Source organism: Mugil cephalus, chromosome 21 (assembly GCF_022458985.1).
Source record: "Mugil cephalus isolate CIBA_MC_2020 chromosome 21, CIBA_Mcephalus_1.1, whole genome shotgun sequence".
Classification (NCBI taxonomy): Eukaryota; Metazoa; Chordata; class Actinopteri; order Mugiliformes; family Mugilidae; genus Mugil; species Mugil cephalus.
Genome location: NC_061790.1, coordinates 16770293 through 16831178, shown reverse-complemented (window position 1 = coordinate 16831178; position 60886 = coordinate 16770293). Strand labels below are relative to the sequence as shown.

The window sequence follows — 60886 nt, the reverse complement described above, 5'->3', positions numbered from 1 at the left end:
GGTCATCCCATTTATCTAGCTTAATCATGCTCTGTGCTGACCAAATTGTATTTGTGTTTGACATTAAGACATTTCAACAGTCTTTTATCTCATACTCACATACTTGCTGCTTGTAACTTAATCCCTAAAGTGGCTTTTCTAAAGTAGCTCTATATTGCTCTCAGATTCCCCACTTTCAACGAGTTTCAAAGTTTTTGCCTCAGACATTTCAGGTCTACTCCAGGAACAGTTTATTAGCCAGCCCTTAATTTTGCCTTTACACACAATCTAGTAAAAACTATGGAGCTAAGCTACACAGACTGGACTCAGGTCTATAACTATTGTTTGAAGTTGCACTGCTTATCATTTCAGAAATCCTGAAATGTGTTCAAGTCACTGAGTCCCAAAGTAGTTATTGAGGTGACCTGACCTGCACCACCACTAGATGTCATAGTTGAGACATTTCTTTTTTGTGTTGGTATAAGGTTTTATATTTTACACATTGCTATGTAGATATTGTTTTACAGAAGGACTCTGCAAAACTAGATGGGAATATAGTTATTCCAAATAAAACTTTTCGAAGGGAAAATAAGTGAGAAAGGCTGCAGTGTTTACCCATGATTCTTTGGCAGAACACCACTGATTGAACAGGGTTCACAAAGAAGCGTGCATTCTATATACATACTATATATAGAGATCTTCCCACTAAACCCCCAAAGACAGAGACCGAAGCCACTTGAAGCTTCAGGCAAACTTGGAATTGGACGGCCCCCTAATCTTTAAGCAAATGTGGAAAATCCACATATAGATCTGCATGGGTTCACACAGAGGACAGCGCTTCCACTACATCTAGTTCATCTACAGTATGTAAAAAAAAAAAAAAAAAAGACGCAGGCCTTTAGAAAAGGAACATTTATTTTACAAATGTACTTTACATATTCAAATCCTACAGCTCTACAGTACAGCTCCGCTCAAGTTCTTATCATATAAACCATGGTCATATTTAAGTTAAATGTGATTAAAAAAATCTGACAACGCAATCTGTTGTGGTAGATTTTAACGTGTTGCCCAGGGTGTAAACTAAGATCATGTCACACTGAATTCTGCTTTTTACTGAAGCCTGTCATTCACTTTGACAGGAACACAACAAAAAAAATGTGAGTCCCAGTCTGAAAATCAAACTGACAAGCACAGTTTGAGAACTAGCATCTTTTGTGGCTGCGCACAAAACAGCTCTCTCTTGGACAATAAAAGACACGTATAAATCAAGGGGGAAAAAAATCAAAAATAATATTTCCAACAACAATGTTCAACATAATAATCAAAGCCACGTGAAGTTTGTACAGATGAAGAAAAAAATGCAGACATCTGGGTCTTTCAGAGACACTACTTTGGAGGGTCTGTGTTGATTCCATATTTTTCTTTTAGAAGCTTCAGCTGCTCCTCTTTCTTCTTTGTGTCCATTTTCTGGAAGGCCTGAAAAAGGTTGATAAAACAGAGAAAACAGGTCAAATTCAATCTTTTAAAAGTCCACAGTATTATATTTGTCTAATATTTACGAGAACTTGATCCACTACTTGTGCCACCTTTGATTCAACTATGCCCGTGTAAGTGGTAAAAGTCATACGTACTCTGTTTGCATTGTAGTAGAGGACCACTAGGTAACGGTTGCAGACGTTGAATCCGGACAAGTGATCACAAGCGTTTTTGGCATCGAAAATGTCCTCATACACGACGTAGGCTGTTCCTCTTGTTTCAGGTGTGTTTCCCCTGAGCGGACAAAAACAAAACACACAGGGCATGATTACATTAGAAGAAAATATCAGCGATACAATGTAAACATGGGAAGTGTATATTTGATTGTTCCTAACATGATCTCAGTACCCTCTGTCAGGTGATCAAGCGTCTTGGTGTGGTGACTGAATTGTGACCCATATTATTGTTTTCAAGAAACATAACCATATCACTGCTAAATATCCACAAATATCTAGACAGAAGAGCATACTGCCACAACATATGATCGAATGGCTTTAATGGGAGCTAAAATAAAAAGCTTCATCTAAATCTATTCAAGTTTAAAGGCCAATATACAAACCCCAAATGTGGTTTGCATAGTTTTTAACGTGAAAACTAATCTTCTGGTCATTAAACCACAGAGCAAAAATCCATCTATTTCTTGACCCCTAATTATAATTTTTAGGTGCATCCTTTCAGCTATTTTTACCCAACTTAATGAAGTGTACACTTACGTTCTGATTTGACGAATTGGTCCGTATTTTCCAAAGATATCATACATTTCTTCCGCCGTGATCTTATACGGAAGGTTCCTGATGTACAGGATTCTGTTCACCTCGGGAGGCAATCGTATCTGCGGCACACACACACACAAATCATTATTAGATAATAAACTTCAGATTCCGAGATTACAATATAAAAGTGACGTAATAAGGAACATATGTTAACAAGCGAGTGATTCTTTCAATGTTGATTCAATCTAGCCAAAAGAATGACTTGATAGGAAATGTGTTTAACTACTTGATAATTCTTTTTGCGGAATGTCTATCCACTAAAATTACATCCATAACAATAACATAACAATATGCCATATCCATCACTTGGTGAATTTCAACAGCAGCAACCAAATGTAGCGTACTCAAGTTTCGCGACACTTGTAATAAACTAAGTCTTCATGTTGTAAAACTTAAGCGTCCATATTCTAGCATCACAGCTCAGACCACAAAATAAACAACTTCAAAAAACGTAAATGATGAAAATGCAACGAGCTCGAATACAGGTTGAGTAAATGTTTTCAATCCACTAGCGAGCTAAGTGGCTAACCATGAGCTAACGCTATGAGAGCCTAGCTTCGCGCCTAACCAAGCTACTATGTTTAAGTTATATTATTCGCGAAATACACGGATCGATCCTTTCGAACTTACATTCGCGCGTTTTGCCGCTTGCATAGCCATGGTGAATGTTTATTTTGTGTAAATTAGGCCTGAGAGACAAACACGCAGCTTCGTAGCTCCTCGCTCTTTCCGTCAAAATGGTTGCGGTCGGTGTGTAGCTGGTGACGAACGTCCGGTTTCCGCCTCCTACTTCTTCGTCCTTCCGTTTAATGGTGGGTGCCATAAGCTTTTAAGGTGCATTACCGCCACCTTCTGTTCTGGAGTGTGACTAAGAGTCCACTACCCCCTTCTTTCATTTCATCTTAAATTCTCTTGATCAGCAACAGGTCCCCCCTCTCTTTGGTATTTAAGGCCCTCTTCTTCTTCTCCATTCTATTTTACTCTCTCATCTTCTACGCTATTGCCTTTCTCTTTCTCAAATATATTTATGACAATTAAGAATGACATGCTGCACTGACTCTTCCCCTTTCTTGTTTGTCTTGTTAGTCTCATGTGACCAACCCTCAGCCTGGTGGTTAAAATTGTTTCCTCCTCAGTGCTCCTTTTAGCTACCCTCACTGTGCCCATCACTCGCTGAATTGAATACAACTCATCTAAGGTCATTAAGCAGGCACACTGGAGAATGTTATTCAGTTCTACAGAGCCACCATCAAAAGTGCCCTCACTTCCCCCACCACTTTGTGGTACACCACATCCTCTGCCCAGACCAAGAATACACTGCGACACATCAAGTAAACAGCCAATCGCCGCATGGGCCTCGAACAGGAGCCTGTGTGTGTTCTGCACGATGTCAGATCAAAGCAGATGGCTAGAGGGATGGTGGGGAACCCACCACAGCCTGCTCACTCTCTGTTTACATCACTCCCATCAGGTCGCAGGTTCAGGTCCATCAGGGCCAAAACCACCAGACACTTGAACAGTTTTTTCCCCCCAGGCCATCTCTCTCCTGAACAAACCCTTCCAGGCCCCTATCCCACACCATTGCTTTTTGACACTTAAAATGGTAGCACACACCAATCCATATCTGCACGCACCATCCACGGCAATAGCTTCTTGCCTGTAATTACTCCGGTCATTACAGGTAAAATTCCTGTGTACTTATGGCCGATAAAGACATTCTGATTTGGACTGAACTCTGGAATAACATCCGGTATCCGGTTGAACAATAAGAGGAAAATAAGGTGCAGTGGTGCCCTCTACAGGACGACTCGAGCAGGACACAGTTCTAGAAATTCTCACTAGAGGTCTCCATATGTCATCAATGTAAATTTTTGTATGTATCATTAACTACCACTGCAGTAAAATGCATATAAAATACTAGAATAATACTCATATTTTTTTTTAATTAAATGCGGCCTTGCACTTCCACATCATGCTGCTCACTTGTACATTAAATTGCCCCCTGGGGACAATTAAAGTTTTCTGAATCTGAATCTGTTGCTTTTCATCGATAAGAATGTAATTCCACCCACACACCATTGATAACTCTTTGCTGACCAAAGCTCACCGACTTTTTGGGAAATTACTTTCCTGCTTCTGCAAAATCAGCTGAAGTCCACCAAATTCTCTGAAAAATAATATCTTACACAACAGCGGTTTCTTTGTATTGTTCCCCTTCAGTAGAACGGGCAACAACTGGAAGTAAAAAAACTGAAAAAGATGCTGTGGCTGTGAACTGTTTCTCACCGCACACATAAGTCAGTTTCCTTTGCTTTCATCCTGTTTCCAAAGGGGAAGGACTCCTTCTGGTGAAATTGCTCGTTAAGAAACACCTCCCTTGTACCATTAGGTATACTAGTGAAAATGAATCCAGTCCTACACTAAATTCTCCCTGTGACTGTTTTAATGATCAGTTGTCTCAGTTATTGTCTATCACATCTGTTTATATGCTCAATCTGATTCATTTCACTGATATTGACATATATACACACTTGCTTGTAAAATTGTTACCAGTCAAAAAAACAGTACTCAAATATACCACTCCTGCAGTAAATCCAGCTTCATGACTGCTATGATGTTCCATTTATGTTGAAACCAAGTCAGAAAGGTGAGGTTTCATATGTATGATCATTTTGGAGGATGTCTTTTGTGGTGCTGTTAAACTGGACTGAATTTAGCCTAGCCCACTGACTAGCATGGGGTGGTCAAAATAATAGAGACACGTGTCAACCAATGCAATACAATTCAGCAGCAGTCAATTGAATCTCTCTTAGTGAAACAAATGCTGAAAACTACAACCCTCAACCGAAGCAACAATTTAGTGCAGGACTGCTATATCAGAATGCACTGGATTTCACTACCAGTCTGTACCAGCTGAAGTGGCAGCTTAGTATGTGACCGCTATGGAAAATCTTGTTTGCATTCAATGCATTTGTATCAAGGAAGAGCTGATTGAAAAAAAACAAATGGAAAACCAGCGTGAACGGCCTGGGCGCGCTCCCGCGGGCGTGTCCGTTTTTCGCGGAATAGCATCACGCGCTAGTCAACGTGAGCAAACCGTTTGTTCGCTGCATTCAGTAGTATTTCAGAAGTTTAAGGTTAATCTTATACACCACAATTCACCGCCACGAGAAATACGCTGGGAGAGAACAAACATTACACTGTCGGGAAAGTTTGAGAAGCTGGGAAAAGTGAAGCGCTGCTGCGGTTGGATGTACTTTTTTTTTTTTTTTTTTTTTTTGGCTAAAACTGTCGGCTAGCCTGGGTTTAAGAAGACTCCGCAAGATCGTCAGGAAGGAAAACGGTGAGTTATTTTTCTGCGACAGCTCCTCTAGAATTAGCCAAGTATCGAAACTACTTGACAAACATGCTAATCAGTCCTGACCCGACACCTGTAGCACCCCCAGCCATCCCTTTCACCATGGGCTTCAAACGGCGCCGAAGTTTAAGGTAGCTAACCTAGTTAGCTGCTAGTTATGTAAAACCCCAGGCCTTGTAATGACAAATGATCGACACCGGTACCAGTATCATTAAGATATTGACTTTTCTTTTTTAAAACTTACACGTTTAGTCATCAGTTAATTAATTGTACACTAATATTCCTTTTTGTTTTCCCCGCCATAGTTTCGCAAAAATATCCGCCACATACAACCAACAGAAAGGGTCTATTTGTTAGACATGACTTGCAGGAACTTGTAGGAAAAGCTCAATATATTTATATCATAGAAGTATAAAAAAAACTATCTGAGTTATCACTGGCTGAAAATCCAGAGTCGGCGCCAGAGCAGATCCGTTGGAGGGGCATTGGCTGGCTCCAAAGGGGAGCAAATCCCCATGGACCATGTTAAAAAGCCCAACTTCCCAGGACAATTTAACACGTTTACAGCCTGGTACACAACACGATTTTCATCTCAATAGTTTATTTCACTATTCATGACAACTGTAGTTTTGTTTTAATTACTTGGTTTATTTATTTATTTTTTATTACGGTTTAAAATTCTGCATAATTAAGGGAGTTCCCGCTTTGAGTGACAGGCGGTAGCTTTCAAGTAGCGGGGATTGGGCGTGCGGATCTCAACTGCAAGGCTGCTTTAGCTACGCCCCAACATGACCCCCCTGTCCCCGCTGCCACTCATTGAAGCCATAGACATAATATAGAGTAGATGCCGCATGGACTGCGGCTACCAACGGGAGCTGACAAGCCGTGTGGCCGCCATCTTGGACCGGTCATCAGCTCCATTCATACACCTGTTTAAAATGAATTAATGTGACCATAACACATCACAGGATTCCCAACTGATTTTCTTGTGATTTTCTTTGCTGCAAACATCAGACACATGGCTTTCATGCAGAAAGATTAGATGAGTATTTTCATATTTTGCAAACAGACAGTAGTCTTAAAAGTAATAGAATATTTTTAGTCTGTGTCCAGGTATATGATGTTTGTAGTATAATGCACACACACACATACAAAGATACAATGCTATTTAGCTTGTTTACTTCATTAAAAATAGAAGAATTAAAGTAGTGCAAATGATGTGTTGTTATAAATAGATATAAGATTATAAACAAACATGAGGCACAATGAAATGAGAGTCTGGATGGTAAAGACAAAAGGAATGTATTTAGTTCACTTTATTTTCATTTAAACAAACACACATAATCAGATTGATTATCAATGCTCTGAGCACATTACACAAACACATGAAACACGTGAAACAGGCCACAAAAGTGGTCCTATACTATGTCGTGGTGGTTATCATTGGAACAAAACTCACAATGCCACTGAAATCTATCTTGGGTCATTATGAAATTTTCCATATGCATGCCAGTCTTGCAAATGATGTGGTGCAGGCATAAAACCTGTGTCAAATCATGTAACAGTAAATAGGCCAACAGCCCAACAGTAGCCACCAAGCGACCTAATTATTGAAATTTGTCCAACACCCAACTTCCCCCTAATCAAAAATATACCTACTTAGCACTCATATACATTGTATTTTCTTATATCAAGCATGTGCGTCCCATGATTTCTAGCAAGCCAGTACTGCCACTCTATAACTTTCCACTTTAAAGGTCTGCCATGCAGCCTCCCGGCATTACTACACACTGACAGACACACTACAAGACAGTAATAAAGACAAAATATTAAGACAGACACACACAGATGGACAGATAGACAGACAGATGGATAGAAAGACAGACAGAAAGACAGAGATGTGGCTCTTCAATGTGCCTTTGGGTTGGTGAGGTGATTCAGGGTCAGAGGTCAGGAGATGGTTTGACAGCAACTACAATAAAAACATAGGCAAATCTTTAGTGCTCTAGCTGGGTTTGATTTTTATGCAGAAAGGTTTGATTGAAAACAAATAAACAGATCACGTTTTTTTCTAAATCAATACAGAAGGTTTAAAGCAGCCTAATGAGACATTATGTTACCGCATATCATCATACTCAAAATAGTGGTTAACCATTTCACCTTCAGTTCCCTATATTTCATTTATATTATTATTGTTTTTCTTTACACGTACTCTTCCTCTCATGTTCCCAGATTTGCCACTAAAGCTACACTGATCAAGATTTGTGTAAATTTCATCATCTCCTGTAAGTAAGTATCAAAGAACAAAGGTTACAATGTGAGTATTGTGATACATTGCAGCATTTTTTCACTTTATCTCTGTGAAAATTCTCAGTAATCCAGGTTGTAGTATCTTAAGTATATCTGATGCAGCTGGACGTCAGCTCACTAAAGTCCAAACAATGTCTTTTAAAAATGAAGGTGAGCAGGATTCTACTGATAAGTAATACTGTTCAGTGTAAAACAAATTTTGCGTTTTGTGTTCTTGTGTTTTTCAGATATCATACACCATTCCATTAGCAGTATTGGTGAGAAGTGGCAAATCATGGGTTGCTAGAATTTACGAGATTACCAAAATGTTTTCAATCGAAGGACTCCCTATACAAGGATCCAATGTTACAGTTCTGATAACCAGGGTCAACTTGCATCCCCTTTGTGTGCTTGTGGAGTTTTGGGGAAAATTTTCTGAGCGGAGGACAGAAGATTATGAGCGCCTAGCTAAAGATATTCAGTCTCCTGGAAATGCATTTCAAAACTTGGAAGGAAGTCCTGGTGACCAATGCATTGTTCAGATAGATGATACTTGGTACAGATCCCGCATAGTTTCAAGAAATGGCCTCGAGTACAGTGTCTTCCTTATTGACAAAGGTATGACATATGTCACCACAGCTAGTAACCTGGCATGGGGTAAGAAAGAGCATTTTCAGCTGCCCTCTGAAGTGGAGTTTTGCCTGCTAGCCAATGTGCTACCACTCTCACAGGAGAACAAATGGTCTCCAGTGGCTCTTGAATTTTTGAGAACTCTCTGTGGGAAAACTTTGACGGCACATGTGCAAGGTGTACTGTTGACTCACAGAATATGTATCCTGCACATCCCTGACATATCCAAGCAAATGTATGAAATGGGATTTTCCAAGATCCCGTCTCCAGACCTGTTCCAGGAATTTGTGCTTAAGTCACTTCAGTCTCACAGTAGAACTGAAATATCTCCAGAGGTCCAGCAGGTCTGCAGGGAAACAGCTGAACGACTGCATAAGCAAGAGCTTTTCATGTACCCGGAGCTGCCAGAAGGAACTGTGGAGACTGTCATCGTGACAGAGGTGACAAATCCACAGCGAATTTTTTGCCAGTTGAAGGTCTTCTCACAAGAGTTGAAGAAACTTTCAGTGCAAATCACAAAGACCTGTGAAAGCAGTAAATCCAACTGCATCATTTCCCAAGAAATGATTGGATTTCCATGTGCTGCAAAAGCAAGTGACGGAAAGTGGTACCGCTCTGTTCTCCAACAGGTTTTCCCAGCCAATAAAGTGGTGGAAGTGTTGAATGTTGACTTTGGGTCAAAACAGTTTGTTCAAATGGATAATGTAAGACCGCTGACTGCAGAGTTCTTCAGGATGCCAGTTGTCACTTACGTCTGCTCCCTCCATGGAATCACTGATAAAGGGATTGGATGGACAACCACACAGATTGACTATCTCAGGTCCCTCCTCCTGTACAAGACCTTGATTGCTAGATTTGAGTACCAAAGCATCTCTGAGGGTGTTCACTATGTCACCCTGTATGGGGATAATGACACAAATATGAACAACTTGTTTGGTTCCAAGGAGAGCAGTTTGCTGCAGTGTGAGAAAACCCTTGGAGATTATGCCATCCGTACCGCTGCGAACAACCGCCAACATCCAGCCCAAGAGGAAGAAAAGACGTTAACTCCTGGACTGGCTATAAAAGAAGTAGAGAAGTTGCCTGCTGAAGAACTTGCTTTAAACTCCTCACACGTGGCAGTTGTTCAGCATGCATCCAATCCATCACAGTTTTGCACAAGTTGGATGGCTGAGATACAGACAAAACCCAAAGCCAAAAATACCTTACAAACTGCCATTGTAAGTAAAGCCCAACATCCAGATGCCAAACTGCCAGGTGTATGTAGGAATAGTGGAATAATTTCCCAAACCCAAACCACGACTGACTTTGTCAGCAAAGAGAGAAGAGTTGCTACCTTTAAGGAGTATATGTTTCAGATTGGGAGTGTCTTTGACGTCAGTGTGTCCTACATTGACAGCCCAAATGACTTCTGGTGCCAACTGGTACAAAATGCAGGGCATTTGAAATTGCTTATGCATGACATACAGGCTCATTATGCAGGCAGCGAGTTTCAGCCTCATGTAGAAACCGCTTGCATTGCTCGTCACCCTCAGAATGGAATGTGGTACAGGGCACTTGCGTTTCACAAACATGAAACACCTCATGTGGACGTGTTGTTTGTAGACTACGGCCAGACAGAGACGGTCTCGCTCTATGACCTGAGGCGGATCAGTCCAGAATTCCTGACTCTGCATGGTCAAGCCTTTCGATGCAGTCTGCTAAACCCCCTTGACCCTGCATGTGCCATACATGAGTGGAATAAAGAAGCAGTAGCAAGGTTTGAAAAGTTTGTGGAAACTGCTGCATCCGACTTAATGATTTTGAAGTGCACTGTCTATGCTGTCATGTACAGTGAGCAGAAAATAGTTTTCAACATTGTGGACCTGGAAACTCCCTTTGAGAGTATTTCCACCAGTATGGCCGATCTGGTCAAAAGTTCACCTCCAGAGAAAGCTGCTCGCCCGTCTTTCTGCATGAACACACATTATTACTCGACACATAACATCAAAATAGGGACAGAGGAAGAGGTGACAGTGACATATGTGAACAATGCCAATCAGTTCTACTGCCAGCTTGAGAGGAACACAGATGTGATAAAAGATCTCAAGATGAAAGTGAACACTCTCTGCCAACAGCTGGAGAATGTAAAGATTCCACCCGTCTTTGGAACATTGTGCTTTGCAAAATACACTGATGGGCAGTGGTACAGGGGTCAAATCAAGGCCACAAAGCCAGCAATTCTCGTTCACTTTGTAGATTATGGTGACACTATTGAGGTGAACAAATCTGACTTGCTACCAGTTCCCAGGGAGGCAAATGACATAATGACTGTGCCTGTGCAAGCTGTGGTGTGTGGTCTCTCTGACGTCCCTGCAAAGGTTCCGAGTGAGGCGAACCGTTGGTTTGAGACAACCGTGACGGAATGCAAATTCCGGGCGCTAGTGGTGGCCAAAGAACCTGATGGTAAATTGGTGGTTGAACTGTATCACAGAAACACTCAGATCAATGCAAAGATGAAGGAAATGTTTCAGATTGTGGTGCGTCAAAAGCAGGCTGTCTACCAAGGTCGTAAACCACTTGAGACTTCTGCAAATAATGCACCAAGGAGAACAAATACCGATCCACAACAACCCATAGATATGAAAGGTCATTCACAACCCCTAAAGCAAAATCATTCCTTTGCTCCAAAGTCTTTGCATAGTGTTTCTGAAAACGATCAGAAGGCCAGAACTGATCCACAAGAATTGTACAGACCTCCAAAGCAAAGACAGTCATGTGCAAGAACTCCAAGTAATGATTCTGTGCAGACTGGTGTCCATTTCAAACCAAGACAAAAAGATGTCTCCAATGGTCGAGATCAAGTCCACATGAAGTCCACATCTCTTGGCACAGAAACTCAGAAGGAAATTGATACTGAACGGCTCCCAAAACTTTCAGACCTGCCCTCAAGATCTATTATGCCTGGTATGGCGGCCGATGTTTACATCTCACACTTCAACAGCCCATTGAGTTTTTACGTGCAGTTTGTCAGAGAAGAGGATGAAATATTTTCCCTCGTAGAACAACTCAATGGTACCAAATCAATCCCCAAAACCAATGTTGTGAAAGAGGTGCACCCTGGCGACCTTGTTCAGGTAGTGTTTGCAGAGGATTCATCGTGGTACAGAGCTGTTGTAAAAGAAATCCATGACAACACTATGGCTCTGATTGAGTTTGTTGATTTTGGAAACACAGCTGTGACCCCAATTTCCAAAATAGGCAGACTCCAACAGTCCTTTTTGGAATTACCCATTTACAGCACACACTGTATGCTGAGTGATGCTGCAGCAATTGGAAAAGAGGGAGTGCTTGATCCAGAAGTGGTATTGGCTATCAAAGAAGACCTCGGTGGCAGTGAAGAAAAAGTGTTCAAATGTCAGTTCATCAGGCAGATGGAGTCTGTGTGGGAAGTCCTTCTTGAACTCAATGGAGTGGCTGTTGTGTGTAAAGTGCCTTCTGGATGTTCACCTGACATCACCTCAAAGATGCTTGAAGAAGTGAAGGAAGATCCCCACTCTCTGTGTTACAGACAACAAGAGTCTTTCGAAGGTCAGCAGTTGGAGGTATACATCTCAACCCTAAATGATGATCAGACCTTTTGGTGTCAGTCTGCTAATACGGACAAACTTGACAAGATAACATTAAGTGTCGCTGAAGTTGGGGATGCTGCAGATCACAAACACGTTGACCCTGGTACTCTTTTCCCTGGCAGCCCATGCATTGCTCTCTTTTCAGACGATCAGCTTTGGTACCGAGCAGAGGTCATTGACAAAAATGGAGACGAGCTGTCAGTTCTCTATGTGGACTATGGAAACAAGTCCCAAGTCAACATTACCAACGTGAGAGACGTGCCCCCGCCCTTAAAAGCCATTCCGCGACAGTCATTTTTGTGTGAGCTTGATGGCTTTGATTCTTCATGTGGATCCTGGGACAGTGGTGCAGCAGATGAATTGTCCTCACTTACAGCAGACAAGTTATTACAGCTGACTATCACTAAAGTAACAAAAACAGAAGGAAAAGTCAAATGGATTGTGCAGTTGGAATGTGAAGGCCAGGTGATAAATGAGGCAATGAAAACCTGGTGGAAGTGCCTCACAGCAGAAGACAAGTCGGCTACATTTGGACTGACTGCTTCAACGCAGTGTGATTCAAATGAGGTTGCACTACCAGAGGATAAACAAGAACATCCCAATATCCAAGAAGTAGTAGAGGCAGATTTCCCTGTGTCTTACGCTCATCTAGAGAGAGTCTGCAGTGAAGAGCATAGTGCTGTTGAAGCTGATCCGCACGGCACAGATGAGGACCCAAAATTAGCAAGTAGTACAAATAACAGCATATGCTCTGAAGATCCTCTATATACTGATGCTGGCCCAGATTCTCCTTTGGATGAGAACTTTATAAAGACCACGGATGAGGCAGAAACTGACAACAAGGCTCTACCTGGAACAATGAATACCTCTAACAACATCAGAAATGATTCTGGTAAGCAGCACATTTTTGTCTTTTTTGAGTTATGTGATACATTTTCTAAATAAGTTCTTCAGTAATCATGTTTATGAAAAAAAAAAATCCATCCTGATGGTGTAGTCATAGCTCAACAGACTATTACCTGAGAATTTCATATTTGCTGTTTTAAACTTTCTGTTACCAGATCCGGATAAGGGAAGGGATGAGAGAAAAGTTGCTGTTGCTTCTGTGACCTGTAGGAAAGCTGTTAAAATGGTAGGTTTTGATTCACACTTCGATGATATTTTATCGAACTAGTCTTCTGGTGAATTTAAGAGTTTTTCATAATGTTATTACAATTCGATATATATACTGTATGTAAGTAGGTAGTTGAAAGCTAATGGGCGTGTGATCCATTTCTTAAGGTCCCCCGCAAGGCTTTTAGTCCTAAAGACAGGGCTGATCTTCATGAAACATCTGATACAGCATTTAAAGTCTCAGAACAGGTACAAAACCAAATATCCTTACCAGCTTATGTATTCATAGTTTTGCATGATTTGGAATGATGAATGTTCACATTGTGCATCACTTGAAGTTATGTTCACAAGTACAAGTTTGTGAATTCTGTTTGTCTGACCTCTGTTTTATTCAGGCTGAAACGGTGCTGTCATCCTTTGTTCTTCTTGTACAACAGTGCGGTTAGTGGTTCCTCTTTTTTCTGTCATAACTCTCTCAGCACTATATGCAGATAGGTAGTTACATATTGTGTTTTGAACTCCTAATGCAACAGAAGGAGCAACACAGCACACACACAACACTACTTTTGCATCAGCCTGGGAAATGCTCAATTCCAGTTGATGCACCTAATTTTAAACTGCGTTTATTATTTATCAAAAAGAAATAGTTTGGGAAGTTAAAACATAAGAAAATTGCAGGTTGCAGAAAGCCATCTGTCATCTTGCTACACTTTCTGTGTAGCATTTTGCAACATCCTCTACTGATAATGCCTACTCATACGATGGTTCCTCAGAACTGTCGGAAACAGGAGGTTTTGCTGTGTTTGTCTGTATATCCAGGTGTGCAAAGCAGACTGGTCAATGTGCCAAAGTAAAGTCAAGCTAAGCTGCTATATCTCATCATGATCGTCCTAATCCCCTTTTAATATCAAAAAACTATTTTTACCTAGGTTGTTGTATATACTATGTGTCCAGACACCATAAAAATACTTGTTTAGAAAAAAATAAACCTCTTCTGATATCTGTTTATTTTGTGTGTGATTTTAATACAGAGGCCCCCACAGAGCAGGAGATTGGAGATGGTGTCACACAGGACGAGATGTACTGTGTTACCACAGTTGAGGTAATGTTACGGAATAATAATTTAGGTTAACCAGTACTACATTTGTTGTGATTGATTACAAGGCATCCTTGACATTTAGTTTACATACAGTTTAGTGATCAGTAAGTGATCTGTTTCAGAATGACTCGAGAGAAGACAATACCACAGATCCCTTCCAGGATACCTGCACAGGTTTGTAGGCATTATGTCACATTCTGTCTGTGCTGCATTGAATTAGTTGTTTAACCATTCCGTTAAAATGCAAACCACCTCCCTTCCTTGTGGAAAGAGAGAAATTTAGTATATTTGTGAAAATATTGTTAAAGTATTTAAGGCAAGACATGGCATGGCAAATATAATACTTTTTTCACCCACTGATCAATTTTGAGATTTATTTTTTTATTATTTTGCTTTGCTTTCTTCTGTCAAACTAGTTTAAAAAGTGGTCAAAATGCACATGTAGGTGTTCATTTCACTAATTTGCTAAAAGTCAGCTTTCTAAGCTGGCACGTAGCACTGTGAGCCTCGTCTCTACCCTGGCATATGAGGTACTGTTGTGAGGCTCTTTTTCTCCTGCAGAAGTCTGTCTGGTCCAAAAATGATTATATACTTTGTATTGGCAACCGAACGTAAAATTAGAAAGGCCAATCCAAAGCTAAACTCGAATTCTCATTGGATGGTCTCGATTTCTGACAGCGTGATTCGTTCAAAGGCATTATGTGACAGGCTATTCTGCCGGTCTGTGTTTATCTGCGAGGGACATTTAAAAATTCCATGAAGTCTTCTCTAAGAAGAAGATTACAGCTGAAATTAGCAAGAAAAGTCAAAGAAAAGAAACAGGAAGGGGAGGAGAGGGGAAGTCAGAGTCATCTGAGTTCATCCGGACGTAAATTGTCTTTGGGAAAAGGAGACGAAGTTGGAGACGATCACACCATTCAGCATTGGCTCATTCATGTTTCACTCTCGAATGAACTTATTGAAAATTAAGTCTGATATTTTAATATTATGCATGTTAAGATTATATGATTTGACTACATTTGGTTTTGATACATAGTGGTTTCCGATAAAAAAAAAAATATACAAGATTTGGCAGTGGAAAGCTTTAACAGCCGTTTTCTCAAAATGAGTTTTTTGGCAGCAAGAAATCTTCAGTAGCACTGGAAATCTAATATGTTAACAAAATTAAACAAGAACTTTGAATCTTGCTTTATTCATTATTCTGATTTCTGTTCTGGAAATGTATGCAAATGAGTGCATATTTAAGTAGATAATCCCTCATTTGCATATTTGAATATAAATTTACAGAGAACTTGTAATACAAAAAAACATTGTATGTATGTAAGTAATCAACTGGAGAAGTTTCATGGTGATATCTATTAGTTAAAATGTTTACTCTATTCACCTGTTGTGTCTCGCCTTAAATGATTTGAGTCCCACCCAGGCCAGTGAAGAAAGTCCCTTTTTCTTGAGCAGAGAAGATATTAAAGACTAAAATAGTTGTGTACTTCATTCTTTGTATTTGTTTCTGTAGCCCTGCCAGAAGACACTCAGACAGCCGCCACTGAGCCACTCACCTGTGCAGTTCTCTCTCCAGAAACGGTAACTAGCTCGCTGTAGTTGGACGTTCTTACTTCACTGGTTCAGAACAATGTTGCTTATAAGCTAGAAATAACCAGGTCTCTTGTGGAGGTTGGCTGTCATTTTAATGGGTGGACTTATAATTCTGTCATCACTTATGATTACCCTTCACTTTTTAAAACCAACTCTATTGCAATGATAATAAATATGCAGAATAGGTTGATACAAAATGAAATAAATTTCCAAAGTTACATCAGAGAGCACTGTGACACTAACAAGCACCAATGGTACTGGATTACTAGTCGACTAATGGTCGAATGAATCCTGGAGTGAACAGAGAGAGACACTGTCAGCTCGAGTGCAGCCTAATGACATGGGGTGCATGACAATACAGATAAACAATGGCCCAAAACACACTGTGACCCAGGAGTTTTAGAAAGGTAAAGAAGTGGAATTTTCTGTGGTGGCCGAGTCGGTCACCTGCTCTGAAACCTGCAAAAGACAAAAGGAGAGGCAGAAAGACCCACAAAACAAACACCAACAGAAGACAGCTGCAGTAAAAGCCAGGCAGGACATCACAAAGAAGGAAACCAATTCTATGGCAGTGTCCATGGTTTGTAGACTTCAGTTAGTTTTCGCCTGCATAGGATCCTCTAGAGCAGTGGTTCTCAAGCTTTTTGGGGTCCTGGACTCTCTGCATGTTTTTGATCTACCCTGAGTACCCCCCATTCCTCAGGGTAGATCAAAAAGCTTAATTTAGCTTAATTTCAAAACCTGAACATGCACGTTAATGAGTTTGAGTATTAATAATAAATTAATGGTGCATGCCCACTGAAACAGTAGGGGCCTCAGTATGGATGGAGATTGGGTTACGTTCATGTTAACTGCAACATGCAGTAAATTTGAAAAAGGCAGCCTGTGAGTGAGATCTCTTAATAAAATATGGTAAATTATACTTGTGAAACAGATGTAATTAGAGACAAAAATCCTATTTCAGTCACTTTTGGCTAAAATAATCATATTTCTATAAGTGTCACATGATCTTTTTTAAAGGATTTTGCAATTACATCACGGACCACTAGGATCCGTGGACCCCCGGTTGAGAATCGCTGCTCTAGAATATTCAAAATGAGCACTTCCTGTGTGATTATGTCAACTTGTCACTTAAAACCTTTAAAACAATAATAATAATCATTAACACTTTTCCTTAAGTGAAGAGTCTGCAGTTTAAACCTATATTCATCATATATTTATAACTTAAGTATGTTTCGATAACTGTTCATGAAGTAATGGACTTCACAGAGTTCTAAAAACTTCACGTATGACGTGAGTTTTTGCTTCATTTCAGGATGATGATGTTGGAGAAGTGACCTGTCCTGTTGAAGAGACCTGCTCGACTGATGTCTGCACAGGTATGAGACTTCAAACAATGCACTGTGTTTATCATGGTGCACTGCTTCATATTATTATTCATACTTAGTTCTCACCAGGTATGTCCTGGGTGTGCTTATTTGTTCTTCTTTGAACTGCAGATCCAAAAGAGCTAAGTGATGAGGATGAAGTGGCTAGTGCAAGGGAAGATGTTCAGAACAGTGGGACAACAGAGGAAATGGTAATTTGCATCCCTGCGTTTCCCCCTCTTCAGATACAGTAGTGCAGTGAACATGCTGTTCACAGATGAATAAATGAATGGAATTAATTGATGCTTCTTTGTCCTAAAGGTTTCTCAAGAAGATGCTGATCCTCAGACAAAAGATGAGCTGTGTCACACATTATTAGATGAGGTATTTGATACTGCTGGAGAACATTTTATTTATCATTCTGCATATTGTTAATATATACGAATGTTATGGTTAGTTTAATTGTGTATCCTGAAGTTAAATGAGTGCCATTTCTTTGTAGGTCCAGAATGATTCACTTGGTAAGTCATTTTAATAGCTGCTACCCAACACATAAGATGAGTAATGATGCCATATTTAGTGAGCTTTGTGTCCCAACCTTAACATGCCTTAAATATTAAGGTAGAAGCAGGCTGTTTTAAAACATACTGTTATTATTGTGGAACTGTCTACAGAAAGGCCCATGATTGGTCCTAACTGTCTAGGTCCTACTGGCTTTCTCATGACACATACTCAGTGAGAACGCTCAGTTAATATATGATGTAATTAACTTAACAGAATCTCCTTCACTGAACGTAGGGGCAATTGGAGATGTTGCCCCACTGAATGAGATGCCATGCGTTTCCATTCCTGACACGGTATGAAAATATTTTTTGAAGATTTTGTGACCAATTTTGAGTACAGACATTGTTACTTACTGTTTAGTGTAACTTATACTCCTGCGTCACGGTGACTGTGTATGCTATAGCCTTATGTGCATCTTCCTAGAAATGTAACTACGCTTTGACAAATGCACTTCCTTATTCGTGTGACTCAGCGGCCGGACACGCACAGGCAGTTCTCCTTTGTTCAGTCCCTTCACATTTTTTACTCTGCAGTACGCTGCAGTGGTCTTGTGAAACTGTTTATACACATTTATTCACTTCATCTCCAACGTGAGCAGCTCAGTTCCACACAGCATTGTGGGAAGTAAAGAGTGAAGCTCAGCACACCTGGCTAGTCGCCTCCTAGTGTTTGAATTGCATAATTACAGAACAATATAACAGGTATACACCAGCTTTTGGCGGTATAGCTACACCATAGCTGTCAACGTGGCGTGGGACTTTATATTATGATTTACTGTTATGGTGTTTGTTTGATATGTATGAGGTAAAGATGTGGGCCAACAATGTGGTCTGTTGTTTTAGGATAGCTTGATGCCTGAAGATGAGATCTCCTCTCTTCATGAGGACAGTCTTTCTGGTCTGTTAAACTGGACTGCAGTGCACTATCTGCCCTTTTTCCCTCTTCATTTGTCTCATCCTATATTTAATTTTTTGCCTGTGTTTGCAGACCTGCCATCTGATAAAGAGCTGCCTTCTCCAGACTTGGTGATGAATATATAATGGTTTAAATTTACACAGCAAAACTTAATATTTGACTATTGTCTCCAATGGGTAAATGTTGTTTGTGCTGCTGTTTAGAGTAACCTGGTTGAAGAGGTAACCTGTCGTGTTGGAGAGATCAGTTCGACTGATGCCTCTCAAGGTATCCTTCAAAATTGAGCAACTGAAATTAGTGTGGTTTCACAGTAAACATAGCACCATAATTTGACACAGGATGCGGTCTTGTTTGTATTCCTGTTGATACTGATATCTAATTTCCTGTCAGACCGCCCACAAGAAGCTGATGCAGTGGCAGTTGACAATCAGCAGCAGGTTCATACTCCTCTACAACCAAACAAAGTAAGAGATCCAATTACAATCAGTCATCTAATATACGCTGATTCTCATTTAGATTTATGTATTAGTTTAGTCAGTTAACAGCTACAAGGATAAAATATTTTAAAACCATTGGTTTAGTATGTGACTCATCTATGTGGGCAGAACACATGTGTGTTGACACCACTGAGGAATGTGCTCACAAGTGACCCAGGCCACCTCCAAATATGTTGAGATCTCAAAAGCGCCTTCAATGTGTCTTCAACTTTAAGATGGTCATGTGTGATCACGAATCAATTTCTCAGGACACATGTTCAAATCAGGTCTGAACATGGAGGACTGCAAACAAGCCCCATGTTAGATTTGTCATTATGTTTGTAGAAGAAACCAGTCTGAGATTGTTTTCTGATTTAAATGCTGCCATGTGATTGGCTGATTAGATTTGTATTAGTGAGCAGCTGAACAGGTATACTATATAATGAACTGGCTGGTGAATGCATATGGCTGGCATTATGGTAAATGTCACCCAGGAAATTAGACTCTACCGTGTTGAAGAAGAAGAAGCAATTATTTATAAATGATGTAATAATAAATGTGTTGGATCAGTTTACAACACTAAGCTTGATACATTTTCCAGGATTTTGACGATGTTGTTCTGATGGAAGACATGTCCTCTATTGCTGACGACAGTTTTGGTAAGTTATGTTTTAAAAAATTGAGGCGGTAATGGAAAGTTTAAAACGAGTGTAGAGCACACACACTCACTTTCACCATGCGTTTAAAATACAAATGATAATTCAACACAGATGCCGTTTGGAAAACATGCTTCCTTTGTTTCTCCCAGCAGAGGCAATAATGTCAAATGAATTCTCAGTCTAAGAAGCCAGATTTAATACGGAACACAGTGATGTCATATTTAAGCTGAACAAGGGAGCACATACTAACCGTTTGGGTGTGAGCTACTGGTCAGGGCACCAGAGGGAGGAGGCCATTAGCAGCAGCTAGCTAGTTATTGCAGACCTAGCCAGGTAGCCAGACCTAGAAACCGTTACTGAGCTTGCTAGTTGATATGACACAGGAGACATTATGAAAAGTTCTATTATGAAGATGGAAGTGAAGATAAAAACCTGACATGAAATATTCTATTGGGGGGAGAAGGATAATCAGGGTTTATTTGCTAATGAGTAAGTTAAGTGTTTTCCATTCTTAATTACGGAGAAGATGTGTTACTGTGAAAGCTGTGAAGCACCTCCTTAGTGTTGCCTGTTTTTTTGTTTGTTTTGTCTTTGCGGGATTGTATGTGATCTGTTGGTGTGCATTCAGTATCGAACTGAAGTTTATCTTTAATTTGTTTTCTTCCTTTTAGAGGCACAGTTATCAGATGTAACTCATCTCTCTCTGCTTATCAGCGAGATTTCTGCTGCAAATGTGGCTGCTGAGCAGCAGCCTGAGGAGTAACAACTGTATGGTTCCTTTTCATGACTGATGTTTATCTGCTGCGTATGGTTTACCTTCTCTCAAACATTTTTGGTTCACTTATCTGTTGGTTCTGAGTGCTCAGCACAAGTCTCGATTTGTTGATCTGACCCAGCGGTTCCTTCCTTCTTTAAGATGATCTGCGGTTTGTTCTGTTTCCAGTGTTGGTTCTTGGTATCCAGGTGTTTCCCCAGTGTTGCTACATTTGATCTGTTCTGATAAACTGCCTCACATTTCTTTTGGAGTTTTGAATCTTCTGTTTACAGTCTAAATATTGATTGCAGTAACTGTAGAGTGAAATGCATGAATGTTTTCTGTATTTGTTACAATTATTTGCATGCAGTGTGTTTCTGTTGGCAAAATAAATATCAGTACAGGTCTGTGTGGCTGAGTTGTAGTTTTCCTTACCATAGGTTGCAGCGTCTTTGCGTTGTATCTCGCAGATTTTACTGGATACTTAGTCGTGGGAAAAGTTAAAATAAAAGCTCTTGCTTTTATCCTAATTTTCTACATAATGGCACTCAAAATGTTTTACTGGTCATAATGTCACATCTATGCGCTTTCACACATTCACACACCAGTACCAGAAGTTCAGTGTCTTCAGGTTGTTTATAAAACTTAAGGAAGCAGGAAATGCAAATATATAAGGATTTGAACACTGATAAAATGTACATTCCAAGACACGTCAAGTCAAGTAGACTGATCTAGATTTTAAGCGACAAAGGAAAACTTAAAAACCCAAAAGTGTTGCTGTTAAGTTGCACATAAATGAGGTAAAACCGGATACTAAACTAGAATGACTACAACTGCTGGCAGATTGGGCAAGTTGACTCTTGTTACCTAAAACAGCAGCAATGCTAAAGCAAGTGTGAAAGTCTAAACAGAAAGCATGAGGCTACATGACGTTATACCAGTCAACCACAACATTATCACCACCTTCCACATACTGTGTACGTCTGCATTGTGCCTCCAAAACAGTTGTGACTCATCAGAGAACTGACAACTGTCCAGCAACGCGATGTTGTTGGGTCCTGTGGGCTGAGGGGAGGGGCCTCTGTGGATCGTCACACAGATACTTGTTCAGTTTGGGATCTAGTGGATTTGGAGGCCAGGTCAACACCTTGTGCTGTTCTTCATGTTGCATCCTGCTGGAGATGGCTGCAGCCATCAAGGAGTGTCATTGTTATGAGGTGTTGTCTGGTCTTGGTGGTTGGTACACATCTAAGTAACATCCACACGAATGAATACCAGGTTTGCAAACTGTTTAAGATCTCAGAGCTAGGTTTTGTTCAGTATTTCACTTGTTTCTAAGCCTCCATTTTAAAGGCAGATCAATGGAGCCTTTAAAAATAATCAAGTGCGAAACACATTTGTATACAAACCAGATTTATTGGATTTCGGTTGTGTACAAATGCAAATATCTCATACAGTATGTGTATAAAAGTGTCACATGTCATTGACCCAGGATGAACTGTACTGTGAGTTAAGGCACATGACGCAGCCTTTTAGTGTTCATAATAACATCTGTTCAATCACGATGGATGTTTCTGATATCTTCCCCTGACTGCTTGCTTAGAAAGGATTCTGATTACAGGCCTCATCACATAATCACACAGCAATCATTGAGTAGCCCGTCTCTGTTGGAAAATCATACATCCAACGAGACGCGTGGGATTTGTCTAAAACATTTTCTCAGTTGGCTTTTATTGGCTTTCATTAGGAAATTGTTCTAAATAGTAAAGATTTCATAAATGCAGAGCTGCTTTTCTGCAACATTCAGGCCTCTGGAAACGAACACCGTTTACACTGAGGGCTCCATCTGTCTTTCCTGAGATTAGCTTTCCTCCATTTCTGCACCAAAACGTCCTCAGTCCATTTTGAAATAAAATGGAGGCCTGGCTTGTCGTTACGAGCCGTTTGCGCCGGCTCGCGTGCAGATCATTCAGCTGATGGTGATTTTCTGAGGTGGTCGAGATGTGGTTGCAGTTCAGATGGCAGACTGAAGCACTACCACATTAGTTCCTTTAATGAGGTTTTCATCTTCTCCGTCAATCAGGGGGTCCCACTGATTGAAGTTCTTATCCAGACCTGCAACACCGAAGGGCATTTTTGAAATAATTCATCACTTAAAACGAGGACTTTAAAACACGACCAGGCCTGACCCTAATAAGGGAAGGCTGGGGATTGTGGGATTCCTCGTTTTCTTACCAAGGTGCCGTTGCAGAAAGGCTAGTGTTGCTTTGTTGGAGAGGTCTATGGCGACCTCTGGGTCGATCTCTCCCTTCAGCTTCATCAGCTTCCCGATCCAGTTACCAGTCAGGAAGGTGAAGTCGGGGAAGCTCTGGTGGACTGTACCTCTGAAGAAAAAAACAACCAAGTCAGAACAAAACCTAAATGAAACCTGACTGGACTCAACAGTTCTATCCGCTGTACCTGATGGTGATCATCTTCCTCTGTATGACGGCCGAGTCCAGCTTCCTCATGCGGCTGATGTTCCCCGCCCACTGGAACTTCTCCGAGTTGATGAAGAAAATCGGCTGCTTCACCCGAGGAAAGATCTCTTCATCCAGAGGAAACATCCAGGCGTCCAGTGCTACTGCACACCTGATCGTGGGTTTGTAACAGAGACTCCATTATGTTATGAAAACTATTCTCTGCTATTAATGGACTGCTTAAATCTGGACAACACAACAAGTATTCGGAGTCTTTGCTGGATGCAAATTTTTATATAAAGTATGTGCCTTCATTTTCCAAAACATCATAAAGGTAGAGACTGTGGCTGATGCTGAAACACCTACTTGAATTTAACCTCTTTGCACAGAGCTTCGATCGCCGTTGCTCCACCGAAGGAATGCCCCACCACTGCTATCCTACACAGGTCCATGGAGTTCTGTTAGCCCGGAGAAGAGAGGGGGTAGAGAGTGAGTGATGGGTACAACAACAACTACTCTCAGCTGTGATCAGCTGATCACAGGTAAAAGGAGGAAGTAGGAATTAAAACTACAATATAAAGGACTGTAATACATTTTTAGTCAAAATACTAGGAACCACTCTTTCACTATTTGAGTTGAATCATTGCATTGTCATCTTGGAATATGCCTGTGCCATCGGGGAAGAAAAAAATCCATTGTTTTCTTTGACTTAATCCATGAAGTTTGCTTTTGAATCTGTACAGTTTTCCTCTTAGTCTTTGATCTACGCTGCTCAACGCACTGTAACTACTCGCTTTATGAGAGTTGTTGAATACAGAAACAACTTTCTGTATTCTCACAGTAACTTCCACTTTCTCTCAGCCATGTCTGCGGCTACACCACACTGCTAACCGCTGACTCATCAAATCCCATCAAACGGTTTACCTCCAGCGTCGTCCAGTCGAACCGCGTCTGCAAAACGTTCCGCACGGCTATTCCTGAGTTGATGTCGGTGAGTCTGTCCAGAGCCAGAATACATTCGTCTGCTCTTTGCTTCACCTGAACAAGAGAGACGAGATTCAGCACAGGTTGGAGGACCGAGTAAGCGCGGATCAAACGTCACGGCTTTGATTCATCCTTTAAATACAACCTCAACACGCAGTGGTGCTCCGGAGATAAAAGGAGAAGAGAATGCAGACAACGCAAACGAGGATGTGGTTTGGTTTTTACAGCAGCCTTCCCGCTACTGCGTTCAGACGCGAAGTCAACTTGTCAAACAGTAGCGTATGACAGAACGGTCTCGTTTCCAGGAGCTTTCGTGGAAGCGCTCGCTTAGTCATGTAAACAAACCTGCTTGTTTCTGAGGGGGAATTCGCTCTCTCCGTGCTGCAGAGCTCTGTAGTACATCCACTCCGTTACCAGGTTGTCTTGGGTGGTGGCTGATGTTTTAGGCAAATTCTCATTGGCCATTTCTGACTCTGGCTTCTCATGAAAATAATATGTAGCTGAGGCTGACTCGTCTCTGCGGGGGAGGAACAATATAATTACACAAAAGCAGGATGTGAAAACAATTAAAAATAGAACAGTTACGATAAAAGTTACAATGAAAATCTCTGAATTGTGAACTGTTATAGCAACAAGTCTGTAAAAGAGAATGAACTACGCGACTGTTCAAGAAAATAGTCAGCATATAGTTGTCAGTGTTGCCAAATTAACATTAAGAGAAAAGAAATTAGCCCCAACTAACCCCCCCATCCCTATTTTACTGACAAAATACATTCAAAATTTGTTCAATATAATTATACAGTGACCACTGTATAGTTTTATCGTGGAGTTCTAATACACTGTTAGTGTATTATAGGGGAGCACATGAGGAGCTCTAGTTTTCTAACACACTCTAGCTTGAACTTATCCTTTTTTTTTGTTTGTTTTTTTTTTGCTGAAGCTTATAAAAAAACAACATGACGTCAAAAAGAGAATCCACAGTTTAGTTTATTGCTCTGAAACTAAGCAACCTGATTTGTCATAGTGACAAAAGCACCTCTGACCGAGCGGCCACACTGGCCAAACACCGACAGTCACGTGCACGTGTCACGTCTCTACTATGACATGACTGCTGTGTGCTTTCTCTGTAGCTTTAGCCGTCAACAGGCTGCCAAAATTCAGTGAAATCCCACCTCAGTCTACGTGCACACGCAGACCAACGCTGGCCATTATGTTCATCTCCATATGGTCCCCTTGTCTCTATACTGAAAAGAAATGTGATGACCTGGTTCGTACCATTGTCTGCACAGTCTTTCCCCTCCTACTCCACAGATAAACAGACGGCCGCTCGCAGAGGAGACTGCCCCCTGTTACTGTTCGCTTGACTAACATTCAGAGTTCAGATCCATTTGATTTGTGGACTGTAAGAACTTCCTTTTCATAAAGGATAATAAAAAATAAAAAAAAATCAAGGCTACAAGGCTACATCTCTGCTAATGAAAAAAAATTACCTGTGTTCCACGGACGCCACAATGAAGCCCTGAGAGGCCAGTTCTGCACAAATGGCTGAATACAAAGTCCTAGGAAATATTACACAAATTACACAGGGCACATGTTAGCATGACATTTAGAATGAGTTAATACTACAGCAGTGTGAAAAACAGTGTGCTGTGTGTACCTAAATGCTCCCAGGCCATGAGAGAAGATAATTACAGGACATTTCCCATTTGATTTAAATGGAGCATCCAAAAAGGCTGGGATCTTAAAGGACCCTGGAATAAACACATTAGTAAACACATTAGTTTTTTTTTTTTTGAGTGTGTGTACATTTTTAACCACTTTAATAGAAATGTTTCCTCTTCTTTGTACTTTTTCTTCTTTCAGGAGACAACTGCGTCAGCGTCAAGAACAGAAACAAGCTAAACTTTGCTGTTGTCAAAAGTACATTATGGTGTGTGCAACAATGGCATTTATGACAAAAATGATGCAAGACAATCAATCAATCAATCAATCAATTCGACTGATTTGATTTTTCACGCTGCGCAAAAATGAGAGGAAACCGACTGGCTACTTGAATGGACGGAAAACACACTCAAGAAACAGGCAAGGCTAGCAAGACAGGATCGTACTAAAAAAATATTTAACTGGCTCAAATGTCATATGTACCAGGAAATGATCATTGACGTTATTCACCAAAGAGGTAGTTGAAAATCCTTTCACTGAGACGCCTGTTGATTTTCATGAAGTCCGCAAGGCCGTTGAAATACTCCCTGCACGGGACCCAGTCAGGTTTCTCTGCTCTTTCCGTCTCTTGGCAAGGATAGTAGAGCCGGAAGAAGCTGCCCTGTTGACGAGACAGAAGCGTAAGTTTGGCAAACACATGTTTTCTCTTGTCACATGAGTAGCAGCTTATCCCAAACATCTTGTTCACTAAATACGATTTTTGTGTACACATGCTGTCACTACTTAAGCTGAGTATGAGACACTAGCAAACCGTCTATGGACACAAGTCATGTGGGTTTCTGATGAGCAACACACACAGATGTCTCTTTTTAAACCCCATCTCCCCACCATTCTTCTTCAAGGAAGCATACATGTCCAGCTGTCTTTGTTTTCAGCTTTGTTTGGAAAGACTCATTGGCTTTCTCGATGAATAACTTTGGCCTATTAATCAATCATTAGCCCTTAAGTATACATTTTTTCTGACAAAAGACATTGAAGTACCATTACTATTGCAGATTGCGTTTTTCAAATGTTCACACTTCATTTTTCATTTGAAAGAACATGTGCATGTCAAATTTCCATTGCAATTGCTTTTTAAATTTGAACCAAAAGACAACAAAATGTATGTGTGACATTGTTGTTGTTTGTTGCTTGCCTTTACAGTGTGGTCCATCATGAAGTCGGTGCAGCCCACAGGGTAGGGGCCCTTGGCAGGAGGGATCCCAAGGTGGTTACTGCAGGTGTTCCCCATGGTCAAGAAACCAAGGGCGTACCTCCTCTGGTCTGTAAATACAGAAACAAATCTAGGTCAAATCTGTGAGGAGGCAGGAAGCCCTCTGCCATAAAAGATAGAGATCAAGACTACTACTTACTGTGACTTTTCACAGAAAAGTACAAAGAAGAGGAAAGGTTTCTAGTAAAGTGACATGTCACTTTGTCAACACAGCTCCAAACAGAACACGTTTACTTTTGGTTGCTCTGCTTATTTGTAACAAATTCTACTGTTTCAACTTGATGAGCTAATATGACTGTAGTTTTAATTAAATGGACCAAGTGTATAACTATATGGGACCTTGTAGCTGGTCCATCTAGCTGGTTAGACCAGCGTCAGTAAATAAATAATAATAAAAAAGGCGTCAGTGAATAAAAGAGGCGTTTGAACTCCTAACTTACCTGTTCTCGTCCACTCGTAAATTCTCTTGACTAATAACTGTACAAATCCTCCATGAGAAAACATCGACCTCAGTCGTCCTGAAAGTGAGCTAACCCTACCGATAGGAATCTTCCTTTCAGCTGCTGAAGACAAAAGCAGTAAAAACAACACACACAAGGAGAAGTTATGTTGGCTGCCGATGTCACTACATTAGTTTCGCAACATTACCACGTATTAAGTTGACTTTCACGAGATAAGGACGCCCGGTATGAGTCACTTGGGAGTGGTTTGACCAGGCACTGTAACTGGTGGTATATGCTTAAGCTAACCCCTGCTAGCATAGGAGGAGGCTAAACCAGAGCAGTGGATAGACGGCGTTCAGCTACACTATATGTCCCATGACAGCCTCTCGTTGCGAAACAACGTCTTCAACATGAACATATCAAACATGGCCTAAATATGCTCTCATATGAAGTAAATATAAATTAATGCTCAGCTACCAAGTTACTATTTTCATCCTTAAATGGCTTACACTTCCTAGTTAAATTTATTGATCTGAAGTATATGCGGCTCTGGTTGAAGCCAGCGAGCCTGAGTACTCTTGGACCATTAGGCACGTGCATTTGTTGACAGTAATTACCAGTGCTTTAATTTATGTTTTTTTTTTTTAGAATAATTTTGTAATATGTTTCAAGCTCTGTGCTTTTATTTAGGACAGTCATATAAAATGCAGGTCTGTTAATATTTTCTTGCCTGTTTCATGTCATTAAGTTTGATGTAAGTGAAGTTACACTCCGCCTCTGTAGGGGGGAGTAGAGGGCAAGAGCGAGCAGGCAGACGCCAGAAAAGCAGTGTACAACGATGCTCTGTTAGCAAAGCTGACAACCTAACTTACCAGTCGTCCCTTGAGTTTAAAATGAAATTGGTGAGTAATACCTGGGACAGTAGATAGATCAATTAATGCACATATTAACGATTATGGTGGCCGTTACGTTTCTGGCAGCGGTTTACTGAGGTAATGTTAACTATGTTAGCTTGGGAGCTAATAGAAGGGTTTGTTAGCTACTGTCTCATTCACTGGAGCAGTAAACAAACACATACTGTGTAAATTACTTAAGTAACACTTACTAGTTCAATGGGTGATCTGGTGTTCCGCTTGTGTCTTCTGATAATTAATCCACATCTCCGTGTGTGCACAGCTTAGAATAGTCAACAGAAGTGGAGTTTCCATGTTGTGTTTATCCTACTTCATCCTCTATCCATACTGTGTTGTTGACGCAGTTTCTATGATCTTCTGCGTGTCTGACTGTGTGTTTTCTCCATGCAGTATTGTTTGTCAGGTCATCCTACATTGCCCTGCAATGTCCTCAAGTTCAAGTCCACCACCATCATGCTGGACTGTGGACTTGACACCACCTCTGTCCTAAACTTCCTGCCCCTTCCTCTAGTCCACAGGTGAGTCTCCGGTATATCCATTCACTTATGGGTGGTAGACTTGTCATTTGGTCTGAGTCATGATGATTTATTTGTATTTTTGCTCATTCTTAGCCCTCGACTCTCAAAACTACCAGGCTGGGTGTCTAAAGATGGAACAATCAACCTGGAAAAGGTATTAGAAGCAACCTGTGTTGTGTTTAACCTCACTCGTTTGTTCACATTTTCGTGAGACCACACATAGCTGTTTCTTTTTGTTTCTATGACTGTGAAACTATATAGGGACTAGCACGTGACATCGTCCTACTCATGTAAACCCACACATTTTCTCTTCATCTTTCCAGGAGCTGAAGGAGTGTGCAGGAAGGGTGTTTGTGGACTCACAGCCAGAATTCTGTCTCCCTGAGGTAGTAAACCCACCACACGTAGTCTAGTGTATATTTAGCAGAAGGTGCATTGCTTTTGTTTAGCTGTGTGCTTTTAAGTGTGGGAACTTATAGTGTGGTAAGCAGTGTATAGCATTTAGTGAGAGGCTTGTGTTGATCTTTAATTAAGTTAATTAAGTTAGTTTGCTATTAAATGTAAATGATTCTAAGGCTATGTATGTTAATTCTGCACAATTTGTATTTACCAATTATGTGAACCACAGAAAGAACTGTTGGACCTGTCCACCATTGATGTCATCCTCATCTCCAACTACCACTGCATGATGGCCCTACCCTACATCACCGAACACACAGGCTTCACTGGGACAGTGTATGCCACAGAGCCCACCCTGCAGATCGGGAGGTAAGGAGAAACAAGATGAAACCTTTTATCATATATACACACATATTTTAGCAGTTTTAACCATTTTAATAGGAGTTTTGTAAAAGATGTACAGAGGAGTGAAATAATCAAAGTTTGAAGAATAGTGTAGTTTGATGAAAGCGAATGTTGTATTTATGTGAATTTTGTTTTTGTCCCTTCAGACTTCTCATGGAGGAGCTGGTGAACTTCATGGAGAGAGTTCCCAAAGCTCAGTCCGCCACCTGCTGGAAGAACAAGGAAATACAACGGTAGGTCAACTAGTGAGAGAAAGTCAAATCCAAAAATATATATATAATATAATATCTTTAATATAATATATATATATATGTAAAAGGATGCTCCCAGGGCCACTGAAGGACGCAGTGGAAGTGTGGACATGGAAGCGGTGCTACAGCATGCAGGAGGTCAACTCTGCCCTCAGCAAAGTGCAGCTTGTGGGTTATTCACAGAAAGTGGTAAGAACGTCTACACAGACACACACCATCCCTGTGTGTGTGATGTGTTTTCTGTAATGCGTGAACCCTGTCCTTTGTATTGTTCAATCCACATTTTCTGTTGTTACAATAGCATATAATTATAGAGAGCTGATTAATCTGGTTAATTAAGTCTTCTTAACTTGTTGAAACTTTAATTGTGTTGTGTTGTGTTGATTCTACTTGTACAGTAAAACTAGTGTTTCTACTTTACTCAGGCCGGATCTTTCTTCATGATGCCAGCACAGGATTAATTAGGGGCCGCTCTGACCTGGTTACTTGAATTCATTCAGTCAGTGATCTGGTCACGAATAACTATCTAAAAATACAAACAGCCACTTGTAACAGGAATATCCAAATGGCCAGGTCTGAGCAGGGCCTTAGTGTGCCTACACAGCAGCTGCATCTCTCCTGTTTTGCCATATTTTTGTTTTCTCATAGCAATGACCTGTTTTTTGTGGTTTCCAGGAGCTTTTTGGAGCTGTACAGATCTCCCCATTAAGCTCTGGTTACTCGCTGGGCAGCTCCAACTGGATCATTCAGTCTCATCACGAGAAGGTGTCCTACGTGTCGGGTTCTTCCCTCCTCACCACACATCCACAGGTTGGTCAGCTGGTCCAGCAGGGCCTGGGGAAATCTGTCGTGATCTGATGATAATTCAGAGTGTCTATTCTTCTCTTCTCCCAGCCGATGGACCAGAGTTCTCTTAAGAACAGTGATGTCCTGATTCTAACAGGCCTCACTCAGATGCCCACCGCCAACCCAGACGGCATGCTGGGAGAATTCTGCAGTAACCTGGGTAGGTTGAAATGTACTGCACGGATTGACGTGGCATAGAAAAATGTAAAGTGTGCATAAAGAATAAGAGCATTGTAATTAAATCATTCAGACACTTTTGAAATGTTGTTTATTTGATTGTGTTGTCATGTGTGTGCACCCGTAGCCATGACCATCAGGGCAGGAGGCAACGTGCTGGTGCCGTGCTACTCTTCAGGAGTGATATACGACCTGCTGGAGTGTCTGTACCAGTTCATAGAGAGCGCCAACCTGGGGACCACGCCCTTCTACTTCATCTCACCTGTAGCCAACAGCTCCCTGGAGTTCTCACAGATCTTTGCCGAGTGGTGAGCAGCTGTTTATCATTCCGACACTGTGGAGTAGCGGCCAAGCAACAGTGAAACAACTACAGTGGGGGAAATAAGTATTTGATCCCCTGCTGAATTTGTAAGTTTGCCCACTTCCATAGAAATGATCAGACTCTGGTTTTTATGGTTGTTTACTGGTTATGGGTATAGACAGAATATCAGTCGAAAATGCATAAAAAACACAATCTAAAAGTTATAAATTGTTATGTATTTTATTAAGGGAAATAAGTATTTGATCCCCAAGCACAACACAAGTCAGTACTTTGTAGAGAAACCTTTGTTGGCAAGCACAGCGATGAGACGTTTCTTGTAGTTGGTCACCAGGTTTGCACACAGCGCAGGAGGGATTTTGGCCCATTCATCTTTACAGACAGTCTCTAAATCCTTCAAGTTTCTTGGCTGCCTCTTGGAAACTCGGAGCTTCAGCTCCCTCCACAGGTTTTCGATCGGGTTAAGGTCTGGAGACTGACTAGGCCACTCCATGACCTTAATATGCTTCTTCTTGAGCCACTCCTTTGTTGTCCTGGCAGTATGTTTTGGGTCATTGTCATGTTGGAAAACCCACCCACGAGGCATCTTCAGTGTTCTTGCTGAGGAAAGAAGGTTTTTGTCCAAGATGTTACAGTACATGGCTGCATTCATTGGCCCCATAATGCGGTGAAGTTGCCCTGTACCCTTTGCTGAAAAACAGCCCCAAAACATGATGTTTCCACCTCCATGCTTATCCGTGGGTATGGTGTTCTTTGGGTCATACTCACGTTTTTTCATCCTCCAAACACGGCGTGTCGAGTTAATGCCAAATAGCTCAACTTTGGTTTCGTCAGACCACAGCACTTTCTCCCAAGCCTTCTCTGAGTCATTTAGATGTTCACTGGCAAACTTAAGGCAGGGCCTGTACATGTGCCTTCTTGAGCAGGGGGACCTTGCGGGCACTGCAAGAGTTCAATCCATAACGGCGCAGTGTGTTGCCAACTGTTTTCTTGGTGACGGAGGTCCCAACTGCTTCCAGATCATTAACAAGCTCCTGCCGTGTTGTTTTAGGCTGCTCCCTCACCTTTCTCATCATCATCCTCACTCCATGAGGCGAGATTTTGCGGGGAGCTCCAGACCGAGGACAGTTGATGGTCCTTTTATGGGTCTTCCACTTGCGAATAATGGCACCAATAGTTGTCACCTTCTCACCAAGCCTTTTGCTGATGGTTTTGTAACCTATACCAGCCTTGTGCAGGTCTACAATCTTGTCCCTGACATCTTTTGACAGCTCTTTGGTCTTGCCCATGGTGCTGTAGAAGTTGGAATGTAAGAAACTGATTCTTAGAGCAGGTGTGCTTTATATACATGACGAGTTAAGATCAGGAGTATTGGTAATTAGTTGACTGAGCACAGCTGTGTGCCACATTCGCACCAGCCAATCTGTAGGAGCCTGAATTCTAAGTGAATTGTTGGGGATCAAATACTTATTTCCCTTAATAAAATACATAACAATTTATAACTTTTAGATTGTGTGTTTTTTATGCATTTTCGATTGATATTCTGTCTATACCCATAACCAGTAAACAACCATAAAAACCAGAGTCTGATCATTTCTATGGAAGTGGGCAAACTTACAAATTCAGCAGGGGATCAAATACTTATTTCCCCCACTGTAAATAGCCGGTTATTAGATTGGTCTGATACTAAATCAGTCATCAGTTACAACTAAACAGGATGTATAGTTGTTTCTGTGAAACGGGGTCTTCACAATATTTTAAGTTTCAAGTGACGACAAAGGAATCAGAGATTTTGATTGTTGTCATTCTGATGGGATCATTTTGAATTACTGATGGTTTCTCTACAGGATCATTTGGGATATTGTGATCGGAGTTATGAGCTCTTCCTTTTTTTTAACTGTGATTTCAGGCTGTGTCATAACAAGCAAACCAAGGTCTATCTCCCAGAGCCTCCGTTCCCACACGCAGAGGTAAGTCCTGCTGCTGGTTCAAGGACAATGCTGCGTATTATGTGTGGTTTTATGACATTAGAACAACAATGCAGTGCTTCGCCCGTTCATGTTTACATGTATTTTCCTAGATATGTTAAAGTTCAGTCTTGTATTACATTTCACAACCATTGCAACACACATGTGGCACCAGCCTGGGAAAGCTACTGGGATTTGGATTTATTTGTGGCGTCTGTTTCAACCAATACAGATTTAAAAAAAAAAAAAAAAAAAAAGACAGCTGTGCACACACTTGGATAGTCCTATAACCAATTAGATCCTTATAGGCAGCTGCTTGGTTAAAATACCATTAAAGTCATTCATTATCAGATACTGTTGTGTGAATAATGTCTTCTCTGCGTTAATTTTACAAAGATATTTAATTATGTTTTAATAAATAGGTAAATCTTGGTAAATCTGTATCCTCTGCTGTTCCTGTTCCAGCTGATCCAAACAAACAAGCTGAAGCACTACCCCAGCATCCACGGAGACTTCAGCAGCGAGTTCCGTCAGCCCTGCGTAGTTTTCACCGGCCACCCATCTCTGCGCTTCGGGGACGTGGTTCACTTCATGGAGCTGTGGGGCAAATCCAGCCTCAACACCATCATCTTTACCGGTAACTGCAGTTGCTTAAACAGTGCTGTACTGTAAAGGGTTCTTTTCTTTTTTTTTTTGTTTTAATAATAATTCTCTGACTTTTGTCTCTCGTCGCCAGAGCCAGACTTCTCCTACCTGGATGCTCTGGCTCCCTACCAGCCGTTAGCCATGAAGTGTGTTTACTGTCCTATTGACACGCGGCTCAACTTCCATCAAGTATCAAAGCTGCTCAAGGAAGTTCAGGTGTGTTGCTATTGTTTTCTCCACCATTAATTAGACGTACACGTTTTTATAAAGGGGAGTTTAAAGAGAGAATCTTCTTTTCTAAGATGAGAGCTGGCACAGTGTTTAAAAAAGCCTCCCTCAAGGGGTTCTCTACGCAGTAATGGTAAGAGGACAACTGTGCAACAAAGAAATAATAATGACCAAGTCAGTAACAGTCCTGTGGGTGAAACAATTTTAGAAGCTACCGGCTGTGTCGTGGAGAGAAAAAGCGAACAGTGTTATCTCAGCATTCAGAACAGAGCACGAGGAAGGACACAGCAGTCCTGATAAGCTGCAGAGGGAACAGAATAGTTTAACTGATTCAACCAGCCCTATTGTTCTTCTATAATGCAATCATGTCGAAACTACTCAATTAGGCCTCTCTGCACGTAAAGGGACTGTGTGTGCCTTGGGTTTGTGAATAGTTGCTGTGACTAAGTCTGTTTTTTGAAGTCCTTATTAACGTTAAGTAGGGATGTCAAAATGAATGTGTTCATAATGCACATTCCTTTTAAGGCCACAAATACACACGATTAATGCGCACGTGTTCTGTTAACAGACAGCAGACAGGACCGTAGTTTGGGAAATGAGGAAGCACTCGGTGCAGCAGTTACACTGGAAAGCAAGCAAAGTCTGAAGTGTGGTTGCAGTAAATAAGTTTCCCCTGTAGAGGGCAGTAATACGGCCTGTAGCAAAGATGTTGGTTCTCTCCTGCATTTACTGTCCTAGAAAAAAGCTAGCTAGGTCACCACAAATCTACAATCTACTCTACAAGCTGCAGATTTGTTTCATTTTGTTTGGGTAATGAAAATATACAAACATTGCGATGTTTTTGTCAGTGCACCATAGACTGAGATATAGAGATATTACGTAACTCAGTGACGTCTTTCCCTCCTGCAGCCGCTCCACGTGGTGTGTCCAGAGCAGTACACCCAGCCACCCCTGACCCAGTCCCACCGCTCTGACCTGATGCTGGAGCTGCAGCCTCCTCCCATGCCCTACCGACGCTGCTCCGTACTCAACCTTCCCTTCAGACGCCGCTACGAGCGCGTCTACATACTGCCTGAGGTACGCTTGAACCTGGGCACTTTTCATCACCGTGTGCTTTAATAGATTCTTTGCTGGCTTAAAAAAAGCTTAATAGAGTTGGTTGACCGCGTTGAATAAAAGATCAAAATCCTTTGCAAACAGATGGCGAGGGCATATTTTAAATTCCCTTAAGTGTTTGCAGGAAACGGTGACACGTGTTTAAATGTCTGCCTGAGTTAGATTGAAGGATTGAAATGTGTTTTATTTATTATTCTGCCGTCAGAAAGCAGGTGGCCAGTTTTTATTTCTGAGTTTTTAATTCTTTCCATTCCCAGCTGGCCAACTCCCTGGTGCCCTCTGAGGTGAAGCCTGGCGTCTCCGTGGCAACCGTGTCTGCAGTGCTTCACTCCAAGGACAACAAACACACATTACAGGCGAGTCCACTATATGTTTGGAGCAGTGCGACCCCTCTGCTGTCAGCTGACTTTTTGTCCCCCTCCCCCCCTGTGTATGTGTGGCCAGTCGGTGCCCAAACCTCCACCCGCGCCCCCCAGCAAGAAGAGGAAGCGTGTGATGGAGGAGCCTCCAGTGATGTTGGCCCCCAAACCCCTGCTGAGCGGAGCTGTGCCCCTGGAAGCTTTCCTGGCCACACTGCAAAAGGTGGGAAATCTGAGAAGGATAGAAGCTAAAGCAACGCTTTAAGCCACTGAGGTGTAACTGAGGCGCCTTTACTACGACGAATAAAGCACAGAATAAAGTCTCTCTCCTGGAGGAAACGGTCACGGACGTAACGTGAAGTTGCTTAACTTTAGGAGAGCTTGCTATTACGGTTGAATTCGCTGATACTTTTTGAAATTTGATTACGTTTGTCCATAGAAAGACACGTTGTGTTTAGTATTCATGCCCAGGCTTTTCTAATTGTCGCTACATCATTAAATGACCTTAATGACGCTAAATCCAATCCATTATAGTACCTTAATGACCGGCTGAAAAAAACTCATGATTTTATTCTATGTGCAGACATTTTACATACTGTATGAATTATTTTTAATAGTTGGAAATGTATTATAATAATACATTTTACAGATACACCCACAGACTGGGTCATGTTTATCGAATCATGTGATACATCCATCAGTCATACATTAAATACACGTCTGTATTATGACTCATACGAGTATCAGCCAGCTCATTGTTGGGTTTAGTATTCCCAAAGGAGCCTTCAATCTGGGCATTAAAAATCTCCTAATGTCATAACCTTATTGGGATGAGAGCTTAGTGTTTTCCTCTTCATGTGCAGCACGGGATCACAGAGGTTAAAGTGGAGGAGACGGCAGACGGACACATTCTGCACCTGCAGGCTGAGGACACACTGATCCAGCTGGAGGAGGACGGGACGCACATCGTCTGTGACAACAACGAGCCCCTGCGCACCACCCTGAGAGACCTGGTGCTCCGCTTCCTACAGAAACTCTGACCTTTATCTGCCCCGTGCCTCATGGTTTTAGAGGTAATGGATAGTGGACAGCAGCGGAAACTACTACGGGAGAGTGGAAGGACAAAGGGCTGTGAACTGAGCTGTCCCACTCAACACTGTTAGTTTTAGTGTAGAAATCTGTTATGTTTTTATAAAATATTATTTTGTATTAAAGAAAATTCTCAAAAATGCATTCAGTGAGTGTTTCATTACCACTATTTCATCACACAGGAAGCTGAAATATTGAAATGAAAATACAGACAGCAGTCATGAATCTGGGATTTCTAAATAAGGAAGTAAGAAAAGAAATCCAACGGAAAAATGTGAAAGGCACATACAGGAAGGGAGCACTTGAAAAATGTTTCCTGCCTGCAACTAAATGAAATGTTGTTCGTACTACTTTCATACCATTTCAAGATAAAAGTTTTTTTTTATCACAGCACACACGAATACATATCACACGAGGAAAAGCTGTAACAGCTGTAAGAATTAAAATTAATCTTTTCCATTCAGCTGCTTTGATTTCAGGACCTTCCTGATGTTTTTGCTGAGTCACTGTGACAATCAGAGAGTCGCTGGTAATGTGTGTGTGTGTGTTTTTTTTTTTTTTCCCCCTACAGCGACCAGTCAAAATGTTTGCTGTGACCAAAGCCTGTCAGATCACTGGTGAAGCAGGCTGTAAACTTAAAGCCACAGTTATATGTTGGTGCACAGTTATTTCATACATTGGCCATTCACAATAAATATATAGGTTAGCAACATTAAAGGTGAAATGATTTGTCACCAGTTGGTTGTTTAACCAGTAGAAAATGAATCTATTTGTGGAAAAATTACTGGAGCAAACACACTAATTGTCAATAACTAGACGTTTTAAATTAGTGGCAGTGGAAGAACACTGGTTGGTTACTGTGGATGTCGACGATCATGAGAGATCAAATTAAGCCTGAAAATTATAGCACGATACACCCAACAGCCAAAACATTACAACCAAAATAGCTGAAGCGAATCATTTGTGTGGTTATCCTTGCACACGACATTAGGCAGCAAGTTAACATTTTATCCTCAGAGTTCATGTGTTATTTTAATATGTAAAACAATTATTTAAAGCCAGACTTTTTACATATCCTTTGTGTATTTTACATTGTTCTTATTCGTTACCAACGCTTATGTTTGTTGCAACAGCAAGACAAATCCCTGTAATCTGCAACAATCACAATTCCTTATTACAACATGTGGTCATAATGTTACGCCTAGTCAGTGTATCAGAGCTACACCTGTGTGAGCACTGTCTCCACTTTTGTATAATCCCAATAGGTGGATAGAAACAACAACAGCAACAGATCCCCGTGCCCTCTCAACAACATTTATGTAGATATTTTTATGCTTTCTTTGTATTTTTCCAAATGAGCGGTGATGAAAAACAGGATTAAGTGTTACTTGTGTCACAAAATATTTAATTGGTGCAGGGTTTACATGCGTCTAATATACATTCAATAATATGCTTTCAATGTACAATATCTTACAGTGTACTACATATCATTACTTTGATAATACAGCTGTGTGCAGCAGGAGGAGCATCTAGGACTGGTCAACATCATCTTGGACTCGGAGAAAACTCAAAAAACAGAAAGCACTGTAATCCTTAAGTGACAAGGGAACAAATACCACAGGTTTGATGTATGTAACAAACTTGCTTCTGTTAGTCCACGTGTGATGTAAATCAGTCATGTGTTGCGTTTCAGCGGGCAAAAAAACAGGGGACACCGCTTAGGGTGCGGTTCCTGGCAGGAAGAACCAACAGGGGGCGATGAGGGGTCAATCGGAGCAACATTGACAGTGCATGTGTGGAGGTCAGTGAGCCGTGGTCTGTAAGTATATTTGCTTCTGGTCGAAAAGCAAATTCATATGTGGTTCAACTGCCTAAAAATTACGCAAAACTTCTTCTTAATTATGATGATTATTATTATCGTTATGCAGCTTTATTGTCATCCCCTCTTTGTTCTTCCTTCTTGTATACTGACACTACAGGCAGCGCGTTTGGAAGGTTTCAAGTGTGATGACATCATTTCTTGGCAGTGTTCTAATGATCTTAACATAGTCCTGGTGCAGTCAGGTTAGTCTGAGGCTCATTTGGTCTTAAACTGATTGGAGGTAGGAGAGCTTTTAGAGGGCGGGGTGATGGAAACTTCTAGTGTGAACTAATTAAAGCACAGGGAGAAACCAAATCTGTGGTGGTTCCTACATGTCCCCCAACTATACTTTTTAAAATAAATATGTGAACTTGGTGATTGGAGATATGAAAAGTATCCAAATGTGGACTTTGGGGGGTAAATGAGAAAGTTTTTATCAATATGTTTATAATAATGGATCTAATTATTATGCGTCGTGTGAAAGGTGAAAGAAAACTATTGCTCGACTCTATCTCAGCCCTATGGTGTTTCTTTAAGCGTCTTTCAGCTCGTTGTTTTGGTTTTCAGACCCATAGCTTAGCTAGCAATGTTCAGATTCTTCCTCAAAGCACTCAGTCGATTTTAGTAGGTAAACCAATTAGATGCTACATGATAAAATATCAGTGCCGTCTATACAGACTGTTCACCACAGGTTGCAAAAAAATGCTTTATGGAGCTTTAATGAGAAATGTAGCAGATTTTTTTCTAACCCTGTGAAAACACTAGCCACTATTTCTTTCCTCTCTTCATTAAAACCCTCTACTGTCAGACAGCTGCACTCTTGCTGTGCCTCGTTCTCACATACTAGCTGCCTAGAGATTTATCAGCGGTCTTCAGCGTGTGGGGTGGGGTTCGACCTGAAAAAAAAATTGTGTCCTCCGTCTTGCCTGCTGTCTGACGTTTACACCCGTTCTTTACTTGGATTCTTTCTCGGCGTTCTGCAGAGCAGAGTGGATGCCCAGCTTCTTCAGCTCCTCCACCAGGTCTCCGTTCTGGTGCATCTGGAGCAGGATGTCGCAGCCTCCCACAAACTCGCCATTGAAGTAGACCTGAGGGATTGTGGGCCAGTTGGAGAAGACCTTGACTCCTGTGGAAGGCCGATGAAATCGGAGTCAGATGATTATCTCTCGTATTACCTTCTCTATAAACGGGTCACTCACCTCACTAACAATGCTTTCTATGATATTTTTAGAAGACCTGAATAATTGGAATGGCCGAATATAAATGATGTGTGTTGATTTTGGTGTGTGGTGCATTCATAGTCTACTCTGGTCACAGTAAAGAAAGTGATACTCAGAGATCAATATGTAAGCAATGCTTAAGCATATTTAAACTGTGATTATGTCTGGGAGTGTGCTACGAGTGTCGAAAACAATTCTTGGTACTACTAATCATTCTAATCATGTGCTTCCAAGCACAAGGACAATGACAATGCATTATGGGAAACAGATGACTCTGGCTTAAAGGAAGTGTCTCCTTCAACATTTTTTTGTTATTATGCATGCGTATATTACGGCATTAGGCAAGGCCAATGTTGACAATGTATTTCCTTGTTCCTCAACATATCTGCTGCCCTTATTTAAATCAGTCTGTCAAGACAAAACACAATAATGGCTGTACTAGCCCCTTAGTCCTGTATATTAATACTGATGTTGTAACGTTCATCTCAAAGCACCACACCCTTCAGTCCTGCTGCTTGATACTGATAAAAGACAGTCCACAGCCAGCTAGAAGGGACCCTTGGCAAGTAACCGAAAGGCCCAGTGGCTTTGAATGAGCCAACCATTAGGACAAAAAGTTAATACAATGAAGACAATGACTCATAGTGACACAACCACCGAGGCCACTTGTTGCAGGTTATTCCAGTTTACTGACCTTGCCTGAGGTCCTGGTCATCTAACACGTTGTAGGCAGCATAGTCGTCCACCCCGTGCATCCGGAGAATCTGGACCACGGCATTGCTGAAACCGCACATGGGCTGGGCGGGAGTCCCTTTCATAAACACCACTACTTTGTCCTTCTTCACCATCTCACCAAGGTCCTTCTGGAGATCCGCCGCCGCACACAGGAGCCGGGCCGAGGCCACCGACACGCGTCCGTCCGCTTGTCTTGGGAGACAGACCGCCGCCCCAGTCCGCAGACACCGAGCAGTATATCTCATTAAACTGTTCATTGTCTTTGGGAAGTTGTGTAGTTGTGTGAGGAGAAGAAAGGTCGTCTAAACGGATAAACTTTGGTCTGCCCACGCCAGAGTAGAAAGCAGTCCGTCACAAACACACTCGCGAGAAGAGGCGGGACTTGGAGCGTCACCGAGCAAAAGCCATTCTGATTGGTCTAAAACCACACGTCAATTATTTAAGTTACACAAGAAACGCGCTTAGGAGTGAATCTTTAATTTAAAAAAAGAACACGACGCCTCTATCATCACGATAATACATGAAATCACCTGCCATTTATCAAAAAAATAAAATAAAATCGAAAAAAAAAAGGAAACCGGTTACGGAAGCCTTTAAGAACTTCCGGGGCGACTCGGGCATAGAGGAAGAAAACGGTGACGGTTTCAAAGATGGCGGCGCCAACACAAAAGAACAACAAACCAGGGAAACCTGGAGGAAAAGAGGCTCGGCCTCTTGTAATCGCCAAGACTCCAGCGGAGGAACAGCGTCTGAAGTTGGAGAGGTTGATGCGAAATCCGGATAAGGCGGCTCCTATCCCAGACCGGCCGAAAGACTGGAACCCGCGGGCTCCGCCGGAGTTCGTCCGGGATGTGATGGGCTCCAGCGCTGGCGCAGGCAGCGGAGAGTTCCACGTTTACCGGCACCTCCGCCGCAGAGAGTACCAGAGGCAAGACTTTCTGGACAAGATGGCTTTGAAGCAAGATAAGGAACAAGAGTACCTTGATAAAGTGGAGCAGAACAAGCAGGCAGCCGACGAGAGGACGGCGAAGCGCAGGAAGAAGCGAGAAAAGCTGAAGCTGAAAAAGCTGATGGCGAAGAAAGCTAAACTGGAGGATAAAAACAAGAAAGAAGACGGCGAGGAGAAGAGCTCGGACAGCAGTGAGGACGAGCAGGAAGAAGAAAGAGAGGCTGACGACGACGCCGAGGCCCCCAGCTTCATCATGGGGAGGAAATGAGACTATTTGTGAGGGACACAAGCATCAGAGACTTGAACTGAAAGAAGCGAAGGAAGTACTGACCAGCTGTAAAGATGAAAACATTTATCATTTATTACGAATTGTTGAGAATCTTGGACTTGAACTGCCTAGCTTATTAGGCAGGGAAACCCAACAAACGCATGACTTCAGGTAGACAAAGGTTCCAGTGTGATTGTTCATGATCCTACCCAAAATCATAAATGGAAATACGTGTCCTGTTGGTTTGCAGAGCAGATGTCAGGTTATCGTCAGACTCGAGTTCTCTAAATTTTTTGGAATCTTTTATATTTTTAATATTGAAAAATGTCTGAATAAAAATGAGAATGCACATCCAGGCTTTGTTTACTCCCTCAGATCTGTGTTTAACCCTCTGGTTCTTTGCAGCCTTGCGGTGCTGCCCCTGGCGGAGCACGTTGCTTGTGGGTACAGCAAGGCTGCAGAAAGCAACGCAAAGAATGAAAAGGCGTGACTTCTGGAGGTTCAGGAGGTTCACGTGCGATGTTCTTTGAACACACCCCTGCCTCCCCACGGCGGTGATCGCCTCGTCCAGTAGCGGTTGCTTTTTCTTGAGGCAGGTACAGTAATAGCCGGCAGCCAGATATTGTTTGAAAGGGGAAGCTTTTCCTTTCGAACACTGTTGGCTGTCACACTGAGAAATGTCACTCATTTCGTGTATGATGCAGCCAGTAAAACACAGTCTGTAGACTTGCACTTCAGTGTCAATGCTCACGTCAGTCGGTCCTGTTCTGACAAAAACACAGAAGTCTTGGAGGCTGGAAGCGGTGCAAACTACTGTATCTCCAATGGAATTTCTATTTATTCAGAACTTCAACCAAATGTTTGCATCTGATAATTCAAAATTATTTGTTCAAATATTTCCTCACTGCCCTGTAGCTTCAAGCGGTCAGTGGGGGAAGTATGCTCTTTTAAAAACATTTTTAAAACAGAATTGTCATTTAAATTGGAGCAATAAGCAAATTGGCAAATTTAGATTATAAATTTTTTTTTATAATTACATTGCTTGTATCTGTTTACAGTATCTTGTTCACAAAGTTTGTAATAAATACCAGTTATTCACATCTTCAAGTTCTCATCCTTGGGTTAGAATGTAGAGTTGCTCGTACCTCACTATAGTAGTAGTAAAAGTCCATTACACATTATTAATAAATACTGAACCAAATAAAAAAAGTAATATGTTAAGTCAAACTGCAATATTTTAAAGGTCAAGACTCCAGCAACTGGTATTAACATCGAACAACTCAAAACACATAAGTTGTAACAAGTTGTCAGACTGACGTGTCTCAGCTCGTGGCCGTCTTTGGGGTCAAGAAACAGACGCCAAGAACAGTTACAAGCCGTATTTTATCATGTATGTCTTAACTAAGGAAAGAGATCATTTGAAATGAAAACAGCAAACATCATGCACCAATCAGACATAACATTATGACCACCTTCCTAATATTGTGCAGGCCTCTTGCCTCTAAAACAGTTGTGACTCATCAGAGAGTGGATATGGGTCTTCTGAGGGTGTCCTGTGGTGTGTGTCGTTGTTAGTGGGGGCCTTTGGGCCCTATGGGCTCAGGGCCTCTGTGGATCCTGTTTGGTGTACATGCACATGCACTCTGGTTGCGTTTAATTAAAATGACATTTTTCCTTTGTGTTTTATTTGTAGTGTTGCCTCTGTGCATGTTTCCTGATGACCCTGATGAGTCACTAGGGTCGCGGGCGTTGCTGGAGCCTATCCCAGCTGTCATTGGGCAAGAGGTGGGGTACACCAATTGCTCCAGAAATGAAATATCTTCAAATTGCAATTTAATACTTTCCCAAACCGATCAGCTGTAGGGATTTTACTCACAGTGAATCATATTTTAATAAGGAGAGATCATTTAGAAGAAAGCAGCACAACTGACTTAAGTAACAAGAGCTTTTGGATATCTCTAAGGAGCAGAAAGGCTGATGGGAGACTTTATTTAGGATGCCCGTCCTGGACAACCAGTACGAGGTGGAAATGGGAAAGAATATGTAAAGAACAGTGACTTGGGATTGATTGACTTTTCAGGTTCCTGTGGATATAATTAAAAATGTTCCCCGACACTTTCTTTAATTTATGCTTTAGTTGTTTTACAAATAGAAATATTCACACAGTATTAAAAGAGACACCTGAACAAAAGAAGAATGGGTATGCATCAGCTATTACTATTTAAATGTTATTCCTATGTAGTTTTTACCACATAGTAAAAATACTTTCAAGTGAAAGATGAAGTACTTTTTGTGCATTAGAATCGTGCTTCTCAAAGTAATATTACATATTCTAGGACAATCTTATTTATGCATAAACATATACACAGCCTAGGCCAGTAGTGTTAAACATAGAGCTTGGGGGTCCCATCTGGCATGTGGAATGAATTTGCAAAATTAACCTGAAGAAATTAACTGCTATTCCTAATATGTCCACTGGGGTGTGTTCTGCTGGGTGACCAAGCTGTATGTGGCCCCTAAACTAAAGCAAGTTGGACACCCCTGGTCTAGGCTGGTAAAGGTGGAGCAGATTTTAACAATTGTTTTATAGAATTGGGTAGATAACTCTGAAGGGGTGCATTCTGTTTTAGCAGTTCATCCTGTGTAAAATGTTAATTTCCTATTTAACTATGAACGTAAGCTGTTAGAAAGAATGTGTAAAGAAGTAAATGTGTAAAGTAAAAGTACTACACATACTATAAAGTTTGTCTTTAAATACTCATCTTGAGGAAAAGATACCTATGAATTATCTTATATTAATACAAGGTGCCCTCTGCCCTGTATTAAATGCTGACAAGAGGAAGCGGTACTTTGGCCTAGATAAGTATCAAGTCTAACATGAGAATATTTGATTCATTTACAAACCAGTTAAACATTATCCCAAAACCATCTCAAAATACTTCTAAAGGTTAAACCCATGTTTTCTCAAGATTAAATATTAGTCCAAGCCTTGGGTACCCTCTCTGCTCATCCCTTTCATCTAAACCTGGGGAACTGAGAAATATTTTAGGTATTTACATCAAAGAAGAGACACTTTTTTTATTACTGACCCCTGAAGGGCAGCTTCACAGCCCTGTAACCTAACTCTCTAATCCCAGTTGATTCCTTCATTTTAACAGTAAAGGATTCCCAGCACGTTGTGCAACCGCCTTCAGACACAGGATTTTTATGAACCGCTGCCCACCAATGAGGTTCAAGCTGAGTTGTCTCAGGGCCCAGGGGAGTGGCGCTTGGAGCGAAGTTCTAGCGTGTTCAGGCAGGATGTGCTGTCTGTCTTTCCATTTTCTTCATCCTTGCTCTGTAAGGAAGCCTCAGCGTTTCACTCCTAATTGCTGACATTTGGAATTGCTGTCTCCGGAGTAGATCATGAGCAGAGCGACTGAGGTTGAATGAGAATGCAGGACACCTGGGATTCACAGGAGAAACCGACGGGACAGATCAGTGATCACTATACGCAGCTCCAAGGTACAGTCTAATGCTGAGCTACTGCTGTGTATAGCTATAAAACTAATGAAACACGTAGCTCTTTTCCTTCTTTATGCGCCTACACGAGTTATTTTCCAGGAAGTTTTGGGGGCTTTGATTGGTTTGTCGGTTTTATTTGTCGATTCGCAGAATTTTTAATAAAATGCTTTTTAACAGTGAAAAAAGATTAGAATCTCTAATGCCTGATTTCCAGGATTAAGCAACAGCTGATTTACGCACACAGGCAGTTTCTCTTGTTCTTCTATAAATCCAGTGTGTAGGATTTAGCAGAAATTGAAGATATTTTGGTGTATTATCGCCTGCAACTATGTATTATGGTGTTTTTGAAGAGGAGCTCTTCATATCTACAGAGGTCACAGGTCATCTACCGATGAGCACACCATATCATGTGTGCAGCTATTCACAACAGATAAACAAATAGTGTATCTAGAGAGGGACTAAAACCTTTTTTGTGGCTTTACCCCCTGCGATTTTTACTACATGCTTGCTATGCAAGGGGTAAAAGAGTTGTATTTGCAGTCACTGCTAGAGGCCACTAAAGCCATCCGAGTCCTATCATATGCTACACAAAGTCTACAGTATATATATATATATATACTGGGGCTGTGAAAATTAACGCGTTAACTCAGATTAATCCATCGTCACGATTAATGTGATTAAAAACTTTATGCATTTAATCCATCTGCAGCTCAGAATGATTCTGACCATCTCATTTCAGGGAGTTTGTCCAAGTAGAGTTACCATCACGCATGTGCAAATGTGCAGTTGATCCAGGAGTGACAGGCAACAGAACCAAGTGATAAAGATGGAAGGGGCTAAACAGAACGCTCATCCTCTACATGGGGCATTTGAGTACAAAAAATAACCCAAGACAGAACAGTGGACCAACATAAAGTACTATGCACACTCTACAGGAAGGCGTTTTCTTTTCACCGAAGCACTTCCAGCTTAAAATAGCACATTAACACCAAGCATATGTAAGTCAGGGATTCTGCTAGCACTATGGCTAATGCATCACCCAGCTTCACAAAGCCAAACCAAAACAAACCAAGACAAAGAGCTGGCAATGCTGGCTTGCAAATATGTGTCCACTCCTGCAACCACTGTTCACTGGAAGAGACTGTTCTCAGATGCAGCAACATTGGAAATAAGAAGCGGTCAGCTCTCCTCTCGTTGGACAATGTCTACAAGTTAGTTTGTCTTAGTAGCAACAGGGACACATTAATGTGGACAAATGTTGGTTTTAAAAAAAGACAAAAAGCAGTTCAGTTGTTTCAAGTTGTTTTGTTGACACTGTTTAATCAACACGTTAAGTGCAGATATATCCTCTTCTTTCTTAAGTCTGTTTGCTCATGCAAAATGAAACGTGATTAATATAGATTAAGAATTAATGATATTTAATCGTGATTAATCGAAATTAATCCACAGCAACCCTGTGATTAATCTGATCCTCAGATGAGAGAAAAGCAGTGCAGAAGAGGACCTTCACCAGATGGATGAATGTGTTTCTGAACAGAGTAAGGCTCAGATTAAGACAACCTCACTGCGTGTGTTGCTCACAAATACAAGCGACAATAACGGCCCTGTGTCTGTATCACCAGTGTGATCCTCCACTTGAAGTGCACGACCTGTTTGTTGACATTCAGGATGGCAGAATACTCATGGCCCTGCTGGAGGAGCTGTCTGGGTGCAAACTGGTATGAATCATGTGTCCACGTGGTGGACTAATGTGAAGCAGTCGAAGAAATGAGAATATATTACACTTGTCTCCATTTATTTAATTAATGTCCTTCCTGTTTGTGTTGAGATCATTTGCTTTATGTGGGAACCTAGAGAAACATGTGATCCAGTCTTGTGCCTAACCATAACTTTACAGCCATTTAGCTTAGGAAACAGTTAACCTGTCCACCTCTGAAGCGGGAAAACAAAAGACAAAAAGCTAACCGTCTTTTGGCTGTAGCTTCATATTTTCCGTATGTGATAGTGGTAAGTTAGAATAAATGTATTTCAAAATGTTTATCTATTCCCGAATGTGAGCATCCAGTAATCTCTGCCATTAGCTTTACAGGTTCAGGTCGTCTTCTCATCGCATTTTCAGGCTGAACAACATTTCCAAGGCCCTAGCTTTCCTAGATGATCGACACGTAAGTGTGTTTACTTGTAAACACAGTGACAGTGTGTGAATGAATATCACTCCTACTATCCACTCCAGTATAACTAGATTGATGCCAACTCTGTTATCCTCCAGGTGAGACTGTTTGGCATCGATGCCTCCGGTATTGCTGATGGCACCCCTTCTGTTGTACTTAACCTTGCCTGGAACATCATTCTTCATTTCCAGGTAGTTTTCCCCCATCGACCATCAGTCTAACGTCTGTGCTGTAATGTAGTTTCACGCTCATTGCCGAGGTGTTATTTTTTGTCACTGACCTCACATACACACCATCTCCATCTTACTCCAGGTAAAGGAGGTAACCAGAGGCCTCCAGAGGCATTTGTCTTCTAGCCTCTCTTCCTTATCAGTAGGCAGTTACCCTTCCTGTGATGACCTCTCACCGCAGTCAGATGACCCTGACAGCTACTCCTGTAACACTCTGCCAAGCAAAGGCCGAAAGGCTTCCAGGGAACCAAAGTACCATGGGAAAGCAATCAACACACTCCTGCAGTGGGTTCAAAGATGCACATCTAAGTGAGTCTGAAAAAGATGTAGTTGCGTACACCTTCACCTTCCACCTCTACTGTACAGCCCTAATGATTGATTTCAAACGTGTCTGTTTGTTCTGTTGAGTTCATACATGTATGTATGTTATGTTCTTTTAAATATGCAGGTACGGGGTGGATGTGACTGACTTTGGAAAGGGCTGGAGGAGTGGTCTGGCATTCCTTGCTATGATTAAGTCCATAAACCCAGACTTGGTTGACCTATGGGACAGCTTGTCCAGAGAGCCAAAAGAAAATATTCAGCAGGCCTTCATAATAGCCCATCAGAGTTTGGATGTACCGCCTCTCCTGGAGCCTGAAGGTAAGTGCTTCCTTAACGAGTGCCTTAAATCCATTTAGTTTCCTCCACAGAGACAAATGTCTTTCTGTAAGGCATCATTTACCCCGCTGTTAGAAACTTATTGCGGTGTAATGACACCACCTACTAAAGAAATAAATCAGAAACACAAGTCCCACTGCAGATAAGTCTCACCAAAGGTAGTTTGTGTAGCTTGTACTGGCAATGTATTTTTAATTGTCCTTCCTTTGTCACGTAAACTCTCAAACTGGTCCTCGCAGGATTAAAAAGTGAAAATGTTTGTCATTCCTCCCACAGATGTGATATGTGCCTCACCAGATGAGAGGTCCATCATAACCTACGTGTCTATGTTCCTGGGACATATTTCAGGCGTAGATGAGGTTTGTGGGCCATTTGACATTTTGAAGAATACATTCGTATTCGGGAGTTAGATAAGAATACTGATGCCAGTCTGACTGGTAAATATTAAGCTACCACCGGCAGCCAGTTAGCTTAGCTTAGCTTAGTTTACTTTAGTATAATAACTGGAAACGGGGAAATAGCTAGCTTGCCTCGCTACATAGGATCAAAACTTTTTTATCCACCTAAAACTTCGCAGGAAGTGGGATTGATTTGGGGATATTTTTTTCTTCAGGGAGATGTGTTGAAGAATTTATATTAAGTCATTTAATTTTATTGTGAAAACTCAAGGCACAAATTTGTATTATGCGCAGTGGCATGTGAAGGAAACCGGTGTCAATGCATTTGGCTGCATTTTTAATAGAAGTTGACTATGTGTAGCCATAAACTGATGGCCGAAACATGATGTGTGATAGCGCTCTCATGGTGCATCAACTTTCATTTTTAAACAGATGATGACATAACATCCACGAGGACTTGAGCAAACTTGGAAGCAAAAATCGGCAGACATGACTAATGATTAGAGACAGGGACATCTACATCCAAAGACATTTGACAAAAATCTTGCCAAAACTAAAGCAATTTCTTCCTTTGTGTAATCACTTACCTTCTATTACAGGGTCACACAACAGAAACTGAAGTTCCTCATATTCACAGTTTTGGATTACTTGAGTCAGTCAGGTTTGGCGAGACCCTTGCTGATGACCCACAAGCCCAAGCTTTGCTTAAAAGCTTGGGAAAGAGCAGTGAGCAGTTGCTCTGGAAGCGGTGGTCCAGGAGATCTTCGGGGAGTCCCAGTACAACTTTCCTTCCCACCAACACAGTGGTCACCTCCAGCTTTTCCTCCAACAGCAGTAGCCAAAGCATTACTGATCAACGTACGGCCAATGATGCCATCTTGGTGTTCAACAAAAAGAAAGGCAGGTGTCGAAGTGTTTTTCAGCCACCCAGTCCACTGGACACGGGCGTAGTAAGCAAGGAGATCCAATCGTGGATGGAAAAGGGTTTAGATCGGAGCTACAGCAATCGAAGAGTCGATGAAAGTTACTTTTCCATAAGCTCTGAGGAGGGAATCTACACCTTGTCAGCACTGGACTCAGATGAGGAGGATGCCTACAGCTACATTCTAGATCTGAATAAAGAGGTTTTTCAAACATACAGTCAGTTTAAAAACAATGTCCCAAAGGTTGAAGAGGAAACAGCAGAGGAAATGAATGAAGAGTTGAAACACCTGGAAGCATCTGAGATGTTTATTGGCGATGAATGTAAACACAAGGAAGGATTCCTTCCATCAAATTCAGATTTTGAGCTAGAATCAAACGTCAGGGCTCAGTCAGTGATTTACAGTGAGTTTGATTTGGATAAGAATAAAAGTAGCCTCACAGAGATGATAAACAATAGAGATGACTTGGAGCCAGTTGGAAGTGGATGCAAAGAGGGATTTGAAGAGGACAATGTAGTTAGGAGACACAGTAATGATAATGGCAGTTATTGTGAAGAAGAAAGGGGCAAGAGGCTGCAAGATGCTAGGAAGGATGAATATGACACAAGAGAAAATGATGCAAAGACTGTTGAGGCAAGTGAGAAGAGAAGAGTACAGGAAGATCTGAGAAAATTTGAGGAAGGGCAGGATTTAAGGAAAGAAGGCTATGTAAAGGAAGAAGAGAAGAGAAATCTAAAAAATGTGATGTTGGAAAGTTTTAAGGTAGAAATAAATGGAAAAGTGTTGGTTGAAAGGATCAGCGCAGCTCGAATTAACGCAGAAGAATACGGTTGGGGAGACAACGTGGCAAAAAGGCATTTAACCAAGACTGGTCGAGACGAAGAAAAGATGGGCAACACTGCTGAAGCACATTCTGAGTCTTATGAAACACCAGATGGGAAAGATAGGGAGCTACTGTTCAGGAAACACAAAGATCTGACAACAATAGGCCGTCCTATAGAAACAAGTAAAGTACATGACACTGATGGAGGTGATCACATCCATGATGATGACCAGAGTTGGATTCCTGCCTGCGGTGCAACTTCTCAGTCATTCAGGTAGTTATCTGTACATATAAAACACATCAAATACTGCAAGCTTTATACTTTACACTCACAACATTCATTCATTTTCCTGTAACTGTCCCCGAGGGCTAATTAAAGAACAGTATTATGACCAAAAGAAAGAAATATGGAAAATATCTATGCGAACACAACCTTTGGAGAAACATCTGTGGCGCTGATAACAGTAATGATTTAAAAAAACAGCGTGCTTCACTTTTAAGATGATTTTAGATGAAAGAAATAACTGATGAGTTTGTCTGCTCCAACTTCGGCTGGAGTTTCTGGAGTGAAAACTTGAACCACATAGAGAGCAGAAAGGAGTTAGCCCAAACTTACACATTAATATTTCAGTTCCAATTAGGTGGATGTTCTAGCCTCTAGATCTCTGAAGAGATTTCTCTTCCCCTAATCTAAACACACAGTAAAAGAAGTATGTAAATAACGACAGCAGTTAGCAATGTACACCATGGCCTTTGGAAATAACTGTAAGTTACAGATAAGGTATTTATCCAAGCAGACTTGTTTAGTATACAAAATGCTCGGCATTCATTTAGTAACATTACCCCCAACTCATAACAACTGTCGTCATCTAGAGTGGGTGCCACAGAGGCCGTGGAGAGCCACTAATCAGTTAATGAAACAATAAAGGCTTTGGATATATCAGTAAAAACTCTACATGGCTAAATTACAATATGGGGTATTTCATCGCTCCTGATTTTCTGAACCGTTTCCATTCCAGTCCACACTCTCATTCAATTGGATATTAACCAAGTATAAATTCATTTACAGATATTTCAGTTTTTAAACTATTTAAACTATTTTTAAACAACTTTAAAACCATTGTCATTGGTTCCACAAATTTGTGAAATTTCCGCAATATTTTTCCACTACTTGGCACATCTGCCATATGGCTTTGCTTTTGTGTTGCTCTTCTACTGCTCTTCTCTAAGTCATCATACTTTTTAAATGCGAATTGAATTTGAATTTGTAAATACCACAGGTAGGGTAAATCCTTATGGTCTCTTCTTCTGAACAGGTTGAACACTGCCTCATTTGAAGGCACTAACAGTTTGAGATCATCCCTTATCTATTTCATTTTTTTTAATGTATCTATGACTTCAACTGCTTCAGCCTCAGCTGTGACAGCCGTGACGGGGGCTTTTATGTACCATCAGTTTAAAAAATTTGCACACAATTGCATGTTTGTGTGTGCCTTGATTTGCTGCTTTAGTTGCAACTTTTAAATGATACGTGATGAACGTGTAAAAGTGTCTGACTCTTATCAATCCTCTTTATCTCCTTTTCAACAGTGGGGAAGGATTCCTCCTTCAGTCTTTAGCATCCTCTTGTGACTTGACTCCATTAGAGCTGCAAATGCTCTTGGTCCTGTGGATCCTGCTCTACTGCTGCCTCATCCTATCTCAGATGAACCCCTGAGTCTCCCTGCAGCGCACCCTTCTTAATAAGATATGCTTATTAGCCCAGTTTTCACTAATGAGCCAAACGGGGGAACACTTCGAGCTGGGCTGACTCTTTATCTGTGTCACTAAATTTCCCTCAAGGCAACATTAAATGATTATGTTTGCTTCTTGCTGCTAGCAGATACAATTTGTAATTTGCTATAGTGTCAGATCAACACACAATTCTGTAATCCCCATTGTTACACAGATTTTCTGCTTCTTGGTCTTACGCTACATACATTATCCGACGTGGTTTTTGGGCCGTTTTTGCTCAATGTATTTCAGAAAAAAACACTGTTTGTGTAATAGATTTTCCTGGCACAATTACTCCCTTCCATTTCACTTGATAATCAGCCACATGGTGGCATCGCAGCTTCACAGCAGCGACTGTCTCACACGACAGACCATCTATACTGCATTCTGCTGCCTGCTGAGACCTGCTGTTTAATTAGAAGCTGTACTGACGTGCTGAGATGAAGCTGATAATATTTAATGAGCACTTTGACATGTCGCACACACTCACTCGGTCACTTGTGGCTTAGAATGTATACAGTTTCATTATTCTCATCTCAGACACTGCGTGATAGTTGCAGCGGATGATTAGAGCATGCATTTTCCATGTCAGTTTTGTAAATGTGCAATAAACAATATTCCAACTTTTGCATCTACATAAATGTGGTCCACTCCATAAGATAGATTCAGGCCTGTAGGCACTGTATTTCAAGGAAGCTTATACAGATTGGACTTTTGTATGGGGCCTGCTGGAATACCACAGTGTGTACACAGTGAAACGGGAGCAAAAGAAAAACGAGCATAAGTTGCATAAGTGTTCAAAATCCGTGTTGACCAGAATGTGCATTGAAGGGGGGAATGAGTGTGCCTTGTCCTTGCCTTATCCACCAAACACATATTAATTCTAAGAAACAAAAAACAGGCTGCCGTTGTTTGTTTAGAGCTCAACCCAAGGGTCAAAAGCTCAGCCCGGGAGATCAATATTCTTTCAACACCGCCACCACCCCCGCACTGAGCCATGAGAACAACACTTCCCCCAAAGCAGGAGTTTGGCCGGTCTCATGCGCAATCAAGCCAGGAAGGCGAGAGAAGAAGCGATGATGTCTGTGCATAGTTTTACATTTGTTACACTGCTAGCATTGTTAACGTGTTCCTCAGCGTATAGGTCAGCTGTTCCAAAGCCTGACAAACTCTTCAGCAGGCCTGTGCGAAGCGAAAGAGAGGCCACTCGGCAACAGCTCAACATATCAGCCCTTAACACAGCGCTGGCCTTTGAACCATACCGTGACCTGGCCACCAGGACCACTGCTGAGCCCGGTACCCAGCAGCAGCAACAGCAGCACAACATCTTGTTCTCACCCTTGGGCCTGGCGTCAGCTCTGGCTCTGCTGTGCCAAGTCTCTGGGTCCGAGAGTCGGAGCCAGGCCCTGGAGGCCCTGGGGGTGGCAGCCAACTCTACAGAGCAGAGCGTGGAGGTCACCATAGCTGCTCTTGCAGATCTGCTGCGTAGCCTCACCCTCCTGGAGGGCGGGGGCAGAGGTGGGGTCCAGAAAGCACCGTCTGCGGGTGGAGCTGGGACAGATGCTAGGATTGGTGGGGCCACGGCAGGGGTGGGAAAAGGAGGAGAGAATGCCGGGGAGAGAAGTGATGACGCAGAGGGTAGGAAAGGGACTAAGAATGGAGTTAATGCTGGTCACCTAAGAGTGTGGAGCAGCCTGCATGCTGATGGAAAACCCTCACTTGACTATGAGAGCTTTTTGTCCAGGCCACAGCTCACTGAGCCCCCTGTCTTCAACATCAGTTCTGAGACGTTAAAAGAGTTGCAAACCTCCGGCAAACTTATAGTCAACAATTACGTATATTTCAAAGGTATCGTCTTGGTGTGCGAGTAATAAAATGAATAATTTTAACCTTAAATCATAACCTTAAATGCTTTGCAAAAAACAACATTCAAGAACCTCAATTACAAGTTTCAATTTAGGTTTGCTCTCTTTCATTAATGTGTTCCTTTTATCAATGACATATAATTCAGGTCTTCTGCCATTTGAGCTCCGCCACACGGTGCTACGGCGCTTCCAGCTGAATGCTACGGCTAACGCGGAAGTCATCACGATGTTCAAGGATGACTCTTCTGAAGTGATGATGCTGTACGACACCAACTGCTCAGCCACAGTGGTGCGGCTTGCACATTCAGAACGTCTGGCCTCTCTCCTCCTGCTTCCCAAAGCTGAGCTGCAGCCGCTGGAGGACTGCCTCTCAGACAGCCGCATGAGCTTTTGGCTCAACAACCTGAAGCCGGGGTAGGTGGGGGAATCCAAATTGTTGAATAAGAATGAAATGCAAGAATGAAAAACTATGTCATGCTACCTTCTTCCTGGCATGCTTTTTTGGCTACTTGTGCAGAATTCAGTGCCATGGACTGGAAGGCACAAGTGAGTGTCATTTCAATTTTATGGAGTGACTCAACATGTGCCATTTTGCATCCCTGTTTGAACTGGTTGAAGTGAAAGATTTTAAGGTTAAGACAGGTGGAGCTTGGAAACAACTATATGAAAAACTATCTGAAAACTGTATTTATGCGCACAGTTGGGATGCTTACTTGCCAGTTTATACTTACACTTCACTACATTTATGTTACAGCTTAAGTTATTTTACAATGAAGATTTGCTGGCTAAACTAAACTACCCAAATATACATATTAGCTGACACTTTGTTGGCATTGAATACTTAATACTTACTTATTGCAAGTACAAATGAAAGTGCTCTTTCTTGATTATACTTTAACTTTTAATTGTATTTTTACAGTGTTATTAAATAGACAGATTGGACCCAGTACACACCATCTAGGGTAGGTTCGTCTCTGTTTAGTCGAAAACAGTATGCCTACATTGAATCCAGAACTGCTGATCTCCAGTTGGCCTCTGTCCTTGGATACAATGAGGACAGAAGTATTGACGTAACTGCAGATTTTAGTGAGATGCACATCTGCACAGCCAACTGTAACACATCTGAAAAGATTTTCAGTCATCCAGATCATGAAGTCCTGAAGTCGGCTGGACTCACCTTGCCTTTGTCTTAGCATTGTTTTTGGAAGAGCCTCCTGCAACCTACATTCTATAAAGAATAGGATGTAGTTCACGCTCACACTTGACGCAGAAGGTAGGTAAGGGTCTAAGACGGCAGGTTATGCTGGTCACTTAAGAGTGTGGAGCAACCTGCATGCTGATGGAAAACTCTCACTTGACTATGAGAGTTTTTTGTTCAGGCGTCATTTGTCATAGCTAAGTGCCATGGTTAGAAAGCAAGGTTAAAAAGCAAAATATTTCACTGGATACTCACTAAGGTAAAAATAGGTGTAAGGTGAAGAAACCTGGCTGTTGGTTATTGTACCAGCTTGATGCTGGTAGACAGTTGTATTATATACTAATTTACTTTTAGAGGTTTTGCATTGTACTACTATGCCATCCAGGCCCTGGCTAATTCCAAAAGTTGTGCGTGGGGTGTTTACTGATGCCAATGCAAGACAATTAGCAACCTGTAAATGCACCCAGCCTGCACTCAAAGCACATGTTATCATGATATAATTCAAAAAACGTGAGCTATATAAAATCTACCAGTGTACAGTTGTCATGGATGAGGAGATTAAAACTATTTCTGCATACCAGGCTGAAAGCAGTTCTTCTGTAAACTTAGGTATTTATAACATAGACGTCTGTGGAAACTTACTTGCCTTTGGGACCAGTCTCAAAGGACCATTTGAAAAACTTTTTCAGCCACTTGTATGCAAAGGAATCCAGAAAACCCATCAACTTGGCACATTTTGTACTCTGCTTCTGTTTGGATGTACATAGCCAACCCCTTTTCCCACTGCTGTGCTGAAATTTCCATCCAACTGTGAAGAAATACATTTCCGCGTGTTTGGGTGTGGGCTTACAAGGAGATTAGGATCAGAGTACTCCCTCTGCCACCGTTTGCCAAATTCACTTACACTAAATGTCCTAGAAATGTCCAGATTTATGGGTCTCATCTGTGCAAATACAGCTAACTACATCTAAATATTTTATTTACAGTGGCCTGATACTTCACACATTCACAATTGCGCATGTTTGATTCCGGCCTGTACCCTTTGCTGCATGTTATCCAACTTTAACTATTTTATCTGCAGCGTTTCTCATTTATTCTAGCTAGCCCTCAGATAATAAAAATACTGTTAAATGCTTAAAAACTTGTATCAGTGAGGTAATTTCTGGTGCTGTGTTTTCTGAGTTTAGTCATGAAGCATTGTAGAAGCCAATAACGTAATAATGGCCGACAACGTAATAACAGCCGATAACGTAATAAATGTCCTGAACCGATAACGTAATAACTTTTGGCCAATAATGTAATAACTTATTACATTATGTAAGTTTTCCACTTAAGTTCCAAAACTTACAAATACAGACAATTACTCTTATAGTGCATCTTCTGTAGAGAAGAGTGCACAGATCCTGGTCCAGGATGAAACATCGAAAATCCAAGAGTACATCAAGAAAATGTCCCCAAATGACTAACTGCTAAGAGAATGTCTCAGACAACAGAAACCCAAAGAGAGTGCAGAGGAAGAGGAGCAGACAACCTGGAGGGACAAGCCCCTACACGGCATGTACTACCATCAAATTGAAGTGGCTATTGAAAAAACCTACCGATGGCTGGAAAAGACTGGACTGACAGACAGCACAGAGGCACTTATCATGGCAGCACAAGAACAGGCCCTAAGTACAAGAGCCATAGAGGCCAAGATCTACCAGAGCAAATCAGACCCAAGGTTCAGACTGTGCAAAGACGCCCCCGAGACAATCCAGTACGTAGTAGCAGGGTGTAAGATGCTAGCAGGGTCAGCGTGCATGGAGAGGTATAACCAAGTGGCTAGGATAGTGTACAGGAACATCTGTACCCAGTATGGAATAGAAGCACAACAGGGCCAAGGTCCTGTGGAACTTCAGCTTCCAAACTGACAAACAGGTCCTGGCTAACCAACCAGACATAGTGGAGGTGCATGAAGAGCACAAGAAGGTTGTAGTGACAGATGTGGAGATACCAGCTGACGCCAACATCAGAAGGAAGGAAAACGAAAAGCTTGACAAGTATTGAAGGTGGCACGGATGAGGAAAGTTAAGGTGACTGTGGTCCCCGTCATGGTAGAGGCACTCAGGGCAGTGACCCCAAAACTGGGAGAGTGGCTCCAACAGATCCCAGGAACAACACCTGAAGCTTCTGTAGAGAAGAGTGCAGTCCTCGGAATAACTAAAATACTGTGCAGGACCCTCAAACTCTGGTAGAGGACCCGAGCTTGAGGATGGCACAGATACCACCCCATGAGGGTGAGAGGGACGTTTTTTTTTTTATCCCTCTATATATATACATTTCCACAAAATTCACCAGAAGTCATCAGCTAAAACACATACACGCACGCACGCACACACACACACACACACACACACACACACACACATTTTTCTTTAAAAAGGTTGATAGCCCTTGACAGTATCAAACTGTCTACAAAGCCTACAGTTAACTATAGTCAGTTAACTTTGAGTACATTCTCCATAATCTTATATCCTCTTGCGCTAAATATAAGATTATATGTGGTATATGCAAGAATTTTAACAAAATTAATTGAAGAAAATGAATCAGTGATTACCTTTCACCATGTGTGCTAGAAAGGGAGCAAAGAAGTTTGGAGAAGAAAGTCAAGGTCTCCCCATTGCCATCTAGTGGGAATTCAAAAAAACCCTTAAAAAAACCCTTATATATATATGTATATATATATATATATATATATATATTACGATCTTCAAGAATGAGTGTTCACAAGAGTGAATGTTCGAAATAAATAAAACTTAACTGAATTACATATCATACATATTTCAGATCATACTACTGTACATTTGCAAACATGTATGCTTCCACTAAATTTGGAGATAGCTTGATAGGCTAAGGAGTAGCAGATAGGACTAGAAATCCTTCTAACTATCAAGTTAAATATACAAGTACATGGAAGGAGAGACAGAGATTTTGTCACAGTTATATCCAATAACTCCAATAGCAAATCTTCATTATATCCAATAATAAAAGGTTAAATAAATTAATATTGGTATATTATTACATTATTACATTTGCAAAGGATTTTTTTTTAAAACCAGGCCAATAATGTAATAAGTTATTACATTATTATGTTATTGGTTCAAGACTTTTATTACGTTATTGGCCTATTACATTTTAAAAGCGGCAAATTTATTACGTTATCGGCGTCATCATCATTGGCTTCTATAAGCATTCATGGTGGTTTAACTATGAGCATGTTAATACAAAGGTTAGCATTACTGTCCATCTACCATGTTCAACCCTGATCTAGTGTATTTGTTTATTCCAGACTCTGCAGTATATTGGGCTACGTCACATGCTCTCTGGTCCCCTGCGGTTGCCTGCTCTCGGTTGTAATGTGATGAATGATGCTGAGTAGATTCTAAATCAGCAATAATTACTGCTCTCTATACATCAGTGACTGAAAGCCTGCAGTACGGGTCCCACAAGTTGTAACAAGACAGCTTAGAGCAAATCCATTAACACATTGATTGTTGTTTTCACAGGCGGGCAGAAATCCGTTTCCCCAAGTTTCGGCTGAGGAAATCCTACAGTTTAGAGAGCCTCCTGAGGAAGGCTGGAGTCTTGACTGCTTTCTCCCGCTCAGCCGACTTCTCTGGAACATCACAGAAGATGCTCAAACTTACCAAGGTTAAGCGAGAATCAAACTTGTCTTTGGAATACCATTCAATTATCAACCATGAACATGTGCTTGTGGAAAATTAATTTTCCTTCATCTCCATTGAATATCCACTCCCTAAACTCTTTCTCTGTTCTCCTGTTTCTGTGTGATTAGACTCATCATGAGGTTATGCTGGAGGTGGAAGAGACCAAGTCCGAAGATAGGGGGAGACCTGGCATCATGCTCGACTTCTCTGTCCCTCCAAGAATAACCTTTGACAGACCATTCATGATTCTAATCTATGATGATCTCACAGGGCTCGTCCTCTTCATCGGGAGAATTATTGATCCCACAGATGTCTAGAGCAAACATCAAACTCATCCCTTTCTTTTTCTCATCTGCAGAATGTGCCAACTTTGGCTGGAATTTGTCCCAATAGTATAGCATATAATTTGTGCAGAACAAAAATAATGCATTCCCAGCAGTTTCACTGAAATGTAAGAGTGTGCTTTTGTTTTTCAAACATTACGGGATGATTTATAGTTTATTCCTTCGTTTTCATAAAATGATGAAAAGACATTCAAATGGCAGTAATTTATCCCCTGACTGCACCTCTGCTATTCTTGCAAAAACATAAAACGCTTTTCTTCCATTACAAAAGCATTTTCTCTTTTTGTCACACATGTATATTTTTTTTCTCTCTGAAACCCAATTTCCTCCTGCAACATCTTTTTATCATCTTATGCAATTATTGGAAATTGCTTTGCTAGAGCGTCTCTGGGCTTGTTCGAAAGAAAAAGCTCGTGAAACGGTTTTCACTCTGTAGTGGGGTTTAGATGCTCTGGGACATTAGCTCATTTTTACCTTGGTCACATACACTCATGGAGACACTGCAGTGATATTTAGCTCATTGAGGAGATGATGGATAGGGGATGGTTTGATGAATAGGACAGCAGATCCATCACAGCTAACAGAAATGTCAGCCTATTAATCAGGAGGGGTCCTGGTGACTCATCGGAATCCCAGCTTTGCGAGTCCTTTGTGAAGGTGTGGGTTCCCCGGAGGTGGACATCAATGATCTGACAAGCTGTCGACATGTGCATAGTTGAGACAGCAGTCAAGGTTTGAACTTGCTCTTCTCTCAAGTCTTCCCTCAACTATCTGCAGAACATTTGCCCGAGTCCAACTCCATCTATGCCTGGTTTCCAGGACAGCTTGTCAGAAACTGTGTGAAATTATTCCCACATTTCAAGGATTATTGTAACTCAGCCTTCTATAATGGATGACGAAATGCTTCCATGCTTTGCTTCCCAAATGCTTCACTGGTGTTCCTCTCTAGTGTTCTCTATTATTTATTAACTTAGTTTGCTCATAGATCAATAGGACATGCTAAGGCTCAAGCTGAGCACTCTCTGCAGGACTACTACTTACGTGAAATGCAAATTAAAACACATCACAATACAGCCACATTTAATGTGGTAAAAAAGTAATATATTACTGGTCTGGAAACCTGACCTAATTTTTTGTGACTGCAAAGAAATGCTCCTGTGCTCCATTTGGTTTTGATGACACTTGAGTCACAATCTGATCACAGTTAGTGGGCTGTTTGGTGGCTATAAATCACATCTGATCAAACCTGAGAACCTAAGATAGGGGGCCAGGTTTTCAGGGGCTTTATCTCCACCTCAACGATTCCATGAGTTCAGTGGACGGACCTTGAGTTCACTGACCCTATAAGAGTGATTAACAGCTATATGGTTGAGAATAACTGTCAATGTGGAATTCATCAATGTTTTTCCATGGGTTCTTTTCAAAAAGGATTTCATGTGAAAGCCTTCAGGGTAGATACAGAGTTACCCAGATATCTTAGTGACCAT

General features: G+C 41.4%; 8 protein-coding genes and 1 non-coding gene across 12 annotated transcripts; 6 read left to right on the top strand and 3 right to left on the bottom strand.

Moving 5' to 3' along the window:
* Window positions 1–876: 876 nt before the first annotated feature.
* On the bottom strand, window positions 877–3082 carry sf3b6 (splicing factor 3b, subunit 6). The gene is made up of 4 exons (XM_047573372.1): window positions 2919–3082; window positions 2229–2347; window positions 1611–1749; window positions 877–1455 (listed from the first exon to the last, which is right to left on the bottom strand). The coding sequence occupies exons 1-4, from the start codon at window positions 2946–2948 to the stop codon at window positions 1366–1368; spliced, it is 378 nt and encodes a 125-aa protein (XP_047429328.1). The 5' UTR covers window positions 2949–3082; the 3' UTR covers window positions 877–1365.
* Window positions 3083–5343: 2261 nt separating this feature from the next.
* tdrd6 (tudor domain containing 6) lies at window positions 5344–21117 on the top strand. 2 transcript variants are annotated; one of them, XM_047573081.1, is made up of 20 exons: window positions 5344–5631; window positions 7879–7935; window positions 8184–13068; window positions 13238–13308; window positions 13458–13538; window positions 13685–13730; window positions 14321–14391; window positions 14511–14562; window positions 15902–15969; window positions 17297–17360; window positions 17481–17560; window positions 17670–17732; window positions 17851–17869; window positions 18147–18205; window positions 18755–18809; window positions 18900–18937; window positions 19031–19094; window positions 19218–19291; window positions 19905–19962; window positions 20634–21117. In XM_047573081.1, exons 3-20 carry the CDS (start codon window positions 8262–8264, stop codon window positions 20723–20725), a joined length of 5862 nt encoding a protein of 1953 aa, XP_047429037.1. In that variant the 5' UTR covers window positions 5344–5631; window positions 7879–7935; window positions 8184–8261; the 3' UTR covers window positions 20726–21117. The 2 variants fall into 2 exon arrangements, with proteins under 2 accessions (XP_047429037.1, XP_047429036.1); XM_047573080.1 differs by having other exon boundaries at window positions 18126–18205.
* Window positions 21118–22112: 995 nt separating this feature from the next.
* On the bottom strand, window positions 22113–27761 carry pla2g7 (phospholipase A2, group VII (platelet-activating factor acetylhydrolase, plasma)). The gene is made up of 12 exons (XM_047574440.1): window positions 27743–27761; window positions 27535–27654; window positions 27017–27144; window positions 26332–26482; window positions 25817–25910; window positions 25650–25718; window positions 24505–24676; window positions 24100–24213; window positions 23542–23633; window positions 23177–23347; window positions 22952–23100; window positions 22113–22831 (listed from the first exon to the last, which is right to left on the bottom strand). The coding sequence occupies exons 2-12, from the start codon at window positions 27596–27598 to the stop codon at window positions 22731–22733; spliced, it is 1305 nt and encodes a 434-aa protein (XP_047430396.1). The 5' UTR covers window positions 27599–27654; window positions 27743–27761; the 3' UTR covers window positions 22113–22730.
* Window positions 27762–28301: 540 nt separating this feature from the next.
* On the top strand, window positions 28302–36912 carry ints9 (integrator complex subunit 9). Its single transcript, XM_047573356.1, has 17 exons — window positions 28302–28439; window positions 28842–28969; window positions 29063–29123; window positions 29293–29355; window positions 29598–29737; window positions 29920–30006; window positions 30093–30213; window positions 30700–30834; window positions 30919–31030; window positions 31175–31355; window positions 33276–33336; window positions 33799–33970; window positions 34070–34194; window positions 35116–35283; window positions 35580–35678; window positions 35767–35904; window positions 36545–36912. The coding sequence occupies exons 1-17, from the start codon at window positions 28431–28433 to the stop codon at window positions 36719–36721; spliced, it is 1977 nt and encodes a 658-aa protein (XP_047429312.1). The 5' UTR covers window positions 28302–28430; the 3' UTR covers window positions 36722–36912.
* Window positions 36913–38154: 1242 nt separating this feature from the next.
* glrx5 (glutaredoxin 5 homolog (S. cerevisiae)) lies at window positions 38155–40970 on the bottom strand. The gene is made up of 2 exons (XM_047573357.1): window positions 40546–40970; window positions 38155–39757 (listed from the first exon to the last, which is right to left on the bottom strand). Exons 1-2 carry the CDS (start codon window positions 40841–40843, stop codon window positions 39585–39587), a joined length of 471 nt encoding a protein of 156 aa, XP_047429313.1. The 5' UTR covers window positions 40844–40970; the 3' UTR covers window positions 38155–39584.
* Window positions 40971–41147: 177 nt separating this feature from the next.
* On the top strand, window positions 41148–42158 carry prkrip1 (PRKR interacting protein 1). Its single transcript, XM_047573355.1, has one exon. It carries the CDS (start codon window positions 41237–41239, stop codon window positions 41801–41803), a length of 567 nt encoding a protein of 188 aa, XP_047429311.1. The 5' UTR covers window positions 41148–41236; the 3' UTR covers window positions 41804–42158.
* A 41-nt stretch (window positions 42159–42199) lies between these two features.
* Window positions 42200–42476, top strand: LOC124999591. Its single transcript, XR_007111197.1, has one exon. It is a non-coding gene; the product is annotated as a small Cajal body-specific RNA 13 (non-coding RNA).
* Window positions 42477–43525: 1049 nt separating this feature from the next.
* On the top strand, window positions 43526–52950 carry clmnb (calmin b). 3 transcript variants are annotated; one of them, XM_047574548.1, is made up of 11 exons: window positions 43526–43588; window positions 45206–45307; window positions 46784–46845; window positions 46930–47025; window positions 47389–47472; window positions 47577–47669; window positions 47791–48017; window positions 48157–48350; window positions 48645–48727; window positions 49366–50786; window positions 52103–52950. In XM_047574548.1, the coding sequence occupies exons 2-11, from the start codon at window positions 45232–45234 to the stop codon at window positions 52227–52229; spliced, it is 2463 nt and encodes an 820-aa protein (XP_047430504.1). In that variant the 5' UTR covers window positions 43526–43588; window positions 45206–45231; the 3' UTR covers window positions 52230–52950. The 3 variants fall into 3 exon arrangements, with proteins under 3 accessions (XP_047430504.1, XP_047430503.1, XP_047430505.1); XM_047574547.1 differs by lacking the exon at window positions 43526–43588 and having other exon boundaries at window positions 44498–45307; XM_047574549.1 differs by lacking the exon at window positions 43526–43588 and having other exon boundaries at window positions 44600–45307; window positions 47427–47472; window positions 52103–52949.
* Window positions 52951–53217: 267 nt separating this feature from the next.
* Window positions 53218–59664, top strand: LOC124999567 (alpha-1-antiproteinase-like). Its single transcript, XM_047574550.1, has 4 exons — window positions 53218–54133; window positions 54297–54564; window positions 58894–59038; window positions 59184–59664. The coding sequence occupies exons 1-4, from the start codon at window positions 53326–53328 to the stop codon at window positions 59370–59372; spliced, it is 1410 nt and encodes a 469-aa protein (XP_047430506.1). The 5' UTR covers window positions 53218–53325; the 3' UTR covers window positions 59373–59664.
* Window positions 59665–60886: the final 1222 nt, after the last annotated feature.

Coding starts and splice junctions, on each gene's coding strand:
- sf3b6 (XM_047573372.1), bottom strand. CDS start 2,948: ATGGCTATGCAAGCGGCAAAACGCGCGAAT. Junction 2,348..2,918: donor AAGCGGCAAAACGCGCGAAT/GTAAGTTCGAAA, acceptor TGTGTGCCGCAG/ATACGATTGCCTCCCGAGGT. Junction 1,750..2,228: donor CCAATTCGTCAAATCAGAAC/GTAAGTGTACAC, acceptor TTGTCCGCTCAG/GGGAAACACACCTGAAACAA.
- tdrd6 (XM_047573080.1), top strand. CDS start 8,262: ATGTTTTCAATCGAAGGACTCCCTATACAAGGATCCAATGTTACAGTT. Junction 18,938..19,030: donor AGCTGCCTTCTCCAGACTTG/GTGATGAATATA, acceptor GCTGCTGTTTAG/AGTAACCTGGTTGAAGAGGT. Junction 19,963..20,633: donor TATTGCTGACGACAGTTTTG/GTAAGTTATGTT, acceptor TCTTCCTTTTAG/AGGCACAGTTATCAGATGTA.
- pla2g7 (XM_047574440.1), bottom strand. CDS start 27,598: ATGTTTTCTCATGGAGGATTTGTACAGTTATTAGTCAAGAGAATTTAC. Junction 25,911..26,331: donor GATTTTCAACTACCTCTTTG/GTGAATAACGTC, acceptor TGTTTATTCCAG/GGTCCTTTAAGATCCCAGCC. Junction 23,348..23,541: donor TGCAAAGAGGTTAAATTCAA/GTAGGTGTTTCA, acceptor ACCCACGATCAG/GTGTGCAGTAGCACTGGACG.
- ints9 (XM_047573356.1), top strand. Junction 29,124..29,292: donor GAACAATCAACCTGGAAAAG/GTATTAGAAGCA, acceptor TCATCTTTCCAG/GAGCTGAAGGAGTGTGCAGG. Junction 30,835..30,918: donor TCCTCACCACACATCCACAG/GTTGGTCAGCTG, acceptor CTCTTCTCCCAG/CCGATGGACCAGAGTTCTCT.
- glrx5 (XM_047573357.1), bottom strand. CDS start 40,843: ATGAACAGTTTAATGAGATATACTGCTCGGTGTCTGCGGACTGGGGCG. Junction 39,758..40,545: donor TGACCAGGACCTCAGGCAAG/GTCAGTAAACTG, acceptor GGCCTTCCACAG/GAGTCAAGGTCTTCTCCAAC.
- prkrip1 (XM_047573355.1), top strand. CDS start 41,237: ATGGCGGCGCCAACACAAAAGAACAACAAACCAGGGAAACCTGGAGGA.
- clmnb (XM_047574548.1), top strand. CDS start 45,232: ATGAGAATGCAGGACACCTGGGATTCACAGGAGAAACCGACGGGACAG. Junction 48,018..48,156: donor GTTCAAAGATGCACATCTAA/GTGAGTCTGAAA, acceptor TTAAATATGCAG/GTACGGGGTGGATGTGACTG. Junction 50,787..52,102: donor GCAACTTCTCAGTCATTCAG/GTAGTTATCTGT, acceptor CCTTTTCAACAG/TGGGGAAGGATTCCTCCTTC.
- LOC124999567 (XM_047574550.1), top strand. CDS start 53,326: ATGCGCAATCAAGCCAGGAAGGCGAGAGAAGAAGCGATGATGTCTGTG. Junction 54,565..58,893: donor CTCAACAACCTGAAGCCGGG/GTAGGTGGGGGA, acceptor TTGTTTTCACAG/GCGGGCAGAAATCCGTTTCC. Junction 59,039..59,183: donor AGATGCTCAAACTTACCAAG/GTTAAGCGAGAA, acceptor CTGTGTGATTAG/ACTCATCATGAGGTTATGCT.